This window comes from Somniosus microcephalus, chromosome 8, assembly GCF_052327205.1.
Source record: "Somniosus microcephalus isolate GS21.2 chromosome 8, FLI_Smic_1.0, whole genome shotgun sequence".
Taxonomy (NCBI): Eukaryota; Metazoa; Chordata; class Chondrichthyes; order Squaliformes; family Somniosidae; genus Somniosus; species Somniosus microcephalus.
The window spans coordinates 45,863,018-45,935,106 of record NC_140994.1 but is presented as its reverse complement, the minus strand read 5'-3'; positions in this window follow the sequence as shown (position 1 = coordinate 45,935,106).

The following is a 72,089-nucleotide window of genomic DNA, read 5'->3' as shown; positions in this document are numbered from 1 at the left end:
GGCTATTTCGTTTGCCTCGCAATATACCTCGACTCTTTCCACATACGTGGTCCAGTCTTCTATTGCATTATCGAAGACAGTGATATTGCCAGTCTTTGGCATCTTGAAAATCTAAGATGGCGCCTCCCGCGCTTTGCCTTCGTCCCCAATGGATCAAAATGGTGCCTCCCGTGCTTTTCCTTCTTCCCCGCCGAGTTAAGATGGCGCCTCCCGCGCTTTCCCGCCGCTGCGGCTGCTGCCAACGCTGTTGCTGGCGATTATATTTATTTTACTATCCTGTAATGGCGACGCCCTATGGTCTTTGCGCCTCCCCGATCGCTGCTGCCAATGCCGCTCTCCACGGTATTTTTATTTTTCTATCGCACTTCAATATTTGCTCCGTTAATTGAAGAACCGTTCCCGTCATGGAGCGGACCCTCTGGGACACTTCCCTCCCTCTTCTTAGGTCCGAACGCTGCCCGGCTTCGAAGCACCGGCCGCACCCTGTGTGCTCCACCCTCTCTCTCTCTCTTTGCTTCCCGACTCGCTGCCCGGCCCCGTTGCAGAGCCACCCGATCGAGCTCTAGCCCGCCGCAGCCCAGGAAGGATCAGTGCACTACCTGCCACCAGCCCGATTAGCTGGGAAACCACAGACTGGAGAACCAAGCCTGGCTCTCGACAGTCTCTCCTGCACTTTTCAATTCAACGATTTGGAGGGCGGTTGCCCACGGTCGACGCCCGTTTCTCGAGTTTCTTTCGATTATTTTTTTTTCTTTCTTCTGGCTTCGACCTTCAATAACGTCATCTGAGGTGCTGCCGAGTTGCAGGTAAGTTCGTTTCTTACTCGTCGCTAGTATTATGTCCGTGTATAATTGAGACACGGACTGCAGGAGTTGATTATAACAAGTCTTTACTGAATGGAGACAACCTGGAAACTGAAACTACAGAAGCCTGCTAGGGCCTTTTATACAGGGGTGGTCACTGCCGGTACTGCAGTCTGAGACCAGTTATTCCCTTGAAGGTACATACACAACAGTAGTCAGCCTTACCATGGAGGTAGCCATCCTTTCCACGGAGGTTGCCATACTTCCTGTGGTGATGCGTTCATGCGCCAACGCCTCCACAAAGGCTCTGCTCATGTTAGCGATGGACTCCTCCATTCGCTCCACACTCGCAGTGACCCTGGAGACAAAACCTACCAGAGAATCCTGCACCTCTTCCCGGAGGCAGAGGGTCGACATGCAGCTGAGCCGAACTGGCAGAGTCCTATGCCCTCCGACTAGGACTCTCCACTGCTGTCCCTGTCTCCACCATCTGCTGATGCTCACTTGTGAGCTGTGATACACCAAGTGACAACACTGCACTATCTCGCGATGGTCCCACCGAGGTGTGAGTGTCTGCGCTGGTGCTGGGTTGGCTGAATTCTGCTGATGCTGCACCCTCAGAGGTTGCAGCTTCCTCTGAGGAGTCTGGAGGTTCAGGCTGTTCCTCCTGGATAGTGGGGACGGGGGCTTTCGATGGTCCTGTGGGGGAGTAAAGGAAAGAGTCAGAGATGTGAGGCCAAGGTTACATGCACATTGCATATTGCAGGTGATCAAAGTCAATCTGTTAAGAGCATCAGAATCATTATCAGTAACTCATGCAATGTCAATGAGAGAGATGATAAACTATTCTGTCACCAGCTTGCTCTGATGCACCCCCCACTTGCGCATCCTCCTCCACTCCCACGGTCTCCAGGGCCGCCTCCTCCCAAGGGGTGAGGTGGGCTACTGAGGGTGGCCCTCCTCCTGTCCTCACTCTTTCCCTCTTATTGTGAGCTCTCTTTTCCTGCAATGAGGGAGACAAGTGGAATTTGAGTGTGAATGAGGAGTGAGTGCAGAGAATCCATATCATTGATGGTTAAAAGGAGACAAAGATGGAGTGAGGTTGCAAGACCAAGGGCCCTCCCTGTGTGTTGTAAGTTGTTTTCATAGCATCACAGCAATCAGGAGTGTGAGGGCTGCATAGTCGAATAGTTAGGTGAATGTGACCATAGAGAGAGAAGGAATGGGTAAGGGTGAAGGGATGTCAGTGTCAAGTGGGATGTGGAGGAAGAGGTTGTCAAAGCTGAGTGCTGGTGAGGAGAGGCAATGGGGATCAGATTAAGGGTAATGGGAAAGTCATACTCACTTTTCCAGTGCGCAGAAGGTCATGAAACCTCTTCCTTCACTGCAGCCAGGTTCCGCGGCATATAGACAAAGAGTTAACCTCCTGGGCCATTTGATCCACACAGCTTTCGTCTGCTGTGGAGACTTCTTCCTCCCTGAGGAAGGGAAGAGCACCTCCTTATTTCCTCTTGCTCCCTCCACCAGAGCTTGCAGGGCGGCGTCATCGAACCTTGGTGCAGACTTTGGCCTACTGCTGGACATAATGGCTGGAAGAATCTATCACAGCAAAGGGCATAAGGTTTGCAGTCTGCAGAAGAAGCAAGGCTGCTTGCAGGCCTTAAATCCAGCAGCACTAATGACGTCATCGGAGGCGACTTTCAGGATGGAAAGACTAAGTGGGCCAGGGGTTCCCACCCGCTGGAAATCAATTGCCCAATTAGGGGAAAATCGCATATTTTTCCCACATCTAATTGAATTCGGGTGGCTAACACGAAAAGCGGCTGACACCCCCCCAGCCTGCACCAATGACAAAATCGAACCCGTAGTCGCCATGTCATTGAAGCCTATCACTATGCAAAGGTCAAAATTGCAAAATTGCGCGCCCAGTACCTTGGAGAAGAAACTCACTGGAATGAGAAAGTGAAACAAGAAATGGCATCTCTCACTAATACCATCCAAAAAACAGGTATTCTTTGTTTCATTACAAGACTATGTGAACATTTAGATGCTCAATTTTTGGAGAATGAGCTGCAAGAGTGGTCTGCATTTGATAGCGAAGCACTGGTCTCAGCCAAATTTGATTACGGCACAGAAAATGTAAGTAAACTCATTCGCAAGTACCCAGCAGCCTTGAATCTACCAGTGCAAACTGATGCATCAATAACCGATCACATCTGCAAGCGGTACACAGACTATAAATTTATCGTTGTGGAAAAACTGAAAGCAGGTGCGATTAGTCCATGTGCCGACATGGTAACTTGCACACTGAAAGAAGAGCAGTTTACAGACTTGGCTGGGTTGGTTGATGTATGTGGCACCTTTCAAGCCTCCAGTGCTGATTGCAAACGTAGCTTCAGGTTAATGAATCAGATCGAAACCAAGTCTCGCAACAGACTGGAAGTTACCCATCCGGACCACCCGTCAGGATAAAATCCTACCTCACAGCAAACTAAGATGTTAACCTTGACGGAATTGTCCATCACGGGAAAACTGAAACAGGCGGGCGAGATTTCCAGCATGATGTAACTAAGTCAGGTTGAATAAATATCAACCTTATTTACTTGCATTGTTGTCTACACAGTAATGCCATTTGCCAACTTTCTTGATGTAATCATGATTCGTGAGACATGCGATTTCAAAAGAAAACTCACTGCTTCTTACCTGAAGTGGCAGACGAGGACGAGGCCGAGGCCAGGAGTGGAACTGAGGACGAGGACGAGGCCGGGAGCCAAGGATGAGGCGAGGCCTGGAGTGGAGCTGAGGACGAGGACGAGACCGGAAGCCGAGGACAAGGCGAGGCTGGGAGTGGAGCTGAGGATGAGGACGAGGCCGGGAGTGGAGCTGAGGACGAGGACAAGACCGGGAGCCGAGGACGAGGCGAGGCCGGGAGTGGAGCTGAGGACGAGGATGAGGCCGGGAGCCAAGGACGAGGCGAGGCCGGGAGCCGAGGACGAGGCAAGGCCGGGAGTGGAGCTGAGGACGAGGCCGGGAGTGGAGCTGAGGACGAGGCGAGGCCGGGAGTGGAGCTGAGGACGAGGCGAGGCCGGGAGTGGAGCCGAGGACGAGGCGAGGCCGGGAGTGGAGCTGAGGACGAGGCCGGGAGTGGAGCTGAGGACGAGGCCGGGAGTGGAGCTGAGGACGAGGCCGGGAGTGGAGCTGAGGACGAGGCGAGGCCGGGAGTGGAGCCGAGGACAAGGCGAGGCCAGGAGTGGAGCCGAGGACGAGGCGAGGCCGGGAGTGGAGCTGAGGACGAGGCCGGGAGTGGAGCTGAGGACGAGGCCGGGAGTGGAGCTGAGGACGAGGCCGGGAGTGGAGCTGAGGACGAGGCGAGGCCAGGAGTGGAGCCGAGGATGAGGCGAGGCCGGGAGTGGAGCCGAGGATGAGGCAGTGGAGCGGTGGATGAGGCAGGGAGCCGAGGATGAGGCGAGGCCGGGAGTGGAGTGGCGGACGAGGCAGGGAGCCGAGGACAAGGCCAGGCCAGGAGTGGAGCGGTGGAAGAGGCCGGGAGCCGAGGACGAGGCCAGGCCAGGAGCGGAGCGGTGGACGAGGCAGGGAGCCGAGGATAAGGCCAGGAGCAGAGTGGCGGACGAGGCTGGGAGCCGAGGACGAGGCGAGGATGGGAGTGGAGTGGTGGACGAGGCCGGGAGCCGAGGACGAGGCCAGGAGCGGAGCGGCGGACGAGGCTGGGAGCCGAGGACGAGGCGAGGCCGGGAGTGGAGCGGTGGACGAGGCTGGGAGCCAAGGATGAGGCAAGGCTGGGAGTGGAGTGGCGGACGAGGCCGGAAGCCGAGGGCGAGGCGAGGCCGGGAGTGGAGTGGCGGACGAGGCAGGGAGCTGAGGATGAGGCGAGGCCGGGAGTGGAGTGGCGGACGAGGCAGGGAGCTGAGGATGAGGCGAGGCCGGGAGTGGAGTGGCGGACGAGGCCGGGAGCCGAGGACGAGGCGAGGATGGGAGTGGAGTGGTGGACGAGGCCGGGAGCCGAGGACGAGGTGAGGAGCGGAGCGGCGGACGAGGCTGGGAGCCGAGGACGAGGCGAGGCCGGGAGTGGAGTGGTGGATGAGGCAGGGAGCCGAGGACGAGGTGAGGAGCGGAGCGGCGGACGAGGCCAGGAGCGGAGCGATGGACGAGGCCAGGAGCGGAGCGATGGACGAGGCTGGGAGCCGAGGACGAGGCGAGGCCGGGAGTGGAGCAGTGGACGAGGCTGGGAGCCAAGGATGAGGCAAGGCTGGGAGTGGAGTGGCGGACGAGGCCGGAAGCCGAGGGCGAGGCGAGGCCGGGAGTGGAGTGGCGGACGAGGCAGGGAGCTGAGGATGAGGCGAGGCTGGGAGTGGAGTGGCGGACGAGGCAGGGAGCTGAGGATGAGGCGAGGCCGGGAGTGGAGTGGCGGACGAGGCCGGGAGCCGAGGACGAGGCAAGGCCGGGAGTGGAGTGGTGGACGAGGCCGGGAGCCGAGGACGAGACGAGGCCAGGAGTGGAGTGGTGGATGAGGCCGGGAGCCGAGGACGAGACGAGGCCAGGAGTGGAGTGGCGGACGAGGCAGGGAGCTGAGGACGAGGCGAGGCCGGGAGTGGAGTGGCGGACGAGGCAGGGAGTTGAGGACGAGGCGAGGCCGGGAGGATTCGAGAGTTGCCTACCTCTGAGAAGAAAGCATCAGACTGCAAGAAATGCTGCTGAATCGATTTGTAAAGTCAGATGTGGTGAGCAGTGCCAATCAATGACGTAAATAACCATGGTGGATTTCCAAGATTTAACAAATGAGAAGGAAAACAAAGTTGTGTGCTGGCATTAAAGCTGAACTGTTTATTGCCACTAATGGAGAGTCAGACAGTGCTACACTTCAGAGGTTCTGTGCTGGAGTCAGAGGTTTATTTTGCAGCTATCCAGAAACTACTGAGAAAATTACCAACAACAGACAAAATCCTTCAGGCGTTGGGACTGCTACATTCAGCTAAAAAACTGGATTATGATTAAGGTACAGTTAATAATCTATTAACATGATTTCCATCTGTGACAAAATCGGAGGACGAAAAACAAACAATTGTGAATGAGTGGAACCACTTTCTGATCCAGCAAATGAGCAGCAAAGTTTTATCTGCTCTCCTCAGGAGAAACAAATGATCTGGCCTGCTATGAACTGAAACCTTCGCCAGCTGCTGGAAATTGCAAACCACGCAGCGCTCCAGCAGATGATGTTGTTGCAAAAGTTGTCGTTGTGGAATAACTTGTAAAATTTGCCCATGAACCAAAAGAGTCGCGCTGAGGAGTTTGTGGCCCATTCAGTGCTAGAGAAATAGAGGGAGCATTGCTTCAGGTGTGGTCTAACCAGGGCTCTGTATTGCTGCAGCGTAACTTCTACCCCCTTGTATTCTAGTCCTCTAGATAGAAAGGTCAGCGTTCCATTAGCCTTTTTGACTATTTTCTGTACTTGTCCATGACATTTTAATGTATGTACATGGACCCCCAAGTCTCTTTGGACCTCCCACTGTTTCTAGTTTTTCACCATTTAGAAAGTATTCTGTTCTATCATTTTTAGGTCCAAAGTGGATGACCTCACATTTGCTTACATTGAAATCTATTTGCCACAGTTTTGCCCATTCGCTTAATCTATAATATCTCTTTGTAATTTTATGCTTCCATCTACACTACTTACAGTGCCACCTATCTTTGTGCCATCGGCAAACTTAGATATGTGGCTTTCTATCCCATCATTTAAGTTGCTAATAAATGCGGTGAATAGTTGAGGCCCCAACATAGATCCTCGCGGGGCGCCACTAGTCACATCCTGCCAATTGAGTACCTGCCCATTATCCCTAATCTCTGTCTCCTGCCACTCCATCAATTTCCTAACCAGTCAATAATTTGCCTTCAATTCCATGAGCTTCAACTTTAGCTAACAGTTTCTTATGAGGGACTTTATCAAATGCTTTCTGGAAGTCCTTATAAATAACATCCATAGACATTCCCCTGTCCACTACTTTAGCCACCTCTTCAAAAAATTCAATCAGTTCTGTCAGGCATGAACTATCCTTTACAAATCCATGCTGGCTCTCTCTGATCAGGTGAAAATTTTCAGTGTTCAGCCACTCTACCTTTACTTATAGACTCTAGTAATTTCCCAACAACAGATGTTCAGCTAACTGGCCTATAATTCCCTTGTTCCCCTTTCTCACCTTTCTTAAATAGCAGAGTGACAGGTGCAAGTTTCCAATCTAAAGGAATGGTTCCCGAATCAAGAGAACTTTGGAAAATTATAGTTAGGGCATCTGCAATGTTCTCACCTACTTCCTTTAAAACCTTGGGATAGAAACCATCTGGTCCTGGGGATTTGTCACTCTTCAGTGCCATTATTTTCTTCATTACTGTTATTTTGCTTACGTTAATTTGGGCGAGTCCCCATCCCCGATTCAATTTGTTTCCTTAGAATATCCGGCATGCTATCCTCTTCTACCGTAAATGCTGACGTAAGGTAATTATTCAACATGTCCACCATTTCCTTATTTTCATTTACAATATGCTTACTGATCAATTTTTAGAGGGATGCAAATCTTCTAAGCACTAAACATGGATAAATAATGTTTCCACTTTCTAATACTTGTCTACTTTTTGTTAAGTTTGCAGAGAGGAAAAGGTGGTCCCAAAACAGGTAGCAAAATGAATTTAGACATCCAAGACATAATTTCCTATGTAACCTATGCTGTTCTGAGTAAACAGGATTAAATTGGAATCAAATCAATCATTATTGAAATACCACAATATAATCAAAGTATAATACATATGAATGCATAATTCTATTCTGTACGTCAGTAACTGAATAATGATCGTTGGTCATATTGACTGTACCTTGCCAAAGAAATGAATTAAGATTGCTGAAGTCAGGTTTTATTTTATTGTCACAGTTGAGTTTAGAATTTATATGAAACAATTTGCATGAGAAATTTCCATGCGTCTTAGGAATTTTGCTCGCACTTGCCAACATCAGCACAAAGTAAACACTCATTAGAGAAACACATACAAAGGATGCTCAATGATAAATGTACTGAATATGGATTTTCCCAACAAGTGTGGGATATCAAATAAGCCAAGAGGAGTGCCTCCAACCCGAATGGGTTGTGAAGGGTCTCACCAGATGAATATTTAACAGTTTAACAACAAGTGCTTTGCTTGTACCACAAGTGCAGTATCAAATTTGATAATAGAAAAGCATTTTATTGCTATGCAGTTTGCAATGCCTGTCTGTGATTCCTACCTGTGAATGCCATGTACACTGGATCAATGCACGGCGCGTTTATTGTAAGGAGCTCAGATAGCATGGATATTCGGGGAAAGTAATCGGCCTGATGGTTGGTTAATTGGTGATAACACCATTTCGAGCACCACACACTGAGGCGGAGATGAAATTTAAGGAAGCCCATGTCTCCACCAGACAGGTTGTCGAGGGAGCCTTTGGAGTCCTGAAGAGCTGCTGCAGGTGCTTGAAACGATCTGGCAGCGTACTGCAGTATTCCCCAGAGACAGTGGCCAGAATTATTTTAATGTGCTGTGCCTTGCATAATTTCGCTCTCGAGCAAGGTCTGGGCCTGGATATTCAGGGAGAGGAGTCGGTTGAGCTAAATGTCATGCCTCGGGAACAGGAGCTGAGTGGTGCTGAGCCTGCACAGGAGGCAACCGCTCGACAGGACAGGGCTGTCAGAGCTCAGTCCCTCCAGCATATCTTCGTGTAATGAGCCCCACCTCATGCTCCCCTCCCCTATACTGAGAGCAGTTATTTTAAAAATCAAGAGATTTATTACAATCTCCAATTGTTAATGTTAAATAAATAGAATTTTACTGTTCAAAATATAGATAAATTTGTTTCCATTTGTTACAGCAAGCATTGAATTTTTCTTTCATAATACTTTATAAAATGTTACAAAGTTTTAATAATCAACAAGAGTGGAAAGATTTATTGAAAATTGTACCATACAAAAATTTTCAAAATTTATTCCACATTGAGAAAATGCAAATATGAAACATGAAACCTCAATTATTCAAAATGCAAAAATGAAGCTACAAGAATTATTCAAAAAGTGCAAACAAGAAACTCTTAACTATTAATAAAGTTTAACTTTTGAAAAGTGCAAATAATTAACAACTATTCAAACATTATAAAATGTGCAAACAATGAAATTAAACAATGTTTCAAAAAACACTCTGTCAACTCCCACCTTGGATGACGAGGAGAAAGTGGAGGTAGTAGAGACAGGACAAAAATTCCCCCAACTCCCTCAAGGCACCTCGCTTGGTCGCTGTGTCCAGACGGGTTCTTCCACTTGCTGCCCCCCCTGCGCTGTCTAGCGGCCACTGTGATTGGCACATACCTGCGGCGTGGTGGAGGAATGTAGGTCTGATGAGCTGTGGGCTCAAGACTCGCCAACTCTTATGGCCGTCTGCTCCTGGAACAGGGATGCTGCTGCCTGCATCCATGGATTGAGATTGAGAGCTTCTTTGTACAGCCTGTTGTGTGCAGCTGACATTGTGCCTGCTGCTGCCAAGAGTGGTGCCGCCATCCATGGAGGTGGAAGTATTAGCCACATAAGAACATAAGAAGCAGGAGCAGGAGTAGGCCATTTGGCCCTTCGAGCCTGCGCCGCCATTCAATATGATCGTGGCTGATCTGATCTTGGCCTAACTCCACTTTCCCGCCCATTTCCCATAACCCTCGACTCCCCTGTAGCTCAAATATCTGTCTATCTCCGCCTTGAATATATTCAATGACTCAGCCTCCACCGCTCTCTGGGGTAGAGCATTCCAAGGATTCTGAGAGAAGAAATTCCTCCTCATCTCCGTTTTAAATGGATGACCCCTTATTCTGAAACTATGCCCCCTAGTTCTAGATTCCCCCACGAGGGGAAACATCCTCCCTGCATCTACCCTGTCAAGCCCCCTCAGAACCTTATATATTTCAATAAGATCACCTCTCATTCTTCTAAACTCCAATAAGTGTAGGCCCAGCCTGCTCAACCTTTCTTAATAAGACAACCCCTTCATCTCAGTAATCAACCTAGTGAACCTTCTCTGAACTGCCTCCAATGCAAGTATATCCCTCCTTAAATAAGGAGACCAAAACTGCACACAGTACTCCAGGTGTGGTCTCACTAGCGCCCTGCACAGTTGTAGCAAGACTTCCCTACTTTTATACTCCATCCCCCCTTGCAATAAGGGCCAACATTCCATTTGCCTTCCTAATTACTTGCTGTACCTGCATGCTAACTTTTTGTGTTTCATATATGAGGACCCTCAGGTCCCTCTGTACCGCAGCATTTTGTAGTCTCTCTCCATTTAAATAATAATTTGCTTTTTTATTCTTCCTACCAAAGTGGATAACCTCACATTTTCCCAAATTATACTCCATTTGCCAAATTTTTGCCCACTCACTTAACCTATCTATATCCCTTTGCAGACTCTGTGTCCTCCTCACAACTTGATTTCCCACCTATCTTTGTATCATCAGCAAATTTGATTACAGTACACTCGGTCCTTCATCCAGCTCATTAATATAGATTGTAAATAGTTGAGGCCCCAGCGCTGATCCCTGTGGCACCCCATTTGTTACAGTTTGCCAACCTGAAAACGACCCATTTACCCCGACTCCCTGACATGGACCCTACAAGCCAACCTACCAGTGCAGAGTTCACCGACAAGCTCACCACCGTGATGAGTGGAATGATCTTCAGCTGCGATGCCCTGCAAGGTCTCATTGACAGACTGTATGCCGTCTCTTATGGCGACCTCCAGTCTGTCTCCTAAGATCTGTTGTAGAGTTTCCTTGTGTCAATGGCACTTGGTCCTAGGTTACCCTGTCAATAATTCAGCTTGCCAATCCCAATTGAGTATAACAAGGCTTTATTTTAACGCTAAGCACAAACAACAATTAACAGAATCAAGGTTGGTCTTACCCGATCTGAGCCTCTGTTCGCACCCTTTTATTTGTACCCCTTTCCTTATGGCTCTGTGGTGCATGTATATCTTTGCTTCAGCTGAAACTCATTTGGCTCCATTCTGTCTAGTTTCAACCAGCCATTCTCTCACACAGACTACTGTGCCCTGTTTGCCTGGAATTAGGTGTGATTCTAATCAATTGTCAAAGCATACAATTGATAAGTTGTTAGCAGCTAATGAAGTTAAAGCCATCGAAGGTCATCTAACAGTTAACAAGGTATTGTACACATTATTAACAAACATTCACTACAAGCCGATAGCAAAATACTGCAGATGCTGGAAATCCGAAATAACAACAGAAAAGGCTGGAAAAACTCAGCAGGCCAGGCAGTATCCATTAACTCTGTTTCTCTCTCCACAGATGCTGCCTGGCCTGCTGAGTTTTTCCAGCCTTTTCTGTTGTTATTCACTACAAGCCCACTGACTCCCACAGCTACCTGGACTACACTTCCTCCCACCCCGCTTCCTGTAAGGACTCTATTCCATTCTTTCAGTTTCTCCGTCTCCGCTGCATCTGCTCTGATGATGCCACCTTCCATATCAGTGCTTCCGACATGTCTTCCTTTTTCCTCAACCAAGGATTCCCCTCTACTGTGGTTGACACGGCCCTTGACCGTGTCCGTTCTATCTCCCGCACTTCTGCCCTCACCCCTGCCCCTCCCTCCCGGAACCACGATAGAGTTCCCCTTGTCCTCACCTTTCACCCCACCAGCCTCCACATTCAACGGATCATCCTCCGCCATTTCCGCCACCTCCAGCGTGATCCCACCACCAAACACATTTTCCCCTCACTTCCCCTTTCAGCATTCCGAAGGGACCATTCCCTCCGCGACACCCTGGTCCACTCCTCTATCACCCCCAGCACCCCGTCCCCTTCGCCCGGCACCTTCCCGTGCAAGTGCAGGAGATGCAACACATGCCCTTATACCTCCCCCTTTCCCACTGTCCAGGGCCCCAAACACCCCTTCCAGGTGAAACAGCAATTTACTTGTACTTCTTGCAATTTAGTATACTGTATTCGCTGCTTACGATGTGGTCTCCTCTACATTGTGGAGACCAAGCGTAGGTTGGGTGACCGCTTTGCGTAACACCTCCGTTCAATCCGGAAGGGGGACCCCGAGCTTCCGGTCGCCTGTCACTTTAATTCACCGCTCCATTCCCACTCAGACCTCACCATCCTCGGCGTCTTGCATTGTTCCATGGAAACTCAGCGTAAGCTCGAGGAACAGCACCTCATCTTTCGAATAAGCACTTTACAACCTCTGGACTCAAAATAGAGTTCAACAATTTCAGATCATAACCTCAGCCCCTATTATATATATTTTTTATCCACACTTTTTGTTTGTGTCTTCTTTTCTTCTCTCCCACATGGCAGCTGTCTTTCATTCTGCAATTTACACTTCATCTAGAGCCATCCTTTGTTTCTTAACCTGTCCCATTACCATCTCCTTTTGCCTTAAATATCTCTTACTGTCTCTTAACCACTCCTGCATTCTATCCTATTTATTCTTTTATCCCCTCCCCCCTTTCCCAGCCCCTACACTTGCTTAAAAATCTGTTCCTTTTCCTGCTTTTTTCCAGTTCTGACGAAAAGTCATCGACCTGAAACATTAACTCTGTTTCTCTCTTCACAGATGCTGCCTGATCTGCTGAGTATCTCCAGCATTTTCTGTTTTTATTTCAGATTTCCAGCATCTGCAGTATTTTATTTTTGTATTGTACACATCCTGATTGGCTCCACTCTGTCTGGCTCCACTCTGTCTAGCTTCAACCATCTAACAGTTAACAAGGTTATCTTACAGGTCTAAACCACAGAAGCCTGAACATCCATCGAGTTGGGGGCCCTGGCTTCTACTTCATTGTCCCCTTGCAGGGGACCTTCGGATGGCCCAAGGCAGCAGTCAACTGGTGAGTCAACTGCTGGATGGTCTTCTAGATTACAGCTGTTGTCTGTCCAATGTTGTTGCAGACCTGTGCAGCAGATTCTGAGACCAGGCCAGCAAGATTTTCCAATGTGTCCTTGATGGAGGATGGGGAACCCCTCCCCCTCTAGTGCTCCATTTCCGGATGACATTTCAGGCTCCGCTGACTCACCAATCCCAGTGTCCACCTTCTCACCAGAGATGCAGATACATCCTCCATCTCCAAGTATTCCACCTCCACAGTGCTGTTGGAGTCAGACACCTGGGAGCTACCGCGGCACAGAATCACTCTCTGAGCACGGTCGTACGTGTCCGCACTGGTGCCAGGCTGAGAAAAGTTGGCTCACTCTGTCTCTGCTTGGGGGTGGCCTATTGGTGGGGTTGAGGGTTCACTCCCAGGAAGGAGCATTGGTGAGGAGCCCAAGCTTCTCATTAATCCCTGGCTTCTCATTAATCCCTCATTATAGGAAACAAACTGTATGCTGAAGCCAAGGCCCTCTCCCTCCATCTCCCACTGGTGCTGCTCTGCCTCACTTGACCTTGACCACCACCACCGCCACCACCACCGACAACAACGACGAGACAACTAGACTCCCTCGCTGAGCCTCGATCTCATCGAGAAGTGCCTGGAGATTCTCATACATAAAGTTGACTGCCCTCTTGCACCCATCTTTAGGAATTTTTGAATCAGTCATCTGCACATTGGGGGAACTGGAGTAGGTCATTTAGCTCCTCGAGCCTGTTCTGCTATTCAATGAGATCATGGCTGATCTGTGATCTAACTCCATATATCTGCCTTTGCCCCGTATCCCTTAATACTTTGGTTAACAAAAATCTATCAATCTCAGAAATTGCTCAGACTGAAAAGACTCATCACTGTTCTTAAAACTTATGCATGATTAAAATTAAAATTAATTAAAAATCAGTCAGATCAATGCATTCCTTAAATCAATTTGCACACTGCTCAGATTGAAAAGACTCATCACTGTTCTTAAAATTTATGCATGATTTAAATTAAAGTTAATTAAAATTAAATTTAAATCAATCAATTGGATGAATGCTGTTTTATAAAATCAATTTGCACACTGCTCAGATTGAAAACACTCATCAATGCTCTTAAAACATGATTTAAATTAAAGTTAATGAAACTTAAATTTAAATCAATCAATTGAATCAGTGCAGTTCCTTATATCAATTTGCACACTGCTCAGATTGAAATCACTTACTACTGCTACGCATTAAATCAATCAGATAAGTTAGATCACATGGCAGAGAGGAGTGTCATTTTACCTTTTTCTCTTCAGCCTCACTCTGAATTTAAAATTTCCACACTTGCTTTAGTTATAACCAGGTATTTGAGGCCCAATTGGCTCTGTTTTCAGTCACTTGTTGATCATGTTCCATTGCACTGATTCACGGGAAATCTTGGGTGGAATCTTAACTGGAAGGCCGAGCTCGAGGCGGGACTGCTGGTTTTCAGGTTCCAGTCCTGCCCCCAGCGATGTCTGATGAGCTGACGCTATTTTCCCCTGATTGGCCTTGTTAAGCCCACCCTGCGGGCTTGCCGGCCAATTAAGGGAAAGCCAATGTCAGATGACATCAGTTGATGACGCTTCATCTGCCGGTTTTCTTAAAGGCATATGTGCCACACTTGTTTGATAGATGATTTGACAGTGTTTGACAACAATGAGGTGCTGTCAAACACTAACAATCACTGCCCAAAGGTGAGCCCTTGGACCCAGGCTCTCCAATTACTCTCCCCTTAGGATAAAACAGATGGCAGCTGCAGCTAAGATTGCAGAAGCCATCTGTCACTTCTCCCGATGAGATGAGCCTACACAAACACTTGTCACCTGCAGAAACATCTAAACACATTAAGCATTATTTTCATAACTTTTCCTTAGCTCTGATACTCACCAGTGTCCCATTGAATCCATTAAACCGCTTCTGCAGCTGTCACATATACACAAAAATTACAGTAGACCCACATCACGTCTCACTTACCCTGGTGGGGTTCCCCGACATCGGGAAGCTCACAGCAGCAGTGGAAAAATGGGAAAAAGCATCTTAACTACCTGTTAACAGGCAGTTAAGTGGTTGTAATCCTCTTCCTGCCTCTAGGAGCCGGGACCCTGCGCAAATCGGGAAGATTGGTTGGAGGCGGGTTTGGGACCCACTCCCATTTTGGGGGATTTTCCCAGCAGTCACACTTCCAGACACGCCTCTTCAGGGCTGGTAAAATCCAACCCCTTATGTTCAGCGATATGCAAATGAGTTTGGGCGGAACCAAGAGGCCATATCCACAGAGGCCTTTAAGGGAGCACTGCTCCTACAGCAACATTACTGAGGAGCAACGTATGAGGTGCCATCACGTCACCACTGAGCTGTGTCACCTGCTGCAGCCGCAAGTACAGCCAAAAAAACCAGGGCATGGACAGCACTGCCTGTGGCTGTCAAGGTCACCTTCACCCTCAATGATTATGCCACCGGCTCCTTTCATGCGGCAACAAGTAACACCAGCAATATCTCACGAGTTGGACTAAGGTAGCGTACAGGAAATGTCACTGGGGCTAGTAATCCAGTGGAACCTGGACTAATGATCCAGAAGTGTGAGTTCAAATCCCACCATGGCAGCTGGGGAATTTAAATTCAGTTAATTAAATAAATCTGGAATAAAAAGCTAGTATCAGTAATGGTAACCATGAAACTATCGGATTATATGATTTGACAAAATAATTGTATTATTTCTCTAAATTATATTTATGTGCAAGTAAAAAAGTGTGATTGTAGGCCCAATTATTGTGAGACCAGCAAAACTGGAGCTCCACTTGTCCATGGCATGGGCCTGCAGTTGTCAATGGTAGGGTGGGCTGGCCTTGGCATGTTTGTGAGGTAAGTCCCTCCCCTTATTTTCCATATTCTCCCTACACATTGAAAATCCGCACAAGGTAGCAAACCTGTAGCCTGGTTGGCTGGGAGTCACAAAATTAAGTGAAACAGCAGCTCTTGAAAGGCTACTGCTTATCAATAAAGGGGAGTGGCCTGGTTTTTTTTCACTAATGTCCTTTAGGGAAGAAAATCTGCCGTCCTTACCTGGTCTGGCCCATATGTGACTCCAGACCCACAGCAATGTGGCTGACTCTTAACTGCCCTCTGAAATGGCCCAACAAGCCACTCAGTTGTAACAAACCGCTACGAAACACAATAATAAGAATGAAACTGGACGGACCACCTGGTATCAACCTCAGCACCAGCTAGGGACACAGCAATCGCACACCCAGCCCAGTCAACCCTGCAAAGTCCTCCTCACCAACATCAGGGAGAGCTGTCCCACAGACTAGTCAAACAACAGCCTGACATAGTCATACTCATCCATCACCATCCCTAGGTATGTCCTGTCCCACCGGCAGGACAGACCCACCAGGGGTGGCGGCACAGTGGTGTACAGTCGGGAAGGAGTGGCCCTGAGAGCCCTCAACATTGACTCCCGACCCCATGAAGTCTCATGGCTTCAGGTCAAGCATGGGTAAGAAACCTGCTGATTACCACCTACCACCCTCTCTCAGCTGATGAATCAGTACTCCTCCATGTTGAACACCACTTGGAAGAAGCACTGCGAGTAGCAAGGGCATACAATATATTCTGGGTGGGGGACTTCAGTGTCCATCACCAAGAGTGGCTCGGTAGCACCACTACTGACCGAGCTGGCCGAGTCCTGAAAGACATAACTGCCAGTCTGGGCCTGTGACAGGTGGTGAGAGAACCAACATGAGGGAAAACCTACTTGACCTCATCCTCACCAATCCACCTGTTGCAGTTGCATCTGTCCATGACAGTATTGGTAGCAGTGACCACCACACAGTCATTGTGGAGACGAAGTCCCGTCTTCACACTGAGGACACCCTCCATCATGTTGTGTGGCACTGCCACCGTGCTAAATGAGATAGATTCAGAACCGATCTAGCAGCTCAAAACTGGACATCTATGAGGCGCTGTGGGCCATCAGCAGCAGCAAAATTGTATTCCACCACAATCTGTAACCTCATGGCCCAGCATATCCCTCACTCTACCATTACTGACAAGCCAGGGAACCAACCCTGGTTCAATAAGGAGTGTAGAAGAGCATGCCAGGAGCAGCACCAGGCGTACCTAAAAATGAGGTGCCAATCTGGGGAAGCTGCAACACAGTTTAAAAGTTTAAAGGCGGAAGCAGCATGCTATAGACAGGGCTAAGCGATCCCACAATCAACGGATCAGATCAAAGCTCTGCCAGTCCTGCCACATCCAGCCATGAGTGGTGGTGGACCATTAAACAACTAATGGGAGGAGGAGGTTCCATGAATATCCCCATCCTCAATGATGGTGGAGCCCAGCATGTGAGTGCAAAAGACAAGGCTGAAGCTTTTGCAACCATCTTCAGCCAGAGATGCTGAGTGGATGATCCATATCGGTCCACTCCTGAGGTCCCCACCATCACAGAAGCCAGTCTTCAGCCAATTCGATTCACTCCACTTGATATCAAGAAACAGCTGAGTGCACTGGATACAGCAAAGGATATGGGTCCCGACAACATCCCGGCTATCGTGCTGAAGACTTGTGCTCCAGAATTAGCCGTGCCTCTAGCCAAGCTGTTCCAGTACAGCTACCACACTGGCATCTATCCGACAATGTGGAAAACTGCCCCGGTATGTCCTGTCCACAAAAAGCAGGACAAATCCAACCCAGCCAATTACCACCCCATCAGTCTACTCTCAATCATCAGCAAAGTGATGGAAGGTGTCATCGAGAGTGCTATCAAGCGGCACCTACTCACCAATAACCTGCTCACTGATGCCCAGTTTGAGTTCCGCCAAGACCACTCGGCTCCCGACCTCATTACAGCCTTGGTCCAAACATGGACAAAGGAGCTGAATTCCAGAGGCGAGGTGAGAGTGACTGCCCTTGACATCAAGGCAGCATTTGATCGAGTGTGACATCAAGGAGCCCTAGTAAAACTGAAGTCAATGGGAATCGGGGGGAATACTCTCCACTGGCTGAAGTCATACCTAGCACAAAGCAAGATGGTTGTGGTGGTTGAAGGTCAATGATCACAGCCCCAGAACATTGCTGCAGGTGTTCCTCAGGGCTGTGTCCTAGGCCCAACCATCTTCAGCTGCTTCATCAATGACCTTCCCTCCAACATAAGGTCAGAAAGGGGGATGTTCGCTGATGACTGCACAGTGTTCAGCGCCATTCACAACTCCTCAGATAATGAAGCAGTCCATGCCCACATGCAACAAGACTTGGATGACGTTCAGGCTTGGGCTGATAAGTGGCAGGTAACATTCACGCCACAGAAGTGCCAGGCAATGACTATCTCCAACAAGCGAGAGTCTAACCACCTCCCCTTGACATTCAACGGCATTACCATCGCCGAAACCCCCACCATCAACATCCTGTGGGGTCACCATTGACCAGAAATTTAACTGGACCAGCCACATAAATACTGTGGCAACAAGAGCAGGTCAGAGGCTAGGTATTCTGCGGCGAGTGTCTCACCTCCTGACTCCCCAAAGCCTTTCCACCATCTACAAGGCACAAGTAAGGACTGTGATGGAATACTCTCCACTTGCCTGGATGAGTGCAGCTCCAACAACACTCAAGAAGCTCGACACCATCCAGGACAAAACAGCCCACTTGATTGGCACCCCATCCACCACCTTAATCATTCACGCCCTCCACCACCAGCATACCGTGGCTGCAGTGTGTACCGTCTACAAGATGCACTGCAGCAACTTGCCAAGGCTTCTTCGGCAGCACCTCCCAAACCCACGACCTCTTTCACCTAGAAGGACAAGGGCAGCAGGTGCATGGGAACACCACCACCTCCAATTTCCCCTCCAAGTCACACTCCATCTTGACTTAGAAGGATATCGCTGATCCTTCATCGTTGCTAGGTCAAAATCCTGGAACTCCCTCCCTAACAGCACTGTCAGAGTACCTTCACCACACGGACTGCAGCAGTTCAAGAAAGCGGCTCACCACCACCTTCACAAGCGCAATTAAGGATGGGCAATAAATGCTGGTCTAGCCAGCGCCGCCTACATCCCATAAATGAATTTTAAAAAACACTGATGTATCAGGGAGCCCACGAATTAAAAAAAACACTGATGTATCAGGGAGCCCACTGAGGCTCTCTAAACCTTGAGGTACACCTACAGATCCTTCCATATTAACAGAGCGAAGCAGGACGAGAGAGCACTAGGTTTTGCCTGCAAGGCAGGCTTCTGCAGGGTGCAGGGTGCCTTTGACTGCACACACATTGCTCCCTATCACCAGCCTGGCATCTTTATCAATCAAAAGGGATTCCACTTCCTCAGCTGGTTTGCGACCACATGTGGCATGCCATGCAGGTCTGTGCCCACTATCCTGGCTGCAGTCATGACTCTTTCATCCTGCGCCAAGTCCTCTGTGCCATCTTTATTCCAACCAGGCCGCCTAGTTACAGACTGGCTACTGGGCAACAAGGGACATCCTCCCTAGACACAGCTCATGACTTCAGTCAGGAACTCGCGCACAGCTGCAGAGCAGGCCTACAGCAAGAACTATGCTTCCACAAGGAACATCGTCAAGCAAACAATCGGTATGCTCAAGCAATGCTTCTGCTGCCTGGAGGAGCTTTGCAGTACTCCCAAGGGGGTAACAAGATTTCTCTTTGTCTGCTGCATGCTCCACAGCTTCGCCGTCATGAGGGCCCAGCGCTTACCATCACCTGGGCAGCAACAAGTAAATAAGGAAGCGGAGGTTGAAGAGCAGGAGGAGAGGCAGTGACCACCAGAGCTCCTATCTGCCTGAGCTCTCAGAGACAAACACAGCGAGGAGTACTTCAACTAAATCAACCCTCCCATTCCTCATTCACCAACAGTCCCATGATCCTCACCAGTCTTCTTCCAACCACCATCCGATTGCCTTCCTTCACTCCAAATTTATTGTTCTTGCCCTCACTTGACTGAAAAGACAAAAATCAACACCAAATCCAGAGCAAAAGAATATAGTTATCAGTGAGATAATGCATCACATTTAAATTAGTATTACAGACTTTGTTCAGGGATTCACAACAGAGCTAGGGAATCAAAACTTAAACACTTAATTAATTAAATACATTAGAGATGGCAGGGCAGGCGATGTGTTACTGCTGCAACATGTGGGAGCTGGTGGACACCATTGAGGTCCACGGTGACCACATTTGCAGTAAGTGTTGGTTGCTTGAGGAACTTTGGCTCCGTGTTGATGAGCTGGAGTCCGAGCTTCAAACACTGCGACACATCAGGGAGGGGGGAGAGTTACCTGGACGCTGTGTTCCAGGAGGCAGTCACGCCCCTTAGATTAATTAATTCAAATTTGGTCCGTGGTCAGGGACAAGTGGGTGTGACTACAAGCAAGACAGGTATGGGGATCCAGGAGGTAGTGGTGGAGGAGCCTCAGCCCTTGCTCTTGTCCAACAGTTACGAGGCTCTTACTCTCTGTGTGACTGCAGTGAGGATGAGCAAACTGATCACAGCACCGTGGTACAGGGAGCCATTCAAGTGGGGGGAGCAAAAAGAAATGTGGTAGTGGTAGGGGACAGTATAGTTAGGGTGACAGACACTGTTCTCTGCAGCCAAGAGCATGAGTCCCGAAGGCCGTGTTGCCTGCCCGGTGCCAGGTTAAAGGACATCTCCTCTGGGCTGGAGAGAAACTTAGAGTGGGAGGGAAAAGATCCAGTTGTCATGGTCCATGTAGGTACCAACAACATAGGTAGGACAAAGAAAGAGGTTCTGCTGTGGGAGTATGAGCAGCTAGGGGCTAAATGACAAAGCAGAACCACAAAGGTAATAATCTCTGGATTACTACCTGAGCCACGTGCAAATTGGCATAGGGTAAATAAGATCAGAGAGATGAACGAGTGGCTCAAAGATTGGTGTGGGAGAAATGGGTTTCGATTCTTGGGGCACTGGCACCAGTACTAGGATAAGAGGGAGCTGTTCCATCAGGATGGGCTTCATTTGAACCATGCTGGGACCAATGTCTTGGAGAATCGAATAACTAGGGCTGTAGATAGGGCTTTAGACTAAATATTGTGGGGGAGGGATATGCTGAGCAGAAATTTAAAAAGTCAAAGAAAAATGAGAAGGCAAAAGCGCAGGGTAGCGATAGGGGTAATGATAACCAGAGTGTGACAGAAAGGGAAGAGCGTATACCTATAAGAGTGCATCAGAAAGAGGGGTCAGAGTAGGGAAAATGGTAAAAAGACAAAATTAAAAGCTCTATATCTGAACGCACACAGCATTTGTAACAAGATAGATGAGTTGACAGCACAAATAGAAATAAATGGGTATGATCTGATAGCCATTACAGAGACGTGGTTGCAAGGTGACCAAGGCTGGGAACTGAATATTCAGGGGTATTTGCCATTTTGTAAGGATAGGCAGAAAGGAAAAGGAGGTGGTGTAGCTCTGTTAATAAGGGATGAGATCAGTGCAGTAATGAGAAATTATATTGGCTTAGAAGATCAAGACGTACAATCAGTTTGGGTGGAGATAAGAAATAATAAAGGTAAGAAGTCACTGGTGGGAGTGGTCTACAGGCCCCCAAACAGTAGCCACACTGTAGGACAGAGTATAAGTCAAGAAATAATAGAGGCTTGTAAGAAAGTTACGGCTATAATCATGGGAGATTTTAATCTTCACATTGATTGGACAAAGCAAATTGGCAAAGGTAGAATTGAGGAAGAATTCTTAGAGTGTATACAGGATGGTTTCTTGGAACAATATATTGTGGAACCAACCAGGGAGAAGACTATTTTAGATCTGGTAATGTGTAACGAGGCTGGATTAATTAATGATCTCGAAGTGAAGGATCCTCTTGGGAAGAGTGATCATAGCATGGTAGAATTTCAAATTCAGTTTAAGGGTGAGAAAGCTAGATCTCAAACTAGTGTCCTGAACTTAAATAAAGGTAATTACAAAGGTATGAAGGCAGACTTAGTTAAAGTGGACTGGGAAAATATATTACAGGGTAAGACTGTAGAAAAGCAGTGGTAAACATTTAAGGAGATATTTCATAACTCTCAGCAAAGATATATTCCAGTAAAAAAGAAAGACTCTAAGAGAAGGATGAACCATCCATGGCTAACTAAGGAAGTAAAGGATGGTATCAAATTGAAAACAAAAGCATACAATGTTGCGAAGAATATTGGAAGGCCAGAGGATTGGGAAATTTTTAAAAACCAGCAAAGGATGACTAAAAAAATGATAGAGAGAGAAGATAGCTTACAAGAGTAAGCTAGCAAGAAATATAAAAACAGACAGTAAGAGCTTCTACAGGTATATAAAAAGGAAGAGAGTAGCTAAAGTAAACATTGGTCCCCTGGAGGATGAGTCTGGGGAATTAATAATGGGAAATAGGGAAATGGCGGAGACTTTGAACAAATATTTTATATTGGTCTTCACGGTAGAAGACACTAAAAACATCCCAATAATGGATAATCAAGGGGCTATTGGGTGGGGGAGGGGGGGACTTAAAACAATCACTATCACTAGAGAAAAAGTACTAGGCAAACTAATGGGACTAAAGGTGGGCAAGTCCCCTGGACCTGATGGCCTGCATCCTAGAGTTATAAAAGAGATGGCTGCAGAGATAGTGGATGCATTGGTTGTAATCTACCAAAGTTCCTTGGATTCTGGAGAGGTCCCAGTGGACTGGAAAACCACAAATGTAACGCCCCTATTTAAGAAAGAAGGGAGGCAGAAAACTGGCAACTATCAACCAGTTAGCCTAACATCTGTCATTGGGAAAATGCTGGAGTTCATCATTAAGGAAGTGGTAGCAGGACATTTAGAAAATCATAATATAGTCAAGCAGGGTCAGCATGGTTTTATGAAAAGGAAATCATGTTTGACAAATTTGCTGGAGTTCTTTGAGGATGTAACGAATAGGGTGGATAAAGGGGAACCAGTAGATGTTGTGTATTTGGATTTCCAGAAGGCATTCAATAAGGTGCCACATAAAAGTTTTCTACACAAGCTAAGAGTTCACGGGGTTGGGGGTAATAAGCATGGATAGAGGATTGGCTAACTAACAGAAAACAGAGAGTCGGGATAAATGGGTCATTTTCAGGTTGGCAAACTGTAACTAGTGGGGTGCCGCAGGTCCCAGTGTTGGGGCCTCAACTATTTACAATCTATATTAATGACTTGGATGAAGGGACCGAGTGTAATATAGCCAAATTTGCTGATGATACAAAGATAGGTGGGAAAGCAAATTGTGTGGAGGACGCAAAGAATCTCCAAAGGGATATAGATAGGCTAAGTAAGTGGGCAAAAATCTGGTAGATGGAGTATAATGTGGGAAAATGCGAGGTTGTCCATTTTGGTAGGAAAAAGAAAAAAGCAAATTATTATTTAAATGGGGAAAGATTACAAATTGCGGAGGTACAGAGGGATCTGGGGGTCCTTGTACATGAAACACAAAAAGTTAGCATGCAGGTACAGCAAATAATTAGGAAGGCAAATGGAGTGTTGGCCTTTATTGCAAAGGGAATGAAGTATAAAAGTAGGGAAGTCCTGTTACAACTGTACAGGGCGTTGGTGAGACCACACCTGGAGTAATGCGTACAGTTATGGGCTCCTTATTTAAGGAAGGATATACTTACATTGGAGGCAGTTCAGAGAAGGTTCACAAGGTTAATTCTGGAGATGAAGGGGTTGTCTTATGAAGAATGGTTGAGCAGGTTGGACCTATACTCATTGGAGTTTAGAAGAATGAGAGGTGATCTTATTGAAACATATAAGATTCTGAAGGGGCTTGACAGGGTAGATGTAGAGAGGATGTTTCCCCTCATGGGGGAATCTAGAACTAGGGGGCATAATTTCAGAATAAGGGGGCACCCATTTAAAACGGAAATGAGGAGGAATTTCTTCTCTCAGAGGGTTGTGAATCTTTGGAATTCTCTTCCCCAGAGAGCTGTGGACATTGAATATATTTAAGGTGGAGATAGACAGATTTTTGAATGGTAAGGGAGTCAAGGGCTATGGGGAGCGGGCAGGGAAGTGGAGTTGAGGCCAAGATCATATCAGCCATGATCTTATTGAATGGTGGAGCAGGCTCGAGGGACCAAATGACCTACTCCTGCTCCTACGTCTTATGTTCTTATGTAATGAATACTTGATTAGACTTATTTATTTTCAACATCAGTCAACTTCAATTTTCGCAGAAGTAAAAATAGGCATCCATAGGAACTATGAGGGAAAAATTGGGTATTGCCCATTTTGGGGCGCTAATATCGGCCGGGCGTAAAGTTTAGCGCCTGGCGCTAATTATCGCCTCTGACTGCAAAATTCGCCACTGGAGGTGATTTGAGTGCTAAATCAAGCACTACACACCTCTCTTAAGGTGCTAGTGTTGGGGAGCGAGGCGCTACCTCAGAACGCTACCAATGCTCAGGCAATGTCAGTTACCATGGAAGCCAGACAGACTGGCACTGTCCAATTCTTAAAGGGGAGGGACCATCTTACTGGCCAGCCACACCCTACTCATTGCCGCCTTGAATCTCGGCCTGGAGAGACCTCTAAAGCAATTGTGTTGGAAGCACTAATGGATGGGCTCAGGGAAAGAGCTTGGCGCTTAGGAACCTCAAAAGTGGTGCTGAGGGCCAAAACTCCTTAGGACAGAGCTAAAGCTCTCTAGACATCTCCCTCTCAACCTGCGTGTACCAAAAGTTTTGCCGACAAAAAAAGGCAGGAAGCGGCCGCCTTTAAATAGCGCTCCCCCAGCCCCTTCCCAACTCAAACGTTCCCCTCTACCTGTCGTTCCTAGCGGCAGGTGCTAAGGCAGGGGGCGCGACTCAATTTCTGGTCTGGGGCACTACCGATGCGTTTCATGCATGCATGACGTCACGATCTGCGGGAGCAGGAGATTGTGGCAGTAGTGTTTAGCACCAGCGCAAAACGACTGGTCCATTTTTCGCGAGTGGCGCTAAAATCACCACGCTCGGGCGCTAAGTTGCTAGCATCCCATTAATGCCCCCGGAGGCATTAACGGGAGGCGCTAACCAACCGAATTTTTCCCCCCATGTGTTAGACCTATATGTATAAATTTAGAAACTTTGGGAAATTTATTACTGCTAAAGATACTAATACATCACTGCTTATTCTAACACTTAGCAAGCCCATAGTGTCTGGCTTCTGTGCTTGTTTTACCATCCTGCTGCTCCTATGAGGTGCTTCCCCAGTGGCTACAACTGGAGAAGTGTAAGGCTGCTGAGCTTCCATTGAGAACACTGCAGATGGCATTGGAGGATGAGCTCGAGCAGCTCGAGGGCCTACAGGGGTTGGCTGCAGACAGCAGCATCTTGGCATGGGCTGCAGCAGTCTGGCCCAGCTGGTTCACTGACAACAGCAAGAGCACTGGGGGAGCAGGCATGCTGTCATCCTGAGAGAGGACAGCAGTTGCCTCTCCTATGGAGCCTAAGCCAGTCTCCTGGGTCGACGCCTCAGCACTCCTGGGGCTCTGCTGGAGAACTGAGTGCAGGAGTGATGTGATGCCCTGGGTACCTCTTTTAACAGTAGCCCTCAAGCCAAGCTGGCAGCCATCTGAGCTTCCATGGCAGCAGTTTGTGCTGCCATGGAAACTGTCAGAGCTACCATAAGATGTTTCAGCATGGTGGGTTCCACTGTGATGCTGATGGATCTGAGCACGGATTCAGTTCATGTTGGACAGAATGAAGCCTCGAGACAAGTTGAAGCTGGACTCCTCCATGTTCAAGTTCTCTGGCAGGCTGCCCAGTATACCTTGCATTTCCTAGCATATGTCCATGAATCTTCTTTGAAATTTTGAAAGTATGTATATATAGTAGATTTATAATATACTGTAGATTGTAGTTGGCCTACTTTGGCTCACTAAGGTAAATTCAGTGACCCAGACTCTCAATGGGTGAAGCATAAGAGAGTGCCGGTCAGTGCTATGCCATTGTACCATCGATTCTCTAATCCATGGTCCCTTCAAGCATGGTTCCCTGCTGGGAATGTGTTACATAGAATTACATAGTATTTACAGCACAGAAAAAAGCCATTCAGCCCAACAGATCCATGCTGGTGTTTATGCTCCACACGAGCCTCCTCCCACATGAGCCTCCGCCCACCTACTTCATCTAACCCCATGAACATATCCTTCTATTCCTTTCTCCCTCCTGTGTTTATCTAGTTTCCCCTTAAATGCATCTATGATAGTCACCTCTACCACTCCTTTTGGTAGCGAGTTCCATATTCTAACCACTCTCTGGGTAAAGAAGTTTCTCCTGAATTGCCTATTGGATTTATTTGTGACTATCTTATGTTTATGACTCCTAGTTCTGGTCTCGCCTGCAAGCGGAAACATCTTCTCTACGTCTATCCTATCAAACCCTTTCATAATCTTAAAGACCCCTCTGTTTTCTCTTTTCTAGAGAAAAGAGCCCGAGCCTGTTCAATCTTTCCTGATAGGTATAAGCTCTCAGTTCTGGTATCATTCTAGTAAACATTTTTGGCACCTCCTTTATCCTTTTTGTATAACATGGAGACCGGGGGGAAAAATTCGGTTGGCTTGTGCCTCCCGTTAGCGCCCTAAGAGGGTGCTAATGGGGCGCAAAGCAACTAGTGCCCAGGCGCGGCGATGTTTGCGCCGCTCGCGAAATTGACTAGAGTTTTTGCGGCGGCGCAAAAGTTTAGTGCCCCGATCTCCTGCGCCTGCAGATCGTGACGTCAGTCGAGTGTGCAATGCCTGGTGGCGCCCCGTACTGGATATTGAGTGGCGTCCCCCTCCTTTCCGCCTGGCGTAAGCAACGACAGAGAGACTGGAATGTTTCCCAGTCGGTGAGGGGCTGGGGGGCACTACTTAAAGGCGGCCTCTTCCTGGCTTTTTCTGTGGTAGAAATCTTTGCACCACTCATTCTGACAGAGAGAGATTCTGAGAGAGAGAGAGAGAGAGAGAGACTTCTGCATAGAGTCAACACTGTGTGAAGTAGTTTTGGCTACTGAGCATCACTTTGCAGGTACTTTTGGATTTGACCTTCATTACTTCGATTGCCAAGAGACTATGGGGGCTGCACTGATTCGGGGCATTGTCCTGCGCCTGCAGAATCGGAGGCAACAGAGACGCAGAGAGAGAGTGGCAATCATGGCCAGACGGAGGAGGGCCAACAGGCCTCTGCCCAGGAGACCTTACCCTCCCAGGGTATTCCAGGAACAATTCTCCTACATTAATTTGTCTGAGGAGCAGTGTTTGCGCAGGCTGCGCTTCAGCAAGGAGGTGGTCACTGAGCTTTGCCACCTGCTGCAGCCAGATCTGCAGCCTCTACTCAGGACCAGGACATCTCTGTTGGTGGCAGTGAAGATCACAGTGGCTCTGAATTTTTATGCCACCAGATCCTTTCAAGCAGCTATTGGGGACATCGCCAATATCTCCCAGTTCGTGGTCCATTGCTGTATCCGTCAGGTCACAAATGCCCTCTATAAAAGGAGACGCCAGTACATCTCTTTCCCGATGAACGCACATTGGGCTTTGCGAGGATAGTGGGCATCCCCATGGTGCAGGGCACCATTGACTGCACGCATGTGGCATTGCGGGCACCGCATGAGAATGCAGAGGTTTTCCGAAACCGCAAGGGGTTCCACTCCTTAAACGTCCAGTTGGTCTGTGACCACAGACAGCTGATACTCGCTGTCAATGCCCGCTATCCTGGCAGCAGCCACGATGCTTTCATCCTGCGCCAGACTGCTGTGCCAGAACTATTCCAGGCACCGCATCAGCCAAGTGGTTGGCTCCTTGGGGACAAGGGTTATCCACTGTGCACCTGGCTGATGACACCGCCCCATAACCCCAACACCCCTGCTGAGCTGTGGTACAATGAGAGCCATCTCACCACCAGGAACATCATTGAGCAGACGATCAGTGTGCTCAAGCAACGGTTCCGCTGTCTGGACCACTCAGGAGGAGCCCTGCAGTACTCGCCTGAGTGAGTCTCCCTCATCATAGTTGTGTGCTGCATGCTTCATAACCTGGCAATCCTCAGGATCCAGCCACTGCCACCAGGCCTTGGAGCACCACCGGAGGAGGAGGAGGAAGAGGAGGAGGATGATCATCAGCAGCACCAAGGCGGGAGAGAGGCCCACAATGTTGAAACTGCAAGGGCCGTCTGTCAACGGCTGATAACAAGTCTCTTCTAGGCCTCTACTGAGGAAATGGCTTCTGGCATGGAGAACAACATGAATGAAAGCAATCCGCAACCCCAAAGCCGGCCAAGGCAGTAATGATTCCAAAGGCCAAACCTGTACATTTTGAATACAAAAACTTATTTATTTTACAAACTGTGTGTGTGTCATTTCTTCATGACAAACTAATAGAAAAAAACACAAAAAATAATTCATTAACATAACTGGTTCTCACAACCTGGAGATAATGTCCAAAATACTAAACAAAAGTTTGAACACGAACCTCAGCCTTTAATAAAAAATTGACCAACATTTCGTCACACCTCCTACTTTTTGCCCTTCCCTTGCACACTTCCCTCCTTCCCACCCTACTGCTCCTCCTTACTGGGGCCCCAGTAGCTGCAGCAAGGCTGGTGGAAGGCTGCTGATTGTCAGAAACTGAGACTACAGATGCCCTTGAAGGACGGCCTCGACCAGTTCTGGGCCTGGAGGGCCCGGCTGCAGACTGCACCAACTCTGCATGGGCGGCAGCAGTCTGGGCTACAGGCGGTGGCAAGTGCAATGGGGAAGTGACAGTGGTGGCAGCAGGAATGCTGTCATCTTGAGAGAGGACAGCAACTTCCTGCTCCCACGGGGCCGCACCTCAGCATCCAGAGCAATCTGCTGGAGCACAGATCGATAGCCTGCTGCGGTGCGGTTAGAGCCCCGGGGAAATGTGTCCAAACCAGCGACAATGGCAGCAGTCAGTGCTTGCATGGCCTCAATCTGAGTCTGCATGACACCAGTCTGAGATTGGATCATGGCAGCCAGTGACTGAATTGCAGCATTAGCATGGCATGTGCTCCACACTCCTCGCCAGTGCATCAATGCTTTCGGGCACCCTTCCCACTGCACCCATGAGCTGAGTGTGCATGTCCACCGCCTGGGTGTTCATTTCAGTGATGAGCCGCTCCTCCTCTGTGTCCAGTGCAGCAGGACTCGCTGGCATTCTCTCCCTCCGGGGAGAAGGCCCCCGAGCTTCCCTAGTCACATCGCGTTGCTGCAGCCCGCTGGGTCCTGGAGCTTCACCTTCATCAGACCCTTACCCTCTGCTCTCTTCCAGGGAGGAAGGCGTGTTCCCAGTGTGGGCATGGGCTTCCTCGGGAGAGGGTGGCGCTGATTCTCCGGCTTCCTCTTCCTCCTCGCCTACGGCTTCGCTCCCACTGGCAGCTTGAGGGCCCGTCTCCTCAGCTGGTGAATCACCATCTGAAAGCAGGGAGGTACAAGAGTGGCTTTAGCATGAGGACGGGGGGGCAGTAAAAGAGGAAGGAGTGCAGTGATTTAGTAAGTTGGATTGAAAGTTTCAAAGGCTGGTGTTGTGAGGGACAAGTGGAATGAGAGAAGGGAGAAAGCTGATGACCTTATCATTGCTGTCCCGAACGGGGTCGACCTCTCCGGGGGCGACAGGACCGATCACCTGGCTTGCCACAATCCTGTGGACACGCGCCTCAAGATCGCTGAGGGGTTGCAGCTGAGGCTGCCCTCCACCCGTCCGTTGCTGCTGTCTCCTATTATGAGATTGTCAGGAATGACCCAGGTTCTGCCTCGCCTCGCCACCAGAGGGCACCATGAACTCTTAATTGTTTCCTTCTTTCTTTTTAATCGTACTCACCTGTGCATGGTTATATGCCTGCTATTTAAGTGGTGCTTAGTTTTATGTCCGGTGCTCAGTCTTGAGTTTCACACTGCCTTGTGATCCTCTTGCTGGCCTGTATCTGTGCTGTTGTTATTTTTGTTTGTTTCTAGTAAAGTCTACCTTTGTTTATGCAACCTAACCTCTGCCTCAGTTTGTCTTCCTGCAGTTGGGTTCACCCAGTGCCACTCGTCACAGCAAGACTGAGCCAAACATGGACCCAGCAGAGAGGGACCAATGGCCACGACGAGTCTTTGAACATCTACAACTGATCTTGGATGAACTGCGGTGCTTCACCACGTCGTTCTCCCGAAGCCAGAAACAGCTGGAGGCCCTCATCATTGCTTTCCATCAGAGCCAGAGTCAGGCGACCCAAGCTACTCCAGCACCGTTACCCGCTCCTCCGGTTTCACTTCCCCCTCTGAAAGAACCCCGATTACCGGCACCCGAGCGCTATGACAGTAACCCGGGAGGATGTCGAGGCTTTCTAACCCAGTGTTCCCTGGTTTTCGAGCTGCAAGGTTCATTGTTTCCCACTGACCGTTCCCGAGTAGCATACATCGTTTCGCTACTCACCGGCAAAGCACTTACCTGGGCTACGGCCGTCTGGGAACAGCAAACTCCGGCATGTTCAAACTACCAACTTTTCACTGAGGAAATGAGAAAGGTCTTTGATCATCCTGTCAGTGGGAGAGAGGCATCTAACAAACTGCTTCGGCTTCGCCAGGGGGCTCGTAGCGTTGCGGACTTCGCCATTGAGTTTTGCACTCTCGCAGCGGAGAGCCAATGGAATTCGGAGGCGCTCATCGCCACTTTTCGCCACGGTCTCACGGATGAAATCAAGGACGAACTGGCTTCCAGAGATTCGGTGAGTGATTTGGAGTCTCTCTTTGATATGTCCATTCGAGTGGATAATCGTCTCCGTGAGAGGCGAAGAGAATGCCGCTCCTTTTTCACCCCACTTCTGGAAACAAGAGCCTTCCCTGCTTCGAAGCCATCAGAGAGCCTCCGAGCCATCCCGAGTCCATCTTCGACTGCTCCAGAGGAGCCCATGAAGTTGGGAGTAACTCATCTCTCGCAGCCTGAACGTGATCGCCGAATGAGAGAGGGATCTTGCCTCTATTGTGGGGAACCGGGTCATTTTCGCTCTTCTTGTCCAGGGTTGGTGGGAAAAGCCAGGGCTCATCCAGGACGGAGGGCCCTGAGAGGAGCGTAACCGTCCCTCCCGGTTCCACTGTTTCTAGGGTCCTGCTGGCATCTTCCCTTTTCTGGGGCAATCAACAACATGATCTTAAGGCCCTGGTGGATTCTGGGGCCGATGGTAACTTCATGGATCTGGGTTTAGCTAAACGGCTCAAGATTCCCCTGACCCATCCAGATCACCCCCTCACTGTTGTCGCCCTGGATGGAAGACCCCTGGGCTCCGGAACTATTCACCATCTTACTGCCCCACTGTGTTTGGGCGTGGAAGGACAACATTTCGAGACCATCCAATTCTCCCTTATCCACTCTCCCGAGTTTCCATTAGTTCTAGGTTACCCTTGGTTGGCCTGCCATAATCCACGCATGGATTGGGCCGCCGGCTGGCTTACGGAATGGGGCTCCGCCTGCCACACCACCTGTCTTCGCTCCAAGCCTCCTTCCCAGCCCCAGGACTCCCCATCTCACTCTGAATTGTCCCGAGTGCCTCCCGAGTATGAGGATTTAAGAGAGGTTTTTAGTAAGGTTCGAGCCACATCACTTCCCCTTCATAGGCCATATGACTGTGCCATTGACCTCCTGCCTGGGACATGCCCACCTAGGGGTAAGATCTTCTCTCTTTCTGCTCCAGAGACCGTCGCCATGGAGGAGTACATCCGTGACGCCCTCGCCGCTAGCTTCATCCGTCCGTCCACCTCGCCTGCTGGTGCCGGTTTTTTCTTCGTGAGTAAGAAAGATGGAGGTCTCCGCCCCTGCATCGACTACCATGGCCTTAACAAGATTACTATAAAGAACCGTTATCCTCTTCCGCTCATGTCGACGGCCTTCGAGCTACTATAGGGAGCCACAGTCTTCACAAAATTGGATCTCCGCAATGCCTACAACCGCATCCGTGTCCGCGAAGGGGACGAGTGGAAGACGGCATTCAACACACCTACTGGGCACTATGAGAACCTGGTCATGCCCTTTGGATTAACCAATGCCCCTGCTGTGTTCCAGGCGCTCATCAACGACGTCCTCCGAGACATGCTGAATCGCTTTGTCTTTGTCTACCTGGATGACATTCTCATTTTCTCCAAAGCTCTTCACGATCATGTCCAGCATGTAAGGCAAGTCTTGCAATGTCTGCTTAACAACCTCTTGTTTGTCAAGGCTGAGAAGTGTGAGTTTCATGTTTCCACGGTTTCATTCCTGGGCTTCATCATCTCCAGCGGCAATATCCAAATGGACCCTGGCAAGACCCAAGCTGTCCGAGATTGGCCACCACCCACCTCTCTCAAACAGGTGCAACGCCTCTTGGGGTTTGTTAATTTCTATCGGAGATTCATCAGGAACTTCGGCACCATTGCTGCCCCTCTCAACGCCCTCACCAAAACCGCTTCCACCCAGTTCAGTTGGTCCGCTGAGGCTGCGCAGGCTTTAGAGAATCTCAAGCGGCGCTTCACGTCTGCTCCTGTCCTCATGATTCCGGATCCCTCACTCCCCTTCATTGTCGAGGTGGATGCCTCTGATATAGGAGTGGGTGCCGTTTTGTCCCAGCAGTCTAACGACAACAAACTGCACCCTTGCGCCTTCTTTTCTCGCCGACTCACTCCTGCAGAGTGAAACTATGATACTGGAAACAGGGAACTACTAGCAGTTAAGTTGGCACTGGAGGAGTGGAGACATTGGTTGGAGGGGTGTAAACACCCATTCATTGTCTGGACAGACCATAAGAATCTGGCCTATATCCAGGAGGCCAAACGGCTTAACTCCCGTCAAGCTCGCTGGGCACTGTTTTTCAATCATTTCGACTTTGTCCTGTCATATCGTCCAGGATCCAAGAATCTCAAGCCTGATGCTCTCTCCAGGCAATTTGATCCACCTGAGCGGGAGAGACAACCAGAACCTATTCTTCCAACTTCTCGAATTGTAGCACCGGTTCGCTGGGGGATCGAGACGCTGGTCAGAAAGGCGCAACAGAGGGAGGCAGACCCTGGCAACGGCCCACCAGGTCGCCTTTTTGTTCCCAACACGGTACGCTCACAAGTTCTGCAGTGGGGGCATTCGTCGCGACTCACCGGTCATCCAGGCACATCCAGGACGCTGGAGTTTCTTCACAGAAGGTTCTGGTGGCCCACCATGGAGAGGGACGTGAAGGCGTTGGTGGCAGCTTGTGATACTTGTGCACGAAACAAGAACCCTCGATCCCGCCCCCAGGGTTTTCTGCATCCTCTCCCCATTCCCACCCACCCCTGGTCACACCTCTCTGTGGATTTCATCACAGGCCTTCCACCTTCTCAAGGCAACACTGTCATTCTGGTCATCGTGGATCGCTTCTCCAAAGCCTGTCGCTTTCTGCCCCTGCCCAAGCTTCCCTCAGCCCAAGAGACAGCCGAGCTCATGGTCCAGCATGTTTTCAGGTTGTTCGGCTTGCCTCTTGACATCGTCTCTGACTGTGGTCCACAATTCACCTCCCGGTTTTGGAGAGCTTTCTATAAGCTCATTGGAGCTACTGTCAGCCTTTCCTCGGGTTTCCACCCTCAGTCTAACAGTCAAACGGAACGGATCAATCAAGACCTGGAGACGACCCTGAAGTGTCTCATGTCCGCTAACCCTGCGACCTGGAGCCGTCACATCGTCTGGGCTGAGTACGCGCACAACACCTTGCGCTGCTCCTCCACAGGAATATCGCCATTCGAGTGCCAGTTCGGGTTTCAGCCTCCACTGTTCCAGGAGCAGGAGCTCGAGGTGGGGGTTCCCTCTGTGGAGAAGTTTGTCCAGCGCTGTCGACGGACCTGGAGGAGAGCGCGGTTGGCTTTACAACGAGCTTCTCGGCAACGACGGATCCAGGCCAACAAGCGACGCAGACCGGCTCCTTCATTCCGTCCTGGTCAGAGGGTCTGGCTTTCTACTCCAGGATCTCCCGCTGCGGGTGGAGTCCCACAAGCTGGCGCCCCTTTTCATCGGTCCCTTCACGGTGTTGAGGAAGGTCAACCCGGTGTCCTACCGTCTCCAGCTGCCTCGCTCCATGCGGATTCATCCCACCTTCCACGCCTCCCGGCTCCGGCCAGTGGCCATCAGTTCCCTGGCGCCCGCCACGAGGCCTCCCCCTGCTCCCCGCATCATCGACGGCCAGCCTGCCTACACGGTCCGTCGCCTGATGGACGCTCGCCAGGTTTGCGGGGGCCTCCAATTCCTGGTGGACTGGGAGGGATATGGTCCGGAGGAACGCTCCTGGGTCCCGGACCGGAACATCCTGGATCGCGACTTGGTGCAGGACTTTCTTTGTCGTCACCATGGACCTTCTGGAGGCACGTCGGGGGCCGTTCCTGGGGGGGGGGTCCTGTCAGGAATGACCCAGGTTCTGCCTCGCCACCAGAGGGCACCATGAACTCTTAATTGTTTCCTTCGTTCTTCCTAATCGTACTCACCTGTGCATGGTTATATGCCTGCTATTTAAGTGGTGCTTAGTTTTATGTCCGGTGCTCAGTCTTGAGTTTCACACTGCCTTGTGATCCTCTTGCCAGCCTGCATCTGTGCTGTTGTTGTTTTGTTTGTTTCTAGTAAAGTCTACCTTTGTTTATGCAACCTAACCTCTGCCTCAGTTTGCCTTCCTGCAGTTGGGTTCACCCAGTGCCACTCGTCACAGAGATAGCTTGGCCTGCAAGAAAAAGGACGGCGTCCAAGTAAATATACAGCCATGGTCTTGCCTGATGTGCCTCCCGTAGTTGAATAGCCCTTACTCTATGCAGCCATGGTCTTGCCTGATGTGCCTCCCATAATTGAATAGCCCTTACTGTATGCAGCATGGTCTTGCCTGATGTGCCTCCCATAGTTGAATAGCCCTTACTCTATGCAGCCATGGTCTTGCCTGATGTGCCTCCCATAGTTGAATAGCCCTTACTCTATGCAGCCATGGTATTGCCTGATACGCCTCCCATAGTTGAATAGCCCTTACTCTATGCAAGGTGTGGAATGTGCATGTGTGTTTCATGATTGGGCATAGGTGTTGGATGAGTGTTGGGCATTGGGGTTTTAAGACCCGCTGGCCATAGAGTGAGGTTGAAATGGAGGGATGGCGAGGTATTGAAAAAAAGGCACTCACCCTGACAACCCGAGTGAAGTCATTGAACTTTTTGCGACATTGAGTATGGGTCCTGGGCACCGTATTCCTGGAGGAGATGTGCTGAGCCACCTCCCTCCACACTCTTCTGTAGTCGCACGGCAAAGGCCTCCTGCTACTTTCAGGGTAGAGTATAGATCTTCTGCGCTCCACCGCGCCAACCAGAGCCTCCAAGGCCCGCTCGCTGAAGCATTGAGCTCGTTCTCTCACCCTCTCCATAGTCATTGGTTGGAAAATGTAGTCACAGGTCCAATGAGCAGGGTGTGGCTGGAGAGCAAGATCGACCCTCCCCTTTAAGAACTGTCCGGCGCCAGTGTGTCTGTGTTCCATCGCTAACTGGCATCACCTGCGCTGCGCCCGCGCTCTGAGTTAGCGCCATGCTCCTCGGCCTTTGCGCCTTAAGGCACGTGTGCAGCACCTGATTTAGCGCTCCAATCACCTCCAGAGGCGATAGAAGCCAAGTTTGCAGTGGGAGGCGATAATTAGCGCCAGGCACTAAACTTTGCACCCGGCCGATAATTGCACCCCAAACAGGGCGATACCGAATTTCTCCCCGAGAACTGTTCACAATACTCCAAGTGTGGTCTAACCAAGGCTCTATACAAGTTTAACATACTTCTCTGCTTTTCAGTTCTATCCCTCTAGAAATGAATCCCAGTGCTTTGTTTGCTTTTTATGGTCTTAATAACCTGTGTCGCTGCTTTAAGTGATTTGTGTAACTGTACCCCCCAGATCCCTCTGCACCTCTACCCCATTTAGACATTTATTTTCCAAGGAGTATGTAGTCTCCTTATTCTTCCTACCAAAATGTACCACCTCATACTTATCTATATTGAAGTTCATTTGCCAATTACACGCAAGCCGTGATCCTGACCAACAAATCCACCACAGACCCAATTCACGTACGGACCGGGGTCAAGCAAGGCTGTGTCATCGCACCAACGCTCTTCTCGATCTTCCAGGCTGCAATGCTCCATCTCACCCTCAGTAAGCTCACCGCTGGAGTGGAGCTAATCTACAGAACAAACGGGAAACCGTTCAACTTCCATCGCCTCCAGTCCAGATCTAAGGTCGTCCCATTCTCTGTCATCGAATTACAGTATGCAGACAACTCTTGCGTCTGCGCACACTCTGAGGTCGAACTCCAAACCATCGTCAACACCTTCACCGAAGCGTACGAGAGCATAGGCCTTGCACTAAACATCCGTAAGTCAAAGGTCCTCTACCAACCTGCCCCTGCCACACAGTACTGCTTCCCGATTATCAAAATCCATGACGAGGTCTTGGACAACGTGGACCATTTTCCATACCTCGGGAACCTCCTGTCAACAAGGGCAGACGTCGATGACGAAGTCCAGCACCGCCTTCAGTGTGCCAGTGCAGCCTTCGGTCGCCTGAGGAAGAGTATTTGAAGACCAGGACCTCAAACCAAGCAACAAGCTCATGGTCTACAGAGCAGTAGTGATACCCACCCTCTTGTATGCTTCAGAGGCATGGACCGCAGGCACCTCAAAGCACTGGAGAGGTACCACCAATGCTGCCTCTGCAAGATCCTGCAAATCCATTGGCAGGATAGGCGCACCAACATCAGTGTTCTCGCTCAAGCCAACATCCGCAGCATGGAAGCTTTGACCACGCTCGATCAGCTCCGATGGACGGGCCACATCGTCCGCATGCCCAATACGAGACTCCCAAAACAAGCGCTCTACTCGGAGCTCCGACACAGCAAGAGATCCCCAGGTGGGCAGAGGAAGCGCTTCAAGGACACCCTCAAAGCTTCCTTGAAAAAGTGCAACATCCCCACTGACACCTGGAAATCTCTGGCCCAAGACCGCACAAAGTGGAGGAGAAGCATCTGGGAAGGCGCCGAACACCTCGAGTCTCTTTGCCGGGAGCAAGCAGAAGCCAAGCGCAAACAATGGAAGGAACACACATCAACCCAAGCACCCCACCCACCCGTCTCTTCAACCACCGTCTGCCCCACTTGTGACAGAGACTGTAGGTCCCGCATTGGACTCATCAGTCACCTGCAAACTCATTTTTAGTGTGGAAGCACGTCATCCTCAGTTCCGAGAAGAAGAAGAAGAAGAAGAAGAAGAAGAAGAAGAAGAAGAAGAAGAAGGTATTTTGTCGCAGTCCTCCTCCGTATTAACTACAACCCCAAATTTGGTGTCGTTCGCAAATTTTGAAATTGTACTTCCAATTCCCCGAGTCCAAATCATTTATGTAAATGCTGAACAACAGTGGTCCTAGCACTAATCCCTGTGGAACACCATTTCCTGCCTTTTGCCAGTCTGAGTAACTACCTTTAACCCCTACTCTCGGTTTTCTGTTTAGTAGCCAGCTTGCTATCCATTCTGCTACTTGTCCCCTGACTCCACATGTTCTGACCTGAGTCTACTATGTGGTACCTTATCAAAGGCTATTTGGAAATCCAAACATATTGGGCTAGAAATTCACTTTGCGCCCGTCAGCTGGCTAGCGCCCAGAAGTTAGCACTGCGCGCGGAGCCAGTTGCGCCCGTCGGAAATTCAGTTTCTGCGCCCCAAGTCGAAACCGGCCGCTATTCCAGGGTGTGCCCGCCCCCGCTTGGGGTGCCGAAACTGAATTTCGGCGCGCTAGGTGCCGCAGCGCCACCCGCTGCGGAGCGGCAGGCTGCGGTACTGCAGGCCTTCCTCCTTCTCTTAAGGGGGAGGTGCCTGCAACGGGGAGATCGCCGCTTGATAGTGCCGGCAAATGAGCCCGGCACCACGGAGAAGTGCCGGGCTCCCGGAAAACAGCCGGCAATGCTGGGGGTGGGGGGGGTGGAGGAGGCCGGGGAAGGAGGTGCAGGCAGGCGGCCGCCGAAAAAGCGGCCGGCTGCACCTCCGCCTTAACTCGCCCCACTAAGGCTGCAGGACGGCCCCGTCTTCACATCGTTGTTTGTGGCCGCTGCGGAAGAGGCGGCCGCAACTAAATATGGGGGTCGGGCCGGTAGCGGGGCGGAACCGGGGCACTGCGCACACCGATGACGTCATTGGTGTCGGCGCAGCGCTACCGGCTACCGCCGCCATTACCGCAGCGCTGAATATCAGCGCGAACTCCTCAAGTGGCGCAGAAGCCCTCTTTGGGCGGTAACTGGGCGCAAAGCCCACTGAATTTCTAGGCCATTATGTCTACTGCATTACCCTAATCCAACCTTTCTGTTACTACTTCAAAGAATTCAATAAGATTGGTCAAGCATGACCTTCCCTTTTGAAATCCGTGCCGACTACTCTTTATTTCATTTCAGTTTCTAAATGTTTTTCTATTACATCTTTAAGTAAGGATTCCATTATCTCTCCTATCACCGACATTAATGGGAATGGTAGCATAGTGGCTATGTTACTGGACGAGTAATCCAGAGGCCTAGACTAATAATTAGTGATGAGGCATGAGTTCAAATCCCACCACAGCAGCTGTGGAATTTGAATTCAGGTAATTAAATAAATCTGAAATAAAAAGCTAGTATCAGTAATGGTGACAATGAAACTACCAGATTGTTAGAAAAACCCATCTGGTTACTAATATCCTTCAGCGAAGGAAATCTGTCGCCTTTACCCGGTCTGGCCTATATGTGATTCCAGACTCACAGCAATATGGTTGTCTCTTAACTGCCCTCTGAGATGGCTTAGCAAGCAACTCCGTTGTATCAAACCGCTAGGAAAAACAATATGAATAAAACCAGATGGACCACCCAACATCGACCAAGGCACCGGAATCTGACATGGCACACCCAGCCCAGTCACCCTATAAACCCTACACCTAGAGACTTGTGCCAAAATTGGGAGAGCTATCCCACAGACTAGACAAGCAACAGCCTGACGTAGTCATACTCACAGACTCATACCTTTCAGCCAACGTCACAGACTCCGCCATCACTATCCCTTGGTATGCCCTGTCACACTGGCAGGACAGACCCACCAGAGATGACGGAACAGTGGTATACAGTCGGGAAGGAGTGGCCCTGGGAGTCCTCAACATTGACTCCCGACCCCATGAAGTCTCATTGTAATGTATGTACCTTTAAGGGGGAGAACTACTTTTTACAGCTCCTGTATCCTGTAGTACCGGCAGTGACCACACCTGCATATAAACCCTGAGTAGTGATCTGTACAGTCAGTTGCAGTTTGAACCCTCATTCAGTAAACACCTTTTGATCGTTCCCTGCAGTCTGTTGTCTGATTATTGAAGGACACAACATTAAGATACACGGATATAACATTGGCGACGACGCAGATTCGAACCTACCTGCAACTCTGCATCACCTCCCAGGGATTCGCTCCTGGAGAACAGTGGAAGGAGGTCGCGTCCAGAAGCACGGGCGTCGACCACGGGCAACCGCCCAGTCATCCAGCGAAGATTTGAGCATCGCAGGGGAGGCTGTCGAGAGCCAGGCTTGGCTTTCCAGTCACGGTGGTCCAGCGAAACGGGCTGGCAACAGGTACTGCGCAGACCCTTCCCGGACAGCGGCGGCTAGAGCCGACCGAGCGGCACAGAAAAAGGCCGAGCAGCATCGACGGGGGAGAGAGAGAGGGCAGAGCGCACAGGGCGCAGCCGGTGTTCAGGACCGAGCGGCGTCAACGGGGAGAGAGATGAGAGAGAGCAAAGCGCAGCCGGTGTTCAAGGGCCGAGCAGCGTCAACGGGGGGGGGAGGCACGCAGGAAAACGCGAGGCGCTGCCATTGCCACGAGGACCGCCGAGAGCGGCGTTGGCAGCAGCGCGGGAGACGCCATTTTAAGCCGCTGCGGGGAAGAAAGGAAAGCGCGGGAGACGCCATTTTAAGCCGCAGCGGGGAAGAAAGGAAAGCGCGGGAGACGCCATTTTAAGCCAGTCTAACCACACCCAAAAATGCCGAAGAGTGGCAGTATCACAACGTTCGACAATGAAGTCGAAGATTGGATGACATATGTCGAACGCATAGAAGTATACTGCAAGGCGAATGAAGTGCCAGATGACAAGAAAGCGCTGGTATTGTTGAATTCAATGGGTGCAAAAACGTATGGCTTACTACAAAACCTAGTAACCCCAGGGAAGCCAGTAGAAAAGGATTTTGAAAACATAGTGTCAATCCTACAGGACCACTTAAACCCCACACCGCCGCTGATAGCAGAAATATTTCAGTTTCACAAAAGGAACCAGCATAAAGATGAAAGTAATGGTGAGTATTTAACGGAACTGCGCAAGCTATCGAAACACTGCCAGTTTGGAACGGGACTAGCAGATACTTTAAGGGACAAGTTTGTGTGTGGGCTTCAAAGTGAAGGAACCCAGAAACGGCTTCTATCAGAAAAGGATCTTACGCTGGACAAGGCTTTCAGCATTGCAGTATCACACGAAGCAGCAGCATGGGGCGCTGCAGAGATACAACGGAGACCGCAAGAATATGGCACAAATGAAATGTCATACGGAACAGTGAAGTGCTATCGCTGCGGCAGAACAACACACGACCATAATGATTGCTGGTTCAAGGACAAAGTGTGCAGACAGTGTGGAAAAGTAGGACACATAACAAGAGTCTGCAGGTCGGGAAAGAAAACCAGCAGCAAGAAATCTCCACAGGAGAAGTACAAGAAGGTACATAAGGTGACGGAGAGTAGTTCAGACGAACAGAAGAGTGATACAGACTCCGGAAGCAAGGAGCTGGGTTCACAGAATCACAGAAACCCCACAGTGCAGATAGAGGCCATTTCGGCCCATCGAGCCTGCACTGACACATATCCCACCCGATCCCCATAACCCCTACACCAACACATATCCCACCCTATCCCCGTAACCCCACGTATTTAATCCCCCTAACACTAAGGGTCAATTTATCACAGCCAATCAACCTAACTCGCACATCTTTGGAATGCCTGAATCTACATAATGTGATCAAAACGGAGGATCACCAAACTATCTGGGTCATGCTCAAAATAGCAGGAGTCCAAGTGAAAATGGAATTGGACACAGGATCAGCCGTAACAGTCATAAACCGAAGGGACTACAAGCGGCTATTCTCACATATACCTTTGAGAGATACAAAGATTGTCTTGAAGACGTACACGGGGCAAAAAGTCTACCCCAAAGGAAAAATAAGGGTGAACGTTATATATAACGGCAAGTAAACACCAAAAATGGACCTATATGTATTGCCAGATGGAGGACCACCACTACTAGGACGTGAATGGATCCGGAAGATACAGCTAGATTGGCATTCCATACAAGCACTGACTGTAGATGCCAAAAAGGATGACGACATCACACATGGACGACTGTCAAAAATGCTAACTGATGCACAAGAAGTGTTCCAGCAGGGACTCGGAACACTAAAAGGCATAACAGCGATGATCAAAATAGAGGAAAATGCAAGCCCAAAGTTTTTTTTAAGGCCAGACCGGTACCTTATGCGATCCGCCCAGCCGTTGAAGCAGAGCTGGAAGGTTTGGAACGTTCAGGAGTACTGTCCAAAGTGGACTGGAGCGAGTGGGCTACACCCATCGTTCCTGTAATGAAGAGGTCGTTGAGTAATACGCCTGGGGAACCAAAGAAGGTTCGCATCTGTGGGGACTTTAAGGTGACAGTGAACCCAGTCCTTCACATGGTACAATATCCGCTTCCGCGGATTGAAGATATTTTCACCTCGCTATCTGGAGGGAAACGCTTCACTAAGATTGATCTGGCCCAGGCGTACCTGCAAATGGAGGTAGAAGAAGCCTCGAAACAGTACCTCACAATCAACACTCATAAAAGTCTCTACCAATACAACCGGCTGGTGTTCGGGGTAGCATCAGCTCCGGCTATTTGGCAAAGGGCAATGGAACAAGTCCTGCAAGGGATTCCAGGGACCCAGTGTTATTTGGATGGCATCCTGGTCACGGGCGAAAATGACAGTGATCACCTCGCCAACCTGGAGCAGGTGCTAACTAGATTGAAGGAATATGGGCTCCAAGCTAATCGCCACAAATGCGAGTTTTTCCAGAAGCAGATCTCGTATTGTGGCCATGATATTGATTAAAGAGGGGTTACATAAGTCCCCTGAAAAGATTGAGGCAGTAGTCAAGGCTCCAGCACCGGAAAATGTGTCACAACTGAGGTCGTTCCTCGGGCTGGTGAACTACTACCATAAGTTCTTGCTGAATTTGTCTACCATACTACACCCACTGAACATCCTACTGCAAACAGGGGTACCATGGAAGTGGAGTGACGAATGTAAACGAGCTTTCCAGAAGAGCAAAGCATTGATCACATCAAAAGAGGTGTTGGCTCATTTCAACCCAGCACTACCAATTCGGTTGGCGTGTGATGCATCACCCAATGGCATTGGAGCGGTGCTGTCGCACAAAATCCCGGACGGCTCGGAGAGGCCAGTAGCCTTTGCGTCTCGGTCACTAACCTCAGCCGAGCGTAACTACGCCCAGATTGACAGGTAGACCCTCAGCCTAGTGTGGGGAGTGAAAAAGTTCAATCACTATCTGCACGGGCAGAAGTTCACCTTGCTGACTGACCACCAACCACTTATCTCCATCTTTAATCCAAAGAAGGGCGTTCCGGTGATGACTGCGCAACGGCTACAAAGATGGTCCCTTTTTCTAGGGGCGCACCAATATGAAATCGAGTATAAGGGCACGAAACAGCATGGAAACGCTGATGGGCTATCACGCCTGCCCCTGCCTACTGTGGAGGAAGCACCAGCAGTGGATCCTGTCGAAATATTTCATTCGACTATAATTGAATGCTTGCCAGTAACTAACGCTGGTATAGAGAAGGAGACCCTAAATGACCCGACACTGTCTCGGGTATATGATTTGACGGTGAAGGGATGGCCAGCACATGGCGACTCACTGTTGCCAGCATTCTCATCCAGAAGAGAACAGCTGTTAGTATGCCAGGGGACCTTGATGTGTGGATCCCGAGTGGTAATTCCACCCAAGTTAAGGGAGAGAGTGCCCAATGAGCTTCACGAAGGTCATCTGGGAGGGGTGAAAATGAAAAGCCTTGCTAGGGCTTATGTGTGGTGGCCGGGGATCGATCAGCAAATTGAGGACCTGACAAAGAGCTGCTCAGGATGCCAGAAGGTCCAAAATGCACCACCACATGCCCCTCTACACCCATGGGAGTGGCCCTCATCTCCATGGCAACGGGTGCATATTGATTTTGCTGGTCCATTCATGGACTCAATGTTTTTAATAGCCGTGGATGCGCACTCGAAATGGCCTGAGGTGATCAAAATGTCCACCACCACCACGGAGAAAACTATTGCAGTCCTACGGACCATTTTTGCCAGGAACGGCTTGCCAGAGCAGATTTGCTCTGATAACGGACCACAGTTTTTGTCTGAAGAGTTTCAATGATTTATGAAAAGGAATGGGGTAAGGCATTACACATCCGCCCCGTATCATCCAGCCACAAATGGATTGGCTGAGAGGTTCGTACAAACCTTTTAAAAAGCAGTAAAGGCCATGTGCGATGACGACATTCCACTGCAGCATAAGGTGGACAATTTCCTGTTAGCCTACAGAAATGCGACACATGCAGTCACCAACCAGGCCCCGGCTATGATGTTCTTTAACCGAAGGTTGAGATCTCGTCTGGATTTGCTCAGACCAAATGTACGAAAAGATGTTGAGAGTAAGCAATTCCAGCACATCAATGAGAAGCTGACAAGGAGCTTCAATGTAGGGCAACCAGTCTTGGCCCGCGACTACCGAACAGAGAAATGGCAACCAGGAACGATATGCACACGACAGGGGCCACTAATGTACACAGTGGATGTTGGGGAGAACATTGTGAGACGCCATGCTGACCAGATCCTAGAGTCACAGGAACGAGTCAACCCCATGTCTCGGCCATACGTACCTGGTGAGGAACCCAACGTACAGGTCGCATCTACCTCAGAAACAATAGCATTGGAAGCTGATGAATCAACTGATGACAGGGTGTTAGAATCGCCTCCGCACCAAGAGCGAGACACTCGGGAAAGGCGTTATCCAGAAAGAATCAGGAAGCCTCCCCAAAGACTGAATTTATAAATAGACTATTTTCAGTTAATGTTGCATGTTAAAAGTGTTAATTGTAATTAGTTTGATATTTAATTGTTAAATGAGTGTTATGGTACTGGTAATATAAAAGGGGAGGAATTGTAATGTATGTACCTTTTAAGGGGGAGAACTACTTTTTACAGCTCCTGTATCCTGTAGTACCGGCAGTGACCACACCTGTATATAAACCCTGAGTAGTGATCTGTACAGTCAGTTGCAGTTTGAACCCTCATTCAGTAAACACCTGTTGATCGTTCCCTGCAGTCTGTTGTCTGATTATTGAAGGACACAACATTAAGATACACGGATATAACACTCATGGCATCAGGTCAAACATGGGCAAGGAAACTGCCTGCTGATTACCACCTACTGCCTTCCTGCAGCCGATGTTGAACCCCACTTGAAAGAAGCACCGAGGGTAGCAAAGGCACAGAATATTCTCTTGGTGGGGGACTTCAATGTCCGTCACCAAGAGTGGCTCAGTAGCACCACTACTGACCGAGCTGGCCGAGTCCTGAAGGACATAGCTGCCAGACTGGGCCTGTGGCAGATGGTGAGAGAACCACCACGAGGGAAAAACCTACTTGACCTCGTTCTCACCAAACTACCTGTTGCAGATGCATCTGGCCATGACAGTATTGGTAGCAATGACCACCACACAGTCATTGTGGAGATGAAGTCCCGTCTTCACACTGAGGACACTCTCCATTGTGTTGTGTGACACTACCACCGTGCTAAATGGGATAGATTCAGCTCAAAACTGGGCATTCAATAGGCGCTATTGGCCATCAGCAGCAGCTGAACTGTATACCACCACAATCTGTAAAATCATGGCCCAGCATATCCCTCACTACCATCAAACCAGGAGACAAACCCTGGTTCAATGAAGAGTGTAGAAGAGCATGCCAGGAGCAGCACCAGGCATACCTAAAAATGAGGGGCCAACCTGGGGAAGCTGCAACACAGGACTACATGCATGCTAAACAGCAGAAACAGCATAATATAGACAGAGCTAAGCGATCCCACAATGAACAGATCAGATCAAAGCTCTGCAGTCCTGCCACATCCAGTCTTGAATGGTGGTGGACAATTAAGCAACTAACAGGAGAAGGAGGCTCCATGAACATCCCCATCCTCAATTATGGTGGAGCCCAGCATGTGATTGCAAAAGACAAGGCTGAAGCGTTTGCAACCATCTTCAGCCAGAAGTGCAGAGTGGATGATCCATCTCAGCTTCCTGCTGAGATCCCCACCATCACAGAAGCCAATCTTCTGCCAATTCGATTCACTCCACATGATATCAAAAAACAGCTGAACGCACTGGATGCATCAAAGGCAACGGGCCCCGAAAACATCCCGGCTGTAGTGCTGAAGCCTTGTGCTCCAGAACTAGCTGCACTTCTAGACAAGCTGTTCCAGTACATCTACAATGTTGACAAAGTGGAAAATTGACCAGGTAGGGTCTGCCCACAAAAAGCAGAACAAATCCAATCTGACCAATTACTGCCCCATCAGTCTACTATCAATCTTCAGCAAAGTGATGAAGCTGTCATTGACAGTGCTCTTAAGTGGCACTTACTCACCAATAACCTGCTCACCGATGCTCAGTTTGGGTTCCGCCAGGACCACAAAGCTCCAGACCTTATTAAAGCCTTGATCCAAACATGGACAAAAGAACTAAATTCTAGAGGTGAGGTGAGAGTGACTGCCCTAGACATCAAGGCAGCATTTGACCGAGTGTGGCATCAAGGACCCCTAGTAAAACTGAAGTCAATGGAATCAGGGGGAAAACGCTCCACTGGCTGGAGTTATACCTAGCACAAAGAAAGAAGGTTGTGGCTATTGGAGGCCAATCAGCTCAGCCCCAGGACATCGCTGCAGGAGTTCCTCAGGTCAGTGTCCTCCGCCCAACCATATTCAGTTCCTTCATCAATGACCTTCCTTCTATCATAAGATCAGAAGTGGGGATGTTCGCTAATGATTGCACAGTGTTCAGTTCTATTCACAACTCATCAGATAATGAAGCAGTCCGTGCCCACATGCAGCAAGACCTGGACAACATTCAGGCTTGGGCTGATAAGTGGCAAGTAACCACACAAGTGCCAGGCAATGACCATCACCAACAAGAGAGAGTCCAGCCACCACCCTTGACATGCAACGGGATTACCATCGCCAAATCCCCCACCATCAACATCCTGGGGTCACCATTGACCAGAAACTTAACTGGACCAGCCACATAAATATTTTGGCTACAAGAGCAGGTTAGAAGCTGGGTATTCTGCAGGGATTGACTCACCTCTTGACTCCTCAAAGTCTTTCATAGAAACATAGAAGATAGGAGCAGGAGTAGGCCATTCGGCCCTTCGAGTTGGTCCGCCATTTAATGAGATCATGGCAGATCATCCAAATTCAGTACCCTGTCCCTGCTTTCTCCCCATATCCCTTTAGCCTTAAGAAATATATCTAACTCCTTCTTGAATATATTTAATGAATTGGCCTCAACTGCCTTCTGTGGCAGAGAATTCCATAGGTTCTCCACACTCTGGGTGAAGAAATTCCTCCTCATCTCATTCCTAAATGGCTTACCCCTCATCCTTAGCCTGTGACCCCTGGTTCTGGATTCTCCCGCCATGGGGACCATCCTTCCTGCATCTAGTCTGTCTAGTCCTGTTAGAATTATATAAGTTTCAATGAGATCCCCTCTCATTCTTCTAAACTCTAGCGAATATAAGCCTAGTCGACCCAATCGCTCTTCATATGTCATTCCTGCCATCCCAGGTATCAGTCTGGTAAATCTTCGCTGCACTCCCTCCATGGCAAGAACATCCTTCCTCAGATAAGGTGACCAAAACTGCACACAATACTCAAGGCGTGGTCTCACCAAGGCCCTGTACAACTGCAGCAAGACATCCTTGCTCCTGTACTCGAACCCCCTCTCGCTGAAGGCCAACATACCATTTGCCTTCAGTGACTGGTGCACAAGGACACCCAGGTCTCGTTGCACTTCCCCTTTTCCCAATCTATTGCCATTCAGATAATCTGCCTTCCTGTTTTTGCCTCCAAAGTGGATAACCTCGCATTTATCCACATTATACTGCATCTGCCCGATCAGCCAACCTGTCCAAATCATACTAGAGTTTCTCTGCATTCTTCTCATAGCACACACGCCCACTCAGCTTTGTGTCATCTGCAAACTTGGAGATATTACATCTAGTTCCCTCATCTAGATCATTAATATATATTGTGAATAGCTGGGGTCCTAGCACCGATCCCTGCGGTATATCACTAGTCACTGCCTGCCACTCAGAAAAAGACCCGTTTATTCCAATTCTTTGCTTCCTGTCTGCCAACCAGTTCTCTACCCAAGTCAGTACCTTACCCCCAATCCCATGTGCTTTAACTTTGCATGCCAATCTCTTATGCAGGACCTTATCGAAAGCGTTCTGAAAGTCCAAATACCTCACATCCACTGGTTCTCCCTTATCTATTCTACCAGTTACATCCTCAAAAAATTCCAGTAGATTAGTCAAGCATGATTTACCTTTTGTAAATCCATGTTGACTTTGTCCGATCCTGTCGCTGTTTTCCATGTGCTCTGCTATTACATCTTTTATAATGGACTCTAGCATTTTCTCCACTACCGATGTCTGGCTTACCAGTCTATAATTCCCTGTTTTCTCTCTACCACCTTTTTTAAATAGTGGGGTTACATTAGCTACCCTCCAATCCATGGGAACTGTTCCAGAATCTATAGAATTTTGGATTTCCACCATCTACAAGTCACAAGTCAGGAGTGTAATGGAATACTCTGCACTTGCCTGGATAAGTGCAGCTCCAACAACACTCAAGAAGCTCAACACCATCCAGGACAAAGCAGCCCGCTTGATTGGCACCCCATCCACCAACTTAAACATTCACTCCCTCCACCACTGACTCACTGTGGCTGCAGTGTGTACCATCTGCAAGATGCACTGCAGCAACTCGCCAAGGCTTCTTTGACAACACCTCCCAAACCCGTGACCTCTATCACCTAGAAGGACAAAGGCAGCAGGTGCATGGGAACACCACAACCTCCAAGTTCCCCTCCAAGTCACACACCATCCTGACTTGAAAATATTTTGCCATTCCTTCATCGTCGCTGGGTCAAAATCCTGGAACTCCCTACCTAACAGCACAGTGGGAGTACCTTCACCACATGGACTGCAGCAGTTCAAGAAGGCGGCTCACCACCATCTTCTCAAGGGCGACTAGGGATGGGCAATAAATGCTGGCTGGATTTGAAATCCCATGAATGAAAAATAAATAGTCTATAGTTCCCTGTCTATTGTAGGATCACTGAATTCCCTCTTGTATTAATTTGAGTAATAGATTACCAACTAATTGAAACCAACCCATTATTGACATGGAAAAGCTCTTATTTCTTTGAGTGAAATGTAAGTACTACTTTTATGATTATTAATTAAAAATAATAATATTATTCCCTGGCAGCATTGAGACAATGAAAGAAATTTCAATACTTCATCTCAAATGGTATTGTGATAGATCTTCCAGTTATCAGATTTATTAACACTGTCTATGGGAGCCACACATACATCTACTATAGTAAATAAAGTATTTTAGAATAGCATTTCTTTACTGATGAGGGAACCATAAACATAGTATATCAGTGTTACACTGAGAGATTATTTTGTTTATATATAATTGTAGCATGTTGCAGTTTTATTGTGAGGTTCTATTGCATCTTCATTAACATTGCCTGAATAGTTGTATCCTTATGGATAGCATTGTATTCTGGAAAATATATTTATTATGATTATGAAACACATTACTAGCACAGTGTTTTCCAATGTCCTATGTATAGGTAACTAATGCAAATAACATATTATAGAATGTAAAACCAGCCACTGAAAGGCTTGTATTTATTTAGTACCTTACCATGTGATATACCTATCAATTCATCCAATGAAAAGCGACGAGTTAAGAAAGTAACTATAGGTTTTTATTGGCTAAATAACAGAGCCCACCCTCGTGGGTGATCGGATCAAACAAGGAGGAATACCAGCCAGTCGACCACCGTTTTGGGTACTGTTGGGGGAGATGACTTATCAGGGGAAGGCACCAGCAGCCAGGTTCAGGGCACCATGACTGGCTCTGCTGCACAGAAGGGCGGGAAAAAGAGGGATAGGGCTATAGTGATAGGGGATTCAATTGTAAGGGGGATAGATAGGAGTTTCTGTGGCCGAGACCGAGACTCCAAGATGGTATGTTGCCTCCCTGGTGCAAGGGTCAAGGATGTCTCGGAGCGGGTGCAGAGCATTCTGAAGGGGGAGGGGGATCAGCCAGTTGTCGTGGTACATGTAGGTACCAACGATGTAGGTAAAAAGAGGGAGGAGGTCCTACAAGCTGAATTTAGGGAGTTAGGAGCTAAATTGAAAAGTAGGACCTCAAAGGTAGTAGTCTCTGGATTGCTACCAGTGCCACGAGCTAATAAGTTTAGAGAGAGTAAGATAGATAAGCTAAATACGTGGCTTGAGCAGTGGTGCAAGGGAGAGGGATTTAAATTCTTGAGGCATTGGAACCAGTTCTTGGGGAGGAGTGACCTGTACCAAGGGGACGGTCTACACCTGAACTGTGAGGGAGCCGATGTCCTCGGGGTAATATTTTCTAGGGCGGTTCGGGAGGATTTAAACTAATTTGGCAGGGGGATGGGAACCTAGGTAGTGGAAAAGAGGGAAGTCATATGAAGTTAGAAATAGATGGTAGAAAGGTGAGAAGCAATAAGCAAAGGAGAGAAACACAAAGGGCCAAACTAATTCATAATGAGAGTGTGAAAAAAGCAAGCCTGAAGGCTTTGTATCTTAATGCTAGAAGCATTAGGAACAAGGTGGATGAATTAGTTGTGGAAATAGAGGTAAACAAGTATGATTTGATTGGGATTACAGAAACGTGGCTGCAGGGTGGGCAAGGCTGGGAACTTAACATCCAGGGATATACAATATTTAGGAAGGATCGGCAAAAAGGTAGGGGAGGTGGGGTAGCATTGCTGGTAAAGGAGGGGATTAATGCAATGGAAAGGAAGGATATTAACTCGGATGAAACGGAATCTGTATGGGCAGAAATGAGAAATAGCAAGGGGAGGAAAACGTTAGTGGGTGTGATATATAGGCCTCCAAATAGTAATATGGAGGTGAGGGAAGGCATAAAAAGGGAAATTAGAGAAGCGTGCGATAAGAGCACAGCTGTCATCATGGGTGACTTTAATTTACATATTGATTGGACTACCCAAATTAGTAAAAATTCTGAGGAGGAGGAATTCCTGGAATGTTTTCGGGACGGTTATCTGGACCAATATGTCGAGGAGCCGACTCGAGATCAGGCCATTTTAGACTGGGTATTGTGCAATGAGAAGGGACTTATCAGCAATCTTCTTGTACGAGGCCCCTTGGGTCAGAGCGATCATAATATGATCGAGCTCTCAGTCGAGATGGAGAGTGAGGAAATTGAATCAGAGACTAAGGTCCAGAACTTAAATAAAGGGAATTACGAGGGTATGAGACGGGAATTGGGTAAGATTGATTGGGTGGTGTTTCTGGGGGGATTGACAGTGGATAGACAATGGCAAGCATTCAAAGATAGAATGGAAGAATTCCAGAACATGTTTATACCGGTTTGGCATAAAAATAAACCTAAAAAGGTGACTCAACCGTGGATAACGAGGGAAATTAGGGACAGCATAAAATCAAAAAAAAGGGCATATCAACTGGCAAAAAAAAGCACCAGACCGGAAGATTGGGGGCAGTACAGGATACAGCAAAAGAGGACAAAGGGATTAATCAGGAAGGGGAAAATAGAATACGAAAGTAAACTTGCAGCAAACATAAAGACAGACTGCAAAAGCTTTTATCGGTATATCAGGAGGAAAAGACTGGTAAAATCCCAAGTCGGTCCCTTGCAGTCCGATTCGGGAGAATATATAATGGAGAATAAGGAAATGGCAGACCAATTAAACTCATACTTTGGTTCTGTATTCACAAAGGAGGACACAAATAACCTCCCAGGAATATCGGCAAACATAGGGACTAATGAGAGGGAGGAGCTGACAGAAATTAGTATCTCTAGGGATATGGTGTTGGGTAAGTTGAGGGGACTGAAGGCCGACAAATCCCCGGGGCCTGATAAACTACATCCTAGGGTACTTAAGGAGGTGGCCCTGGAGATAGCAGATGCTCTAAGGATCATCTTCCGGAACTCCATTGACTCGGGAACAGTACCCGTGGATTGGAGGGTAGCTAATGTTACCCCAATATTTAAAAAGGGGGGTAGAGAGAAAGCAGGGAATTATAGACCAGTAAGCCTTACATCGGTTGTGGGCAAAATGCTAGAGTCCATTATTAAGGATAAAATAGCGGAGCACTTGACAAATGGGGAAAGGATCGGACAGAGTCAACATGGATTTACAAAGGGTAAATCGTGTTTGACTAATCTGCTGGAATTTTTTGAGGAAGTAACTGGTAAAATAGATGGGGGAGAGCCAGTGGATGTGGTGTACCTTGACTTCCAGAAAGCCTTCGATAAGGTTCCACACAAAAGATTATCATGCAAAATTAAGGCTCATGGGATTGGGGGCAAAGTATTAACGTGGATAGAGAACTGGCTGGCGGATAGAAAACAGAGAGTTGGAATAAACGGCTCATTTTCGGAGTGGCAGGCAGTGACCAGCGGGGTGCCGCAAGGATCTGTCCTGGGACCCCAGCTGTTCACAATATATATAAATGATCTGGATCAGGGAATTGGATGCAATATTTCCAAATTCGCTGACGACACTAAACTAGGAGGAGGGGTGGGCTCTGATGAGGATGTCAGGAGGCTACAGTGCGATTTGGACAGGTTGGGGGACTGGGCGGATACGTGGCAGATGCACTATAATGTGGATAAATGCGAGGTTATCCACTTTGGGGGTAAAAACAGGAGGGTGGATTATTATCTAAATGGCAATAGATTGGGAGATGGGGAAGTGCAGAGGGACCTGGGTGTTCTTGTGCACCAGTCACTGAAGGAGAGCATGCAGGTGCAACAGGCGATTAAGAAGGCAAATGGTATGTTGGCCTTCATATCAAGGGGGTTCGAGTATAGGAATAGGGATACCTTACTACAGCTGTACAAGGTGCTGGTGAGACCACATCTGGAGTATTGTGTACAGTTTTGGTCGCCCCATCTGCGGAAGGATGTTCTTGCCATGGAAAGAGTGCAGCGGCGATTCACCAGGCTGATACCTGGAATGGCGGGAATGACCTACGAGGAGAGATTGAATAGTTTGGGCTTGTACTCACTGGAGTTTAGAAGATTGAGAGGGGATCTCATCGAAACATATAAAATTATGGCAGGCCTGGACAGGCTGAATTCAGAGAGAATGTTTCCAATGGCAGGGGAGCACAGAACCAGGGGCCACAGTCTAAAAATAGCGGGCAAATCATTTAAAACAGAGATGAGGAAGAATTTCTTCACTCAAAGAGTGGTGAGCCTGTGGAATTCCCTGCCACAGAGGGCTGTGAAGGCTAATTCAATAAATATTTTCAAGAGAGAATTGGATATATTTCTGAAGGCTAAGGGGATTAAGGGTTACGGAGAAAAGGCGGGGACGGGGTACTGAACTGGTAAGATCAGCTATGATCTCAGACGAAGATCAGCCATGATCTCATTGAATGGCGGAGCAGGCTCGAAGGGCCGAATGGCCTACTCCTGTTCCTATCTCTATGTTTCTATGTTTATACCTGGGCAGGTAGGTGGAGCCATGGGCAGAGTCAGCAGTGTTCAGCCCAGGTATAACAGCGTGACAAGAGGCGACCTCGTATAGTGATACAACAGTGTGAACGGTGATAACGATATAACAGTGATAACTATAGTGTAACGATAGTGAACGACAAAAGTAGTTTACCACACCATGTTTTACAGAAGCATCTCAAAGTGATCCACACAGTGGAATAATTGAAATGCAATAAGTAGGTAAGTGCAGCAGCCATTTTGTACACAGTAAGATCCCATGAAACAGCAATGCGATGAATGACTAGTTGTTTTTGATGGTGATGGTTTGAGTCTGCCAAGACTTTGGGAAGACTCAGTGCCCTCTTCAAGTCATACTATGGGATCTTTAATGTTCACCTGAACCACTAGATGACAATGAGAAACTCCTTCAGCACTGCACTGGATGTAAATTATTAGTTCAAGACCTGGAATGGCACTTGAACCCACAACCTTCTTATTCAGAGGCAAGAATATTACCAACTGAGCCAATATAACACTCATGCTAATAGTCCTGGAGTTATTTATATAACAAATGGATTGGCAGATGCACATAGCATTGCATTTTCCTTCTGTTTATGTGTAGCGGAAAAGCTTATTAACTAGCAGCTCATAATGATTAGTAGGAGAAAAGTTCACTTCAAGATAATATATTCTAGACACTTAGCAGTTGAACAGCTAATGTGAGAAATGATTAACCCGCATTTATGATCTCTATTTTTCATAGAATATTCCCTTGCTAAGGTCACTGTTCTTTTCCAGTAGTATCCAATTTGTCATTGTCACGCCACTCCATCATATGTCTCACTCAGTGGGTTTCATATTAATTGGAAATATACTGTCTTCATCTGAGCAAAATGGTTCAGAACACATTTTTCTTTTATGACACTACCTATAGAAAAGTGCGTTTGTTTCATCTAAATTTCCACAAACAAAATAACATAGAAACAATTGAATCTTCTTTTTTCTTTAAAATGGGAACAATCACATTTCACCTCTTGCAGAAAATATTACCACTTTATATGAAAAATAAATCAGAATGTAATTTATTTGCCCTACAACACTAGAAAATATCAGTTTTCTAAGTGTAGTAAAGTTGTAAAGATAAAACCAATGACAAATACTGTTGATTGAATAATGAAATGCAAGGTATACTAACCATTTCTGAAAGATATACCAGAATACTGTACTACACTGAGCTGTTGAAATAGTAATGATGAATGAATATACTTACCATTAGTCATCACTAAGTAGATCTTTAGAAACTGAATCATGGCAATTCATTACACTCAAATTCCTTCTGCATTTAAAATGCCAAGGAGTGGCCAGGCAACCACTAAAATGTACCTAAATGCATTAATGTAACAATTTAATACTATATTTAGCATCACATAACAGCACTCCACCTGGAAGTAACCAAACAGAAATGTGGAGGAAAGTGAGCATAATGTGGAACCGTAAGAGGGAGAAAATGACTGTGTGATGAATGTTTCATGTAATGTGCACTATCTGAAAAGTACTGTCACAAAAACCATTTATAACGCAATGATGCAGAACCAGTTACAATATGAGCTTAACTATTTGAAAATTTAAGGCCCATTGCTGCTTCCATTATATGGTATATCATTATATCATTTGGCTCTCAAATTAATATTCGGCCATTTTCTACTATAGATTATAACAAAAGTAAATTGAGCAATTCTGTGGAACCACAGAACAATTCCTGATTCATGCCTTTTTTTTCTGGTGCAGAAATATTACTCCAGTCCCAACCATGACTAACGTATGTTAATGTGCAAATGGTCTTAATCATTGAGTCATAAAAAGGAAATTGGGTACACTTTTCAAATTGTGGACATTGAACAATTAGACAATAAAGGCATATCATTGGAGAAAGTATTAATTAATGACTGATAATTACTCCAATAAAGGCTGACTTTAATTATTAAAATGTTTCATTTTGTGCTGATGATATAAGTGAACACCAGTTCACTGTAACAATTTTGTAGTAAAAAAAATAACACAAGCCAGTGGTTGATGTACAATGTACTATGGAGTGATTAGATAAAGGTTTGCACTCATGATTCCTCGATGGCAAGTGCACAGTTTCAACCAGATCATCAGGAGGATGCACTGAATGGCTGCCGGACGCCTCTCCTTAGGGGAACTGGGAATATTGGATGGTAAATCACCCAGGACACTCTGCACATTTCCTGGTGGCAAGTTAAACAGCAACATTACCCGAGGTTGCCTGCTCACCTTCTCAGCCAGGAACTGGCGCATGCAACGACAAGATGAGTAAAAAAGGAAAATATAATTAAAGTAAAAATTAACAAGTAGAGGATAAAAAGAGTTATAAATTTACACTCGGAATAGAAAATGTGTGATCTACAGTATATATATTCTGTAATTTCTCTTGGGTATACTCATTAGTTATACAATCTTTCACTCCCAGGATAAAATTAGTATTACATTTTTAAGGGTTTTTTATGTGTTTAAATTAGGTATACTTTTTTTTAAATGAATTAAGGGTTCACAGTTTTTTGATCTGAAGTGAATTAAAGTAAACAGTGGTATTCGTATCTTTAGCAACCATGAATTTCCCAAAGTTTCTAAATTTATAAATATAGGCCTAACTCATATTTCCTATGGACACCTATAATCAGTTTTACTTTTGCGAAAATTTAAATTGACTGATGTTGAAAATAAATAAGTCTAATCAAGTATTCATTGATTCCCGAACTCTGCGGTGAATCCCTAAACAAAGTCCATAATACTAATTTAAATGTGATGCATTATCTCCTCAATCATTGGATACCCACAGGTCCACTGAATCTCAAATAGTTGCCAATAGTGACTTTGTACAACATTAATTATTTATCTAGCAGGACAATTCTTGATAATAAGGCCCTTCTAAACAATATATGTGAGCTGTATGAAACATTATTTTACCAAATATCTTATCTCTTTATCACACTTTAATATAATACATTAGTTGGTTCTTCATTTTGATAAACCACACTAAATATCCTATTCATAATATACCCGTGGTATATATTTTTTATACTTCCAAAGCAGGGTTAGATAGGTATGAGTAAAAATCCCAGTAGCAGCAAATTTATGTGTGTTTAGAATGGCAAAGACCATCAAACCCAAAGTTTGAAAGCATGAATCCTTCATTGATATTCCTTTCTAATGTTTCTATAGTATCACTTAGTAAAAAAATACGGCTCCAGCTCTCCTATATCCATTTTTTTCCCTTCCCAATCCCACTTTCCAAGTTTGGTGAGGGGAAATGGGTAATTTTAATACAGAGACCATGGGGTGAAATTGGATAAAGCTGAAAAATGGACGTGGACACCGCAATGCGTGAGCTGCCCTCGCCCATTGAAAGGAGATCAGGCAGCATGCCAAACTTGTGCTGCCGGCTACTTTACATGATTGTAGTGCACAGCCCAGCGCTGAACGCGTTGCTGACTGGCTGTGTACTCAACAGGGAGCTGAAGTTCTCGATGTTTGTGTGAAGCTAGCTTTAACTAAAGCTAGCCTGTGCCTCTACTCTTAAAGGCAGTCTGTACATCTTAAAGGTGAGCTGCCTTCTGATGATAAAAAATGTTATAAGAGCTTCAGCACTAACCCAAATGGCTCAACTGGCCAGGGAAAGGGCACCCAGGGTCTCGGATGCAGCACTTGAGGCCTTTGTGCTGGGGGTGAACACGCGAAGAGAGGTCCTCTACCCACGGGAGGCCGGGAGGCCCTCCAGAAAGAAGGATGTGGGACCAGATCACTGAAGCGGTCACTGCCAGCAATGTCGCCCCTAGGACCTGGCTCCAGTGCCCAAAGACGTTTCACGACCTCAGACAAGTGGTCAAGGTCAGTGAATGCATCTTCAAAAGCCATCTCCTACCAACTGCACCACTAGCCTCACACACTGCTCAATGCATGACCGCTCCCCCCCACCCCTGAATCACTCACCTACTAACAATCTATACCAAAACACGAGCACACCTCCCATTACTAGTTTCACCTAACTCATTTGGACAAGATGGTGCTGGCCATTCTTGGCAGGGGCATGGCTGAGCCCTTGGCCAGCAGCGAGCTGAAAGAATACAAGATGCCAGTATCCTCATACGTTATCCTTTTTCTCACATCCCACTTCCCCCTCATCCCGCAATATCTTCTGAGTTACAAGCTGCACATGGTGTAAGCATGCACCTCTTGATTTACCCTACACTCACCACAATCCTATCCTTGTGCCTTCCTCATTTCAGACACCCAAGAAATCCAGCCCACCCAGCCAGTGGCTCACCAAGAAGAGGGAGAGGAGAGTGAAGAAGAAGAAACACCGTCACTCGATTTCACACTCCCAGCCACCAGCTCCTCGAGGTCGTCCTACAAGGCCATCTGCAGTCTCCCCCACTGAAAGTCAGCAGCCTTCCACCAGCCATGCTGCAACCATTGGGGTAGCACTGCGTAGGAGCACTAGGATAGGCACTGGCTCACGCAAGACAGTCACTGAGCAAATGCATAAGGATGATTAGTTGATTTTTTGGATGTAATATTGGATGCATATATGGATAAAGTTGGATTGGAAAGTAGGCTTTGTGGTGGCTTTTATTTCAGCCTTGTGGCCAAGAGGACACTGTGATGGTCAGTAACAGAGGGAAGGTAAGGTGTGGGACAAAGGTTGAAAGGGGAATTGGATTATGTTCACTGGTACCGCAGGCGGATGATTCGATCCCGGATATCCTGGCCGGAAAGGGGCTGTCTCGGTTGCCTCCTTCCTTCCGCTCCCTCCTCTTCTGCTTCCTTCTCTTCTTCTTCCTCATCTCCCTCCTCTTCATCTTCCTCCTCCTCCTTCCTCTGTGAGCAGTTTGTCCCTTTTGCTGCGTCTGCTCCATCTCAGAGTCATGCTGTAGTTTAAGGGAGACTGCAAGTAGAGACCGCAGGACTGGGAGCAAGTGGTGTTCTCAGAGGCCTTCCTTTAAGAGCCAAAGCCTTGCAAACGTCCAGCAGCACGCCCTGCACACTTTAACAACTTTTAAATGTCTTACACCAAGCCACTAGTCAAATAAAATGTAAAGAAATCAGTACAATAGCAAAAATCTAAACTTACCTCAAAGTTGCGCGTGTCCCTTTAAGAAACGCTGGTAGGGGGTCTGTCAACGCAAGTTCAGCTGTGCATGCTTGGAAAGGGCGTTAAATGGAGCGGTGACGTCCAAAGGAGCAGGTTATGCGTCAATTCAGCGTTGCACGCTGATTGACGTCACAATCTGACTAATTACCATTTTTGCAGCGAGCGCAGGCAACAGCAGCAATGCCGACCTGCCCAAAATGGCGGCCGCCGCGGTCCGCACCAGAAGTGGGCAGAAGTGAGGTGGCCGCCATTTTTTCTCTGAAACCGACCTTATCAGCTAAGGTACCAAATTTCACAGCCCATTAATTTCTATCTGAAAGTCAGATCTACTGTACATAGTGCAGCCACAGCAGGGGTGTCCAAACCTAGGTGTGTACCACGGAGCCTCACAGCCCACGTATAATTCCAGAGTTTTCTTGAGGCCTATGGAATATCCGTAGAGCCATACTGATGGGTGAAGATGGGAAAAAGGGCAGCATCAGGTAACACCGGTTCTGTGACCTGAACAGCGGGCCATGGGAGTTTCCTCTTCGGGCAGGGGTGGTGATCCGTGTTATTTTTCTCCAACCCTGGTCACCCGACATACAAAAAAGAGGCAGGGCTGGCAGGATGGCCTCTCTATCCCAAATGAACCCCAGTGTCCAGTTGAGTGGAGCGGTGTAAGTGAGATCCTCAGGAGTGTTCCAGGCCAGAGTCTTGTACTGGAACACTCCAGAAGATAAATGGCTGTTCAAGGGAAATCTGCTCTCATACAAGGGGGGCCAATTTCAGACTTATTTGATGCATTAAGCTAGTTCTGACTACATTACCCACATGAGGCTAGAAAGTGGCCCATTTAGCCTCCGAGCAAGTGCCCAAAATGCGCTGTTACTAGTGCGGGCACCTGCCTGTTATGTGCAAATGCCCTGACCCTAGAAACTTTGGCGGGTTCAGGCTCTCATTTCACTGACAGGGTGTGATTCCCACTCGTCCATTGTTATGGAGCTTGAGCAGGAGCATGAATATTCAGTCCCATATGGCCCAAAAATTTGGTTGCTTTGTGCCTCCCGTTAGCACAAAGCAACTAGCGCCTGGGCGCGGCGCCGTCAATGCCTCCCGTGAAATTCAGCTACTCTTGAGTGCCGGGCTCTTTCGCCGGCACTCCGATCCCTGGAGGCCCAGCTGGGCCCCGGGTCGCACTGTGCTAGGCCCCTCCCCTTTAAGAAGGGGAGGAAGGCCTGCAGTACCGCAGCGCGATGTGCCGCAGAGCGTGGCACTGCAGCACGTAGCGCCGCAATATTCACTCGCAGCACCCCAAGAGGGAGGCAGGGCACTTCCAGTAGCACCCCGCTTCCTCTTGGGGTGCTACCGGTGAATTTAGGCCGCAGGGACACTAATTTTTTCGGGCCCAGCGAAGTTAATGCCCCAAAGGGGACGCTACTCAATTTTTCCCCCATAAAGTTTAAATCTCTGTTGCCATTAATTTGTACAGATGTCAAGCTACTGATAGGAACAGTGCCACGAACAAGACAAACCAATAAGTAAGAGACATAAGTGCAAATAGAACTGAGTTGTCAGGGCTTCAGTGAGTGGGTTGCTGGGGAATGAACCCCAGGGATTGTAGTTTAGACACCCCTGACCTATATTATTTGTACTTCCGATAAGGTTCAATTGATTATATATACAGCGTTTATAGATCTTTATTGATGAAGTGATATTTTCTTTAAACTGAGGTGTTGAATGTATGATTCAAGTATTAAATTTAAATATTTATGTTACTGTTCCGGCAGGGAAGCAATGATTCAGAATTATAGCAATTATTTAATCATTAGCAAAATTCTGTGCCCTTTTAAAAACACTGCAATGCTTCCTGGTTTGTGTGGAATAATACAGGAGTGCAAATCTACAGGGACATTGTACAGTGCAGTAATGAAAGTGGGTTGCCTGCAGAGATGTTGAGTTCATTTAATAATTTATCACTATCTCTTGCATTGGCCGATCAGATAAATTATTAAAAGGATTGATATTATCAATGTGTCAAATGCATCCAGCACGAAGAACAAATTTCTATAAAAACCCTGTGGTTTAAAGCTTCACAAATAAATTGGTTTTTTTATTATGAAGCTCTGTTCCCATGTTAAATTTTTTTGAATTTTCTCAGCAACTTTCCCTTTTAATTTCCCAAACTTTTTTCTCTGAGGTGTTTCCACAAGGATTTCACAAATATATTAAATAAGCAACAGGACCTTTACCAAATGTAATTTTCATTTTAATAAATATCTTTGACACACATTCTGCAGCATTGGTTTTAACTACATTACTATAGATCATCAATGCCAAACATTGAATTCCTATGGCGCGGTTTCTCTGTTCATGCTATACTGCGTAGTTCAAGCTATCAACCAAATGGTGGCAGTATTTTCAAGACTAAAATAATTTTTTTTTAAATCAAATTTTAACTTGTGTATTTTGTTTGTAAACTGTATATATGTTTGATTGGGGGGGGGGGAATAAAGGTTCTTTCAAAATTAATAACACACTAGTTAAACCACCAGACTCAAATATTCACCATTGCATTTACAGCAATTTCATATGTTCTGCAGTTTTTCACACATGAAGAGAAACCCAGTTCAACAGAACATTATGCAATGCACCCTATTTGCTGTGCCTCGTCTGAGGTTATGGTACAAACGTATACTGCCTGAAACTGTAAACCCGCTGAACAGAAACATTGACTGCAAAGCCAAATACTACAGCAGCACGGAATATGGAGAATACTACCTGCACTATGGTAGGGTGTCAAAGGAACGTCTTCACAGCCTAACTGAAATTGAATGCACAGTAGACTCCAGATTCAAAAGCAAATCTAATGTAAGCATAAAGTTCCATTATGCAAACCCATTTCTAATCAGAATCCAAGCATAAAATGTTCCCACGTAATCATATAGTAAATATAGTCAGTCTAGCACAATTGACCCCATTCAGACTCTCTCATGCTAAAGATCTTATTTTCTATTATAATTCACACTATGTGGGTGTTAGTGATAATTCCTCTGCTCACGGATATAATAAATTAAATATTGGCTGCCTCACAGTGTCTTAAAAATCAGTAACAGAAATTGGGTAGTGTACATAACATAAAACATGAAAATCTTATACTAACCAGGACAGCTATTAATTTTTACAATATATAGAATTTTTGTCTCTTTCATCAAGATACTGCCACACTGCTATGTTAAGATTTGGGTCTGTTGGTCGCAGTATTTATTATGTCCGTGTGTAATTGAGACACAGACTGCAGGAGTTGGTTACAACAGGTGTTTACTGAGTGGAGACAAAACTGGAACTACTATGCAAAGTTACTACACAGGCTTATATACAGGGGTGGTCACTACTGGTACTGCAGCATACAGGGGCTGCAGAATATAGTTCCTTCTGAAAAGTACATACACTACAATTCCTCCCCTTTTAGCTAAACAGTACATAACATTCGATTAAAAAGTAAATAACATATTTACAATTACAGTTGCTAGATACATTAGCTGAAGTTAAGCAATTATAAGTTCAGTCTTTGAGGAGGCTTCCTGATTCTGTCTGGATAACGCCTCTTTGGGGTATCCGGTTCTTCTGGCAAAGTTGATTCGGGATCAACGTCGTTGTTTGCTTCGTCTGCTTCCAATATCACCGATTCTGAGGTAGATGCAATTGGTACTTCGGTTTCATCACCAGGTGTATCGGATCGTGGTGTGGAATTGACGTTTTCCAGTGACTCTAGAATCTGGTCAGCATGGCGTCTTACAATGCTCTCTCAAACGTCCACAGTATACATTAGAGGTCCTTGCCGCGTGCAGATCGTTCCTGACTGCCATTTCTCTGTGCGGTAGTCCCGGGCCAAAACTGGTTGACCTATCTTAAAACTCCTGGTCAGCCTTTCATTCATATTCTGAAACTGCCTGTTCTCCACATCTCTCCTGATGTTTGGCTTAACCAAATCCAAGCGGCATCGTAGTCTTCGACTGAAGAACATCATGGCTGGCGTTTGGTTGGTAACCGCATGTGTCGCATTCCGGTAGGCAAACAAGAAGTTATCCACCTTGTGTTGTAGGGGTATGTCTTCATTACACATTGCCTTGATAGCCTTCTTGAATGTTTGAACGAACCTCTCAGCCAATCCATTAGTGGCTGGATGATATGGGGCAGATGTGTAATGCTTAACACCTTTGTTCTTTAAGAACCTCCGGAACTCTTCAGGCACAAACTGTGGTCCATTGTCGGAGCAAATCTGTTCAGGCAGCCCATTTCTGGCGAATATGGTTTGTAAGACTGTGATAGTTTTTTCTGTGGTGGTTGAGGACATTTTTATTACCTCTTGCCACTTTGAATGTGCATCCACCGCAATTAGAAACATCGAGTCCATAAATGGACCAGCAAAATCAATGTGTACCCTTTGCCATGGAGATGAGGGCCACTCCCATGGATGTCGAGGGGCTTGTGGTGGGGCGTTTTGGACCTTCTGGCATCCTGTACAGCTCTTGGTCATCTCTTCGATTTCTCTATCGATTCCCGGCCACCACACAAACGCTCTGGCTAAGTTCTTCATTTTTACTCCTCCCAGATGACCCTCATGAAGCTCATTGAGCACTCTATCCTTCAATTTGGGTGGAATTACTACTCTGGATCCACACATCAAGGTTCCTCTGCACACTGACAGCTGTGCTCTTCTCGGCGAGAATGCTGGCAACAGTGGTTCGCCATGTGCTGGCCATCCCTTCACCGTTAAATCATAGACTCTGGAGAGTGTCGGGTCATTTCGTGTTTCCTTTTTTATGTTTGCAGTCGTCACAGGTAGACATTCGACTATGGTCATGTGGAATATCTCCACAGGATCCACTGCAGGTGCTTCTTCCACCGTCGGCAACGGTAGGCGCGACAATCCATCAGCATTCCCATGCTGTTTAGTTCCTTTGTACTCGATGTCATATTGGTGTGCCCCTAGGAAAAGGGACCACCTCTGTAGCCGTTGTGCTGTCATTATCGGGACGCCCTTCTGAGGGTTGACAATGGAGACAAGAGGTTGATGATCAGTTAGTAGAGTAAATTTCTGACCGTGCAGGTAGTGATTGAACTTCTTCACTCCCCACACCAGGCTGAGGGCCTCTCTGTCAATCTGGGCGTAGTTACGCTCGGCTGAAGTTAACGAGCGTGACGCAAAAGCTATCGGCCTCTCTGAACCATCAAGGAATTTATGTGACAGTACCACTCCAATGCCGTAGGGAGACGCATCACACGCCAGTCTTATCGGTAGTGATGGGTTGTAGTGAGCCAATACTTCTCTTGAAGTGACTAGGTCTTTACTCTTCTGAAAGGCCCGCTTACATTCATCGCTCCATTTCCATGCTACTCCAGTTTGTAGTAGGGCGTTCAGTGGGTGCAGAATTGTCGACAAATTCGGCAAAAACTTATGGTAGTAATTCACCAGTCCGAGGAATGACCTCAGTTGCGATACATTTTCAGGCGCTGGAGCCTTAACTACCGCTTCAATTTTGTCAGGGGACTTATGTAACCCCTCTTCATCAATCACGTGGCCACAATACGATATCTGTTTCTTAAAAAACTCGCACTTGGGGCGATTGGCTCGTAGCCCATGTTCTCTTAGTCTAGTGAGCACCTGCTCTAGGTTGGCAAGGTGTTCACTGTCATCTTCACCTGTCACTACGATGTCATCCAAGTAACACTGAGTCCCCGGAATCCCTTGCAGGACTTGTTCCATCGCCCTTTGCCATATCGCCGGAGCTGATGCTACTCCGAATACCAGTCGATTATACTGGTAAAGACCTTTGTGAGTGTTTATCGTGAGATACTTCCTAAAGGATTCTTCAACCTCCATCTGCAAATATGCTTGTGCTACATCAATTTTTGTAAAACGCTTCCCTCCAGATAGTGAGGTGAAAATATCTTCTATCCTCGGGAGAGGATACTGCACTGTGTGAAGGACTGGGTTCACCATCACCTTGAAGTCCCCACAGATGCGGACCTTCCTTGGCTCCTCAGGCTTATTATTTAACGTTTTCTTCATGACAGGAACTATGGGTGTCACCCACTCGCTCCAGTCTACCTTAGATAACACGCCTGCATTCTCCAGATTCTCCAGCTCTGCCTCGACGGCTGGGCGAATTGCATACGGTACCGGTCTTGCTTTGAAAAACTTGGGAATTGCATTCTCTTCTATTTTTATCGAGGCGGTTGCGCCTTTAAGAGTTCCCAGTTCTTGTTGAAATACCTCTTTGGCGTTAGCTAAGATTTTTGCCAATCGTCCAGGTGTGACGTTGTCATCCTTTTTACCAGCCACCGTCAGTGCCTGAATGGAGTGCCAGTCTAAACTTATCTTTCTGATCCATTCACGTCCCAATAACGGTGGTCCACCATCTTGCAGTATGTACAGATACAATTTCTGTATTTCCTTGCCGTTGTATTTGACAGGCACCCTTATTTTTCCTCTGGGGTATACTTTCTGCCCCGTATACATCTTCAAGACAATGGATGTCTCTTTCAAGGGTATGTGTGAGAATAGCCGCTCGTAGTCTCGTCGATTCATGATGGTCAGAGCTGATCCTGTATCCAATTCCATTTTGACTTGGGACCCTGCTATCATGAGGGTGACCCAAATGGTTTGGTGATCCTCTTTTGTGATTACGTTGTGAAGTTTGAGACAGCTTAGTCTCTTGTTCCCGGATTCACTATCACTCTTCTGGTCCTCGGAACTACTGTCCGTCATCTTTTGTACTGTCCTGTACTGTTCCTTAGTAGCTTTTTTGTTGTCGTTAGTCTTCTTTCCAGGCCTGCAAACTCGTGCAATGTGTCCCATCTTTCCACATTGCCTGCATATTTTGTCCTTGGATCAGCAGTCCTTCTGGTCATGGGTTGTTCTGCCACAGCGATAACATTTTTCAAATCCCCGTGCCATTTCATGGGTGCCGTATTCTTGTGGCTTTTGCTGTATTTCCGCAGTTCCCCTTGCTGCTGCTTCGTACGATACTGCCACGCTGAAAGCCTTATCTAGCGTCAGCTCTTTCTCTGAGAGTAACCTCTTCTGGGTTCCTTCACTCAGGAGTCCACAGACAAATTTGTCCCGTAGGGTATCTGCCAGTCCTGCTCCGAACTGGCAGTGCTTTGATAGCTTGCGTAGTTCCGTAAGGTAATCAGCATTGCTCTCCTCTTTATGCTGATTTCTCTTGTGGAATTTAAATCTTTCTGCTATCAGCAGCGGTGTAGGATTTAGGTGTTCCTGTAGGATATCAACAATTTCGTTAAAACTCTTCGCCATCGGTTTGGCTGGAGTGATCAGGTTCCGCAATAGGCCGTACGTTCTTGCGCCCATTAAGTTTAGTAGTACCGATGCCTTTTTCTCATCGGCTACTTCATTTGCCTTGCAATATACTTCGACTCTTTCCACATACGTGGTCCAGTCTTCTATTGCATTATCGAAGGCAGTGATATTGCCAGTCTTCGGCATCTTGGAAATCTAAGATGGTGCCTCCCGCACTTTGCCTTCTTCCCCGATTGAACAAAATGGCGCCTCCCGCGCTTTGCCTTCTTCCCCGCTGGATTAAGATGGCGCCTCCCGCGCTTTCTGTCTTCTCCGCTGCTGCTAGCGCTGTTACTGGCGTTTTTATGCCTTGATGGCGACGCCCTATGGTATTCGCACACTTCCCCCCCCCCGCGCTGCTGCTAACGCCGCTCTCCGCGGTCCCCGTGGCAAACTGCAGCTCCTCGCGGCTTTCTGCGCTTCTAATTTCTTTTATTTTCCCGTCGTCGGAGCAAACCCTCCGGGACACTTTCCTCCCACTTCTCGGGTCTGTACGCTGCCCGGCTTCGTAGCACCGGCCGCGTCCTGTGTGCTCCACCCTCTCTCTCTCTCTCCTCTTCCCGACAACGCTGCTCGGCCCCGTTGAAAAGCCACCCGATCGAGCTCTAGCCCGCCACAGCCCAGGAAGGATCAGTGTACTACCTGCCACCAGCCCGATGAGCTGGAACACCATAGACAGGATAACCAAGCCCCGCTCTCGACAGCCTCTCCTGCAAATCTTCAACTCCGATGAATCAGAGGCGGTTGTTCACGGTCGACGCCCGTTTCTTCTGTTTGTTTTTTTTCTTTCTTCTTTCTGGCCTCGACCTCCAACAACTTTGCTTCAGGGATGGATCCCCATGAGGTGGTGCAGAACTGTAGGTAAGTTCGGATCTGCTCGTCGCCAGTATTATGTCCGTGTGTAATTGAGACATGGACTGCAGGAGTAGGTTACAACAGGTGTTTACTGAGTGGAGACAAAACTAGAACTACTATGCAAAGTTACTACACAGGCTTATATACAGGGGTGGTCACTACTGGTACTGCAGTATACAGGGGCTGCAGAATATAGTTCCTTCTGCAAAGTACATACACTACAGTATTTGTAACAGAAGGACAAGGGGAAGCAGGGATTACTGGAGTCTGTATTCTTGGTCAAAACTCTTTCAAGTGCATCGTCTAATCTTGTAAAACAACTCCTATAACACACTGACAACAGTGCAATATCATATTTAAATTAGATTTAGTTAGGAGTCTAGGTAATTTGGGGGCAAATTCATGATGTGGTTTGCAGGACTGTGCTATACTACCATTAGATTGAATGAAGCCACAAGAGGAAGCAGTGGCTAAGTTGCATACACAAACCTGAAAGTGTTGCTGCTCTCTATATCTATATATAAATTATGTCCTTAAAAACACCTGCCTTAACATAAAATTTTATAAGCAAAAGACAGATCAGTACAGTGAGCTGTAGCCACTTGTGTCAAATCAATCTTACATACTAGTTGATGTCCTATGGTATGGCTGTTATATAGTAAAACGAATGTTTGGTATGTGTATTGTGCACTGTGCTAGTTATATATTTTCTGGTTACTCATCTGTCTATACTACAAATTTCCATTTCCATTTTATAATAAATGGGAAGAAAACATTGAACCTGCCCCTCCCAATTTATATTCAATGTATGACCCTCGGTAACATATTTTTGAAGGGATTTCTGTTGTAGTTCAAAAAGAAAAATGAGTAGAAATTGCTCTGTGATTTATCTTTGTGATTGTGATGTAATTCCTCGTTACTGTCGTATGGCTACCAGGAATTAATAAGCAACAATTACCATGGTCCAATGTCAGATAAGGTTCTTCAGTTAGATTGTTCCAGAGACTGATCATGGCAGCAGTTACCAGATGACTAAAAACCACCGATGATTATCAGTTAGCCTGGACCAATGGCAAATGAGATTTTCTACTTTTTTTGTTCCCATAGACCAATCGCTGCATGGACATATTGTCCAACGATTATGCTAGAAAGTGACACAAAATTTTTGATTGATCAAGAGATTCCAATTGATCAATTAGACTGCTGGAAAGCCACACAATACTGGAATAGTCATATGATCGCTATTAGCCAATAAACTGCTTTAAAAGTTGGTCATATTTGTTGTGTGTGTATATATGTATTTATTTTTTATAACCAGTAAAGAGACTTTCATTCTATTGATTGGAGCTGAATTCAAATCCAGGTCACAGAGGTAAAAAGAAAATACATGCTGCCATGTGGTCATCGATCAGATCCTTAAATAGGCCCTGAATGATAGAGCCATCTGTTTGATATTCATGGTCTTTTCCTGTCCTTTCATTCTTATTTTCTTATGAGTCAGGATTAGTTTAGCCATGTGTTTTTAGGCCCCTGCAGCAGAATTATATCATACCCAAAGAATCTGTTGCAAGTATCTTTCAAACTCATCTTTCAATTTAGATGCTTTATGTTAGATGTTATGTGGGCTTTGCCAGTTTTCCCTTTGATCAGCACTAAAAGTACCAGAGGCAGAAACCTGGCTAGTGGCTGACTAGCACAGAATCCCCCCAATACTGGGATTTAAACTAAAGTGGCAGTAAAGGTTAATGGGAAAATGAAGCATTAAGGTATGCATATGATAATAAGAGTCAGAAAAAAACTTAGTTCAAATAATACAGTAATTTCAAATAATACAGTGTGCACATTATTTACAGATTATGCTGTGCGTTTTTAATTTGATTCAATATATGCAACATTTTGATTATTTGCACAGAGGTATGACTTAGATTTGAATGTGACTTAGTGGTGCTGCACCAAACCAGCTGTTCCTCAGCAAACCGCAGGTGCACTGCACTGATGCAATTTCTTCCTGTCATCTTGCGTCTATGTCATTAATCAATAAGCATCTGTTTCCTTTTAATTTTCACAGATAACTACATTCAGGAATTAATTTCATTCAGCTGCTTCTAGATAAATAAAAAGTTCCTTTTATCTATCATCTATCTATCTATCTATCTATCTATATCTCTCTCAAAAAAAGCTTCAGTATGGATAATTTGTGACCTCAATGTAGCAAATATGAAAGAGTGCAAAACAGCACGACTTGCATAAATTAAAAGGTGCGACCCTCACCCAGGGCATACCTGCAGTCCACTGCTGGCAAGGCAACTGACCCGACATTCGGCATTTGCAATGCGCAAGCTGCCGGTGAAGGCACGACAGGTGGTGGTAGCTTGTGTGTAAAACGTTAATGAGACCCAAGGCCCAATTCCTGCCGTCCATATCCGGTCTGGCCTATCTGTGACTCCACTCCCACAGCATTTGGGTTGATTCTTAACTGCCCTCTGAAGTGGCCTAGCAAACCACTCAGTTGTACCAAACTGCTACAAAGAATTATCATAGAATCAAAGAATGGTTACAGCAGAGGAGGCCATTCGATCCGTCGAATCCATGCCAGCTCTCTGCAAGAGCACTCCAGCTAGTCCCGCTCCCCCGCCCTTTCCCTGTAGCCCTGCAATTTCTTTTCCTTCAGATACTTAGCCAATGTCATGATTGAATCTGCCTCCACCACCCTTTCAGGCAGTGCATCCCAGATCCTAACCACTCGCTGCATGAAAAAGTTTTTCCTCATGTCGCCTTTGGTTCTTCTGCCAATCACCTTAAATCTGTCTCCTCTGGTTCTCGACCCTTTCGCCAATGAGAACAGTTTCTCTCTATATAATTGCAAAATACTGCGGATGCTGGAAATCTGAAATAACAACAGAAAATGCTGGAAATACTCAGCAGGCCAGACAGCATACATAGAGAGGAAACAACGTTTCAGGTCTGGGACCCTTCATCAGAACTGGGAAAAGCTGGAGATGTAACAGATATTAAGCAGGTGCAGAGACAGGGGGGTGGGGTTAGGAGGGGAGGAAGGAATTGAAAGAACATACTGTACTTTTGTAAGAGGCAGGAAAGATAAAATGTTGCAAATGGGAATGGCAAAAATCATACTGCATGAAAAATGGGGGCAGGGATAATTATCTGAAATTGTTGAACTCAATGTTGAGTCCGGCAGGCTGCAAAGTGCCCAATCGAAAGATGAGGTGCTGTTCCTCGAGCTTACGTTGAGCTTCATTGGAACAATGCAATAGCCCGAGGACAGAGAGATCAGAGTGGGAGTGAAGCGGTGAATTAAAGTGACAGGCGACCGGAAGCTCAGGGTCACCCGTACGGACTGAACGGAGGTGTTCCGCAAAGCGGTCGCCCAATCTGCGTTTGGTCTCCCCAATGTAGAGGAGACCGCATCGTGAGCAGCGAATACAATATATTAAATTGCAAGAAGTACAAGTAAATCGCTGTTTCTACTGGAAGGGGTGTTTGGGGCCCTGGACAGTGGGAAGGGAGGAGGTAAAAGGGCATGTGTTGCATCTCCTGCGCTTGCACGGGAAGGTGCCAGGTGAAGGAGCAGGGCTGTTGGGGGTGATTGAAGAGTGGACCAGGGTGTCGCGGAGGGAGCGGTCCCTTCGGAATGCTGAAAGGGGAGGTGAGGGGAAGATGTGTTTGGTGGTGGGATCACGTTGGAGGTGGCGGAAATGGCGGAGGAGATGGAAGAGAGCATGGAGGGGTCGAGAGAAGAGGTAGTGAGGTAGAGCTGGGTGTCATCAGCATATATGTGGAAACTGACGCTGTGTTTTCAGATGATGTCGCCAAGGGGCAACATGTAGATGAGAAATAGGAGGGGGCCAAGGATACATCCTTGGGGGATACTGTTATAAATCCCATTATTCATCAAGAAGCTACTCATGAAATAACGCTGGACAGCCAGCTGGTGGCGCCGTCCAAGGAGTATAAATACTCGGGTGTCGGCCCCAGCTTACCAGGGACATTTTGTAAGACAAGGATCTAGTGAAGTACAACTAGACCTCCATGTTCTGAAACAAGTTGATTAAAGCCTTGCTTTATGCTCAAACCAAGTGCATAGTGAGTTTTATTACGTCAATTTAATCAACTTGATATCGACTCCACGCTTTGGGTGATTCGGGAACAGCCAGCTACGACTCGAACCGTAGAAGGGAACTCAGACAAGTAATCGATACATAATGGAGAAACTACTCAGACCCGCCCGTCTCGACCTGGACCCGAATTCACTTACAGCCGCTAAGGTATGGAAACACTGGTATCGTACCTTTAGCAACTTCCTTGAGAAGTGTGGTGAGAATGTTCCCAACAAGTTACGAATGCTTGCTAATTATGTATCCCCTCATGTGTTTGATTATATCGAAGACTGTGTAAACTATGACGCCGCTATCCAAATACTACAGCAGCTATATGTCAAGTCCCCAAATGAAATTTTTGCTCGGCATCTATTGGCCACAACTCAACAACAACCCGGGGAATCACTTGACGAATTCCTTCAGAAACTTCGCAGGCTCAGCAAGGATTGTAAACTTAAAGCTGTTACGGCTGAGCAGTACCAGGAGGAGTTAATTCATGATTCCTTTATTAATGGGATTGCGTCTCCCTTCATAAGTCAGCGTCTGTTGGAGAATAAAACCCTCAAGTTACAGGCTGCCTATGACCAGGCATGTTCTCTGGACTTAGCTAAGAGGAATGCAGACACCTATCTTTCACCACGTGCACGGGCTGTTGCTATCACTTTTAGTGACTCTTTCGATAGGCCTCGGGCGGAAGCCCTCACGGATGACGACTCCAACCCGGCTGATGACAACCCTACCCTAGAAACCTACACTGATGACGACCCCGCCCTAGTGGCATCTTGGCAATCTGGAAGGAAGTGTTTCTTCTGTGGAGGTGTGTTCCATTAAAGGAAATTTTGTCCTGCTCGTAAAGTGACCTGTAATCATTGCAGTAAGAAAGGTCACTTTTCTAAGGTATGCCAGTCAAGAGCCGCTGTTAGTAAGAAAGGCCACTTTTCTAAGGTATACCAGTCAAGAGCTCCTGTTAGTTTTGCAGCTACTATCTATAAAACTGCTCCTCCCCCAAGAGCCACTACTAAGGTTACAGCTGCAATCTATAAAACTGCTCCTCCCCCAAGAACCACTACTAAGGTTACAGCGGCCAAGGGTAAAACTGCCCCTCCTCCCATCACAACTGTTTTTCCCCAAAGTCTGTCCCATGCAGCCATGAAGGTTTCAGTAAATGGACACATTTTGAGTGCACTAATCAACTCATGCAGCTCTGACAGCTTCATTAGTGAGCGGGCTGTCAATAAGTTAAAACTGCGTATTTACCCCTTGGACAGGGAAATTGCAATGGCTCCGACGACACTGACCACCAATTCTCCTGGCTTTTGTCTTGTCGACATTATTCTCAATGGCCGCACTTATTTCTCCACCTGGCTCGGGGTGCTCAAGAACCTATGCAGTGATGTGCTCCTGGGACAGGATTTCCAAAAACAACACAAAAGACTCACTTTCGAGTTTGGAGGGTCAAAGCCGGAGCTTACTATTTCCAAAGTACCATTTTATGCGCTTTCGGCAGCTTCGCTCGACGAGCCCTCCTTGTTTTCCAATCTTTCCCCCTGATGTAAGCCCATAGTCACTAAATCACGACGTTTCAGCCAAGATGATCGATCCTTTATCGAGACAGAAATCTCTCGCCTTCTAGCTGACAGTATCCTTGAGCCATGTTCATCTTCCTGGCGGGCTCAAGTCGTCATTGTTAAAAATCCTCTGAAGCAACACAAGAAACGTCTTTGCATCGATTACTCGCAATCTATTAACCAGTATACCGACCTGGATGCCTACCCACTACCACGCATCGATGACATGGTCAATAACCTTGCCAACTACAAGGTATTTTCAACTTTTGATTTAAAGAGCGCATATCATCAATAAGTATAC